General features: G+C 39.2%; 1 protein-coding gene across 1 annotated transcript; it reads left to right on the top strand.

The window, feature by feature from the left end:
• The first annotated feature begins 5,695 nt into the window (after nucleotides 1–5,695).
• On the top strand, nucleotides 5,696–55,305 carry LOC100493061 (Putative ortholog of cGMP phosphodiesterase (Phosphodiesterase type 9), 1 of 1). The gene is made up of 19 exons (XM_012966986.3): nucleotides 5,696–5,989; nucleotides 6,524–6,594; nucleotides 8,836–8,913; nucleotides 9,060–9,103; nucleotides 11,204–11,258; nucleotides 11,649–11,719; nucleotides 12,261–12,345; nucleotides 14,087–14,168; nucleotides 16,019–16,093; nucleotides 26,266–26,352; nucleotides 28,076–28,180; nucleotides 29,528–29,610; nucleotides 30,501–30,657; nucleotides 33,320–33,433; nucleotides 33,581–33,685; nucleotides 38,547–38,675; nucleotides 39,117–39,212; nucleotides 49,612–49,685; nucleotides 54,293–55,305. The coding sequence occupies exons 1-18, from the start codon at nucleotides 5,921–5,923 to the stop codon at nucleotides 49,669–49,671; spliced, it is 1,566 nt and encodes a 521-aa protein (XP_012822440.1). The 5' UTR covers nucleotides 5,696–5,920; the 3' UTR covers nucleotides 49,672–49,685; nucleotides 54,293–55,305.
• Nucleotides 55,306–56,015: the final 710 nt, after the last annotated feature.

The raw sequence follows: 56,015 nt of genomic DNA, 5'->3' as shown, positions 1-56,015 counted from the left end.
TATGTCCTGTAGCGTCCGCTTCTATTGCAGCCAAACCTCATTTTTTACTTGATGATTTCTGGCAACCCACCCTAAGAGCTGGTCAAAGCATATTGAGCATGTGCAGTGCCACTGACATTTAAAAGGTGGCCAAAGTTCCATGGCAAGCTGGAATGTTTGGATCATTACTTTTATAGAGCTACTGAAGCTCTCTGCTGGTACAGTAGGGTTGCTATCTGTCCAGTTTTCAGAAGAGCTGTCTGGGTCAAAACTGCCTGCCCGGGTTTCCAAATTAAGAAAACCAGACAGGACTCTCCAAGATTGATGGGGCGATCTGCAGACCGCCATGTCATAACGCTGCTTTGTGATGTCACCGACCCCTCCCCTTGCGATGCCACAACCTGCCCCCCTGTCCAGAGTTAGAAAGGGGAAAGGTGGCACAGTAAGTCCAACATATAAAATGTAGCGTCTATAGCCATATTCACTTTTAGGCTTTTGTTTTCCTTTAAAAAGTAGACTTAAAAATATATATATTGTGGCTTGATAACTTCCGTTATCCTTAGTGGAATTGATATGACTCCTGAAGCCATGCTACTAAATGTATACAATAATCTACCAAAAAAAAGCACTAGAGAAAGTCTGCTAGAAAAACAAAATAAACCAAATATATCTCAAATAATTAACAAAATTACCAGCAATGTAGAATATGAATTGGCAATGCCAAAAGAGCTTTCAGAGAAGAGAGAAATTCAAGAAGCACGCCAGCTATGGAAAGATTTCCTCAAAGTGGAGCTATTCTCAAAACTGTTTGTCTGCTCTTCTATAATTCAAGAAGGAGCTACGAGGACTGTTGTATTTTCTTCTTTTGTTTATGTACCCTGTTATTTTGAGGTTTTAAAAAATATGACAATATATTTCTGAAAATCAATTAACATTATAGAAAAAAACATATATATAATGCATGGCTGTGCTAAAATAACTACATGACCATGCACACCTAGGTTGTGCACTGACACGATACATGTCATTTTCAGATCTAATTACAGTTTTGACTGATTTGGTGCAATCACACCAGCGTTCAATTGGTTATATTCATTGTCATGAGGGACCTCACATTCAGAAGATCATTTAGAAAGTGAACCCACCCCTCAATTAGAGACCTTGTTTGAATCTACATCTCCATGTGCGGGATTGCTTTCCTCTAACGACAGATTTGTTGTGCTGAAAGCTTTGTGCTACACATTATACATATGTAATTCATTTACCTTTTTAAAGCAAATGTTGGCTAATACGCTTTGAAATAAATAACAATTATACAGGTATGGGACCTGTAATCCAGGATGCTCAGGACCTGGGGTTTTCTAGATAAGGGGTCTTTCTGTAAAAAAAGAATTTTAAAAAGAAGAGAGGTACTATGAAAAATAAACACTATAAAATGTGGCATATGGAGAACACCCCCTAGTGATCACTGAGGGATATAACAACTAAGAAAACGTCTCAAAAAGCCACTGATAAGTTAACAATTTTATTTCAGTCCATTAAAAACATACATAACCCCCTACAGATATGGCCTAAGAGGTCTTTCTGTAATTTGGATCTCCATACCTTATCTTCTAAAAAATCCTTAAATAAACCCAATAGGTTTGTTTTTTTTCCTCCAATAAGGCTTAATTATATCTTAGTTGGGATTAAGTACAGGGTATTGTTTTATTATTACAGAGAAAAAAATGATTTGATTAAAATGAAGTCTATGGCGGATGGTTTTACCATAATTCCGAGCGTTCTGGATAATGGATCCCATACCTTTATAGAATATCTGCAATTTGTAATCTGCAGTTTTATTCTCATTATAAAATGAAATTGGTGACACCTAGAGGTAATTCTGTTGTATTTTCCTTAAAATTCATTTGTGTGTCTTGAAAATTAATTTCCTCTTCTAAACGGTCCTCTTCAACATAATTAGGCTCATTATCCCTGAGAATAAGCTTAATTCATTTTCCACATCTCCAACAAGTTTGGGCCAGTTTGAAAAGCAATGATCTGAAGCTAAAGATAGAAAGAGATGAGCCAATAATAATTCTTGGAGAGTTCATGTCAGCACCTGGGATAAAAATAACTATACCCTGGCAAGAGTAGTTTCTCATTTACGCGTCTGACTGTGATTGTGATGCACAAATACAATTATCCTAAAATTATTTATAGCAGTATTTGAAATGAAATAGGAAATTTATGAAATATGCCCAGTGTGTACAGAACTTATTTGTTATTACATGTATGGTACAGGGACAGCAAAGATGTCTAATATTATTTGTACAGTTAATCATACTGTATTTGTAATACATAAAGCTTAAGTCATTTCCAAGTTAGAATCATTTTTACTGATCCTTCACAAACATGCCATTTTTTCAGTCTGAAAATGCTTAAAGGCCTTTGAATAGGTGTTCTCACAGGATTCAGAAAAATTCTGTAGTGGGACATAATTACAGTTGCTTTTGCTCCTTAGGGCACACGGGGAGATGAGCAATGTTTCTCCAGCAGTGACTAATAGTTTGGGTGCAATCGCTTGTCATTTATCCTAAATATAATATAATTTTAAGCCAGGCTGGGCTTCATTGTTTTGGGTGCAGATAAGCTGGGCAATGTTACACCACAATAACATACTGTAAAGCATTTAATTCCTTTTGTTGGGTGGGGAGTGACCCCTGGGATGTTTTTAAAGGAATACTGACATGGGAAAACATGTTTCAAAACACATCACTTAATAGAGCTTCTCCAGCAGAAATCTGCATTGAAAATCATTGTTTAAAAGCGCAAACAGATTTTTTTATATTTAATTTTGAAATTTCACATGGAGCTAGCCCTATTCTTCATTTCCCAGGGTGCCACAACCATGTGACCTGTGATCTGATAAACTTCAGTCACATTTTACTGCTGTGCTGCAAGTTGGAGTGATATCTCCCCCTCCCTTTCCCCCCAGCAGCCGATCAGCAGAACAAAGGAAAGGGAGCAAGATAGCAGCTCCCTGACACCTAGATATCAAAATAACACTTAAAAGTAAGAAATCCAAATCTAAATGCAGTTCTACATGAATGAATTACTTTTGGCTAAATCTTCACACCCCAACAGCATATCAGAGGCTACATTGGAAATTCTTGCCCAAATAATCTGGAACAGGACTGTCCAACTTCTGTGGTACTAAGGGCTGGAATTTTTCTGGCCTACATGGTGGAGGGCCTCTAATGGAAACCAGTTTTGACCACTCCCTTTTTTTACACTGCACCAACTTCAAGCCACACCCAAGTTTTTAAGACCATGCCCACATTGATGGTGGTAGGGCAGCAAAAACTCAAATGGTTGATGCTCAAGCCCAATCACATAATTACTTACAGGGCATAGGGCAGGCAGAGTTTGGTACACACAGGCAGAATAGGGCAGGCAGGGTATGGCACACACAGGCAGCATAGGGCAGGCAGAGTATGGCACGCAGGCAGGGTAGGGCAGGCATAGTAGGGCACACACAGACAGCAAAGGACAGACATAGTATGGTACACACAGGCAGCATAGGGCAGGCAGAGTTTGGTACACACAGGCAGCATAGGGCAGGCAGAATATGGCACACACCGGCAGCATAGGGCAGGCAATACATACAATGACACAATGCTGGCACTGCTCCTACAGTTTGTCTGAGGTGTGAACAGGTGAACAGTGTGGGCGCTCACAGTCTGAGGCTAAGTAATGAACACTGCAGGGGGAGAACAATGCAGGGACTAAAAGGTGTGTATAGTACAGGGGATTACATTTTTAAACAATACAGGGGGATTACATCCTGAATCTGAGGTGTGAACCATGCAGGGGGCCAGTTAATTTCAGCACTGATACCATTTAAAGCTTGCACTAAGGTAAGCAGCCATAGCAGCGAGACAGGTGGGGGACCACACAGGGGCCACCAGTTGGACAACACTTATCTGATAGAATGGAAAGTAATGACAGTCTTGTAAGGTTTTATTCTTGCAAACCTTACAACTGAGCTTGATTTTTATTTTTTTATGGTGTTTGAATTATTTCCCTACCTCTTCTGCCTCTTCCCAGCTTTTGAAAGGGTGTCACTGACCCCAAGAGCCAAAATACTGTTTCTCTGTGAGCCTGCAGTTTTATTGCTGCTATTCAATTTCATGAAAGGCCTCTGACATCATTCCTAGATGTTCGCACCCAATTCTTTAGGGGCAGGTACGCTGCACCTATTGATGTAAAGCACTAAAGGAGCCCTGGAGTGTCTGCCCCGGTGAGGTGGCAGTAGCTTTAGGATTCCCTTGTGTCAAAAGGGCGCAGCAGCACTTGGTTTGGAACGGAAGGCAGGAAGGACTGAGTGGCATAGAGTGCAACTACATAGTAGTACGAAGAGCATATTTTGATGAAAGTACTTTAAATGAAAGTGGTTTTAGGTACTACTCTTTGCAGGGAAAGTGCAAGTTGCCCACTGCAACTGCTGATGTAGACAATCCCCATAGTCATTTAAAAGTCACCAAGGTCACTGTTCACATCTGCCTTTATACATGTTAGATTAGGTGTCCAAAAAGTCAATCATTTATTTAAACATACTATCATAGTATGTTTAAATAAATGATTGACTTTTTGGACACCTTTGCCGTGAGTGCTTTCTATAGATTGGATATATATATATACTGTATATCCCTTATAACAGGGCTGTTCAAATGGAGGCCTGTAGGCTGGATGCTGCCCTCCAATGAAAAGACACAACAGAAATTAAACCTTTTTTCACATCTACCATAACACTGTCTTTACATGCTATTTATCATTTTGCCTTAAAATACTTGTCTGATGCTTTTTCATTACTAATTTGATTCCCAGTGTTCCTCTATGAGGGGGATGCCCTATTTATGCAGCAGCAGCAGGAGGTTGTTAGCATTAGAAACTATAACTGACAGGCTGAGAAGGGACAGTCAGGTTGGCAAAACAGTCAGGTTTAGGGACTTCAAGGAACAATTACTTACAAAAGCAGCCCTATCAGCGAAAAATGATCAACATGACCTGTAGGGAACATTTAATGTACATTCATATTTTGAAGAGTAGTTTAAGGGCTCTATAGACTTTATTGTATGACATAACAGCTTTAATACAAATCTGGCCCTCAAACAGACTGTGTGTGAAATAATGGGCTCACTACATGTAAAACATTGGACAGCACTGCTAGTTTTAGTTAGGGATACATTAGCCACTATACAGTATGTGAATTGTCACAACTGTAACGGATTTATGGTTATGACGTTGCAACTGTGACTTTATGTTTTTATGAAACAGCATGACAATATTGTACCTTTGATTATTCTTTCAGATACATTTGCTGTCACTCTGCTATTAGATGACTTTACAGAAATAAAACATTTTTTGCTGTGCTCCATTCAGCCGCTTTTGTAAATCCATAACTTTTCTAAATAGACACTGTTATTATTGAAAATGAAATGAGTACTATATGCAGAAGAAGAGGACTAGTTTTGCTATAGGTCCCTAGGTACTGATCTGAGATGGCTATTTAAGCTGGTTACAGCCTTAGAGCCATGGCAACAAGGATCTATCAGCTGTTAATAATTATACAATTTCCTTGTAACTGTGACTGCCAATTAACTTGCTAAGAGGAATGATCAAAGCGCATAAGAGGAGACAATGCAACATGTGTAAAATACCTCCTTTACATGACAGTAAAGCAGTCTTTTGGAGGGTTTACTAGCAAGAGGAAGGAAAGCCTCCACTAAAGAAGAGACAGTGGTGTCCATAAGGAGTTACAGAACACTGGAAAGAAAAACTGAGCTGCAAAAAATCTTCATAACAGGAAATATTCAGAAATGCATAGGAGTATGTAGTGTGTTAACTATACAAATGATATTTAGAATAAGTGCATCAGGGTTTCCATCTCTATACATCAATGGGGTCCGGAGCATCAGCACATGGCCAGAAGACCATATACCTGGATGTGGATGGAAAAATACAAAAGGTTGGTATACTTTGTTTTTATTATATGGTAATTTTATGGTAATTTTATATTGCCTATGACACATATATATGATATGACATCTTCCATAAGAGGTTGCTCAAGTATGGGGTTTGGCCAAAGCAGTGGATGGGGGGTGAAATTTTTGTATAATATATTCTAGGATTATGCTATTTTATTTATTGTATGTAAACTTGCAGTGATCATATGTTTTACTACAAAGTGGAAATATAAACTTATAAAAACTTCTTTGTTGCAGGATAAAAATTTAAAAAAAGTCCCAGAAGTTTAGAATTTGTGTTGCATATAGTACCTCACATACAAATACCCATATGCATAATGTGAAATAAAGGACAATTCCGTTTAGAATTCATTTGTATTTCTCATTTCTAATTGTTGTAATCATGAACCCACTAAAACTTGATTTCCTGGTTTTGTATCACTGATGTTATCCTTGGTTGGGCAGCATAATGTTGTATCTATTATTTATACATTTCATGGTGTCATAACAAGATTGTTCTTAAATTACCTTCGCAGGTTGTTTTCAGTCAGCACAGCAGTCCTGCTGAGATTAAGGAGCTCCTCTGTGCGTCAGCTGGCTTGCCATGGTATCGTACTTGTTCTATTATTTTGTTTATATTTAGGATGCATGATTTCATAGCAACAGGATTATTTAGACTAATTTAGTTCTCAAGTCCTATTCCAATTAAATATTTCCGGGTTTATGCAATATATTTAAACTTTACAACGTGTAATTTTAATTGTTTTATTTCTCTCCGTTTGCAAACTTTACATGATAAGGGATCATCTTCTTTATGCGTTAATTGTTCTAGTGTCTCTTATCTAAACAACAGTAAATCATTTGCTTGCACTGTATTTTCCTTAGTCTTAAAAGAGGAAATTTGGTGATATATATATATACCATAGTCTCTATTGACTACTGAAGTTGCCATTTACTAGGTGCATATTTACAGTGCCAGGTGTTTCTGAACAGTTCTTAACACTTCATGCTGTGCTTGACCATTAGTAGTATCTAAAATGTTAAAGGGTAAGGCCCCATGAGGCGGATTGTCAGCCTGTGTATAAACGCATGCTTAAAAAATCTTCTAATTGTGTCTGCATCCAGAAGAACTGAATCGCCTGGGTGCAGGCGCACTCAGCCGATATCCGCCAACTAACACCTAAGTCTCTGCCTCGTGAGGCCTTACCCTAAAAATGTAAACTTTTTTCTCAGACTTTCTTTTACCCGGTGTGGTACCTATGGACTGGAGGAAAACTGATATAATTAAAAAGGCATTACATCCTTAATCTGGCAATTATAGGCCCATCTGTGGTGGGCATGTTATTTAGAAAATGTGTTAACGTATCACATTCTAGGTTTTTGTCTGGAAAATGCCATTATAAGTTGTAATCAGCTTGGCTTTATAAGGGATAGAACATTTCAAACAAATGTAATTGCTTTTTATGATGAATTAAGTAGGAATTTGGATAGTAGGGTTGCTGTAGATCCATAATCTACTTGAATGTTGATTTATATATATATATATATATATATATATATATAATTTTGCCAAAAATTTTATACAGTGCTGCATAAATCTGTGTTTTCTAAACTATGATCTGTTCTTGGTAAAGCTTTTTGTACGTGGACAGAAAACAAGGGTTTGCATAGAGAGGGTGGTCAAATGTATAGATTAATGGGAGGTGAGGGTAATTACAAAGCACTAGTAAATATTAAGTCCAAATCTGGTCTCCAAGGCAGAATACAGTAATTAATAAGACAGAGAAATCCACAAAAAAAAACTACATTGATAAAGGGATATGTATATACAAAAGGACCATACAAGAAACACTCTGGTGCTTTATTCAACAGTAGATCCTTCCAGCAGACAAAAAGGCATTCAGATTAAGATGCTACGGGGGGGGGGGGGGGGGGGGGGGGGTGAAATTCTCTTCCTGAAGCATTTGTACAGGCAAATACAGTACATTATCTAGCATTAGTTTCAGAAAATGAAATACAGGTTTTCTAAATATATCTTTCATATAATCATTACATCTCTGAAATAATGATCCAGGGACCAGTTAGATTGCGCTCAGAAAGGGTTATTTATCAATTTTGTAATGTGTGAATTTTGGTGTTATATTTTTTTCAATTGGAATAAACTCAAAATTTTACCAAACTCAAATGTTTGCTTATTTATTAAAAATGTTGAATATAAAGAACTTGATGACACATGGGGAGATATGAAACCAGCGTTTAAACATTTGCTACCACTGTCTACAAATCTCCCCAAAAATGTGTTGCCATTGACTAACATTAGGATTGCTGTGAGTGAAACATATTGAATGAACACAATGAAGGCACTATTTTGCGGCAGTTAGTGCTCTTGCACTTGCATCCGAGGCATTAATAAATCAACAGATTTGACTTAAATAAATCAACTAAAATTAACAAAGCAACAGATTTGTCTTAAAGGAACAGTAACACAAAAATATTTCAATACCTTATTCACCCCAAAACCCTTTAATAATAGGCCTAGCCTATTCCCCCTTGTATTTTTTGAATGCTTCAGCTAGAATTTTAGTTACAAACTGCTCCATAGCAGCATGGCAAAAAGACAACGGGTGGTTGAATTCAGGGGTGTATTTATAATAAGGGTGGGACGTTTTAAGGGGCCTATATTTTCTTTCCCCCAGCCTCAGCCATGGATTTCCAGAGGAAATTCGGCGACACAGCTGGGGGATCAGGGGGGTATACATTTCTCAGTATAAGTACTGGAATAGAGCTAAATCTGATTTTACTATAAATGCATTATTCTACTATACTGTTGTTACATTTACATTGACAGGCAAGCAGCTATAATTCTTTTGGATAAAAAGGGCACTGTTGTGGCTACTGACTCTACAATTCCAAAAAATTCTAAAAGGTAAGTCATACGACCATTATCATTGCAATGTGAAATGTACAAAGTAGTTAAACTATTTTGGTTGTAAATAAAAATATGTACTTACATTTTCCCTTGGTGGATTTTAATGTTAGTTACAAATTTTTGCAAATGTTTCCATGTTTTAGTTCTGCATATCGCATTGTCTCCCGGTCTATTTCACCCAGACCAGGTAATATTTTACATTCACTTTTTTACTTCATGTATTTCTACAGTACTTTATATTGTGCATAACTAAGTGAACTAAAAGGGACATAAACTCACCAAATAAACCAATTTGCTTAAAGAAACAGTAACACCAAAAAATTTAAATGTTTTAAAGTAATTAAACTATAATGTACTGCTTCCCTGCACTGGTAAATGTTATGTGTTTGCTTCAAAAATACTTCTATAATTTATATAAACAAAGCTGCTGTGTAGCCATGGGGGCAGCCATTCAAGCAGAGTGTTTTTATATCTTAATTCAAGTTTGCCCAGGTAAATGCTTCCTGCTTATTGGTTGCTATGGGTTACTGCTCCTGGGTAAACTTAGTGTCTTTTATTACAAAACCCCCATAATCTTAAATAGTCTCACACCAAATAGCTCATAAAGTGAGCTAGAGCTTTTCAGCCATATTCCTCAAAGACTGAATATTAACAGCCCTTTGCACATTGATTTGTCTGCAATCTGAGTGTACCAAACAAGCATTACACACTTTACTTAGCTTATTATACCATGCTGAGTCTCAGGTGTTTTGAAGAACACTTTAGCCCCATAAATTACCAACTTCCTGCTGCTGCAATTGTAAAGGAAGGCTCCTGAAACAAACAATGGCCGAAGTGCCCACTGAGTGAAATGTTAAAGGAGAATGCAAGTCAAAATTTAAAAAGCATACTGCCCAATAGTCCTCCTATTGTTTAGTAAAAACACCACACTTTTGGCTCACCTAATCAAATATTTACTCAGTCATACTTACGTCACATTTTCTAGAATAGGCAGCCATCTCTAAAAAGGTATTCTCCCTTCCTTTCCCTCCTTGCTTCATACTGCACATGTGTTTCATTCCCCCCATCCCCCCAGCAGATTCACTTCTGATTGGCTGCTGGGCATGTGTAGCTCAGAACAGGAGACAGGATCAAGTTACGCACATGTGCATTGCTACTGAAGGCAGCCACTGGCAGCCTACAGGAAGGGGAGAGAGATTTCAGTGATGTCACTGGAGTCACTGTAAATATATATACTGTACAAAAATGTAGATCCAATAAACTAATGGTTAAGTCCTGATGGATGTGCATCAGCATTTTTTTCAATATACAGGTATAGGACCTGTTATCCAGAATGCTCAGGACCTGGGGTTTTCTTTAGGTTGTAAAAATCTTTACTCAGAATGTGTGCTAAGTGAGATTCTTTTCTGACTCCTAGCTTATGCCTTAACTTTTTAAGTACATGTATCTATTCTATTGTATTAGAATGCCATTTTATTGTTCTGCTTGCAGCTGGTTTAAAAAAGCTAATTACTGTTTCTGTTTCTATGGGTTACTGCCCAGGTGTAAATTTGCCCAGTGTAATGAGCCCCATTTTGTTTTGTGTTATACCCTGTTGGGTGATATTGCGTTGGCAGATCCTATTAATGCCTTTAAAAGTTGCTTGGATGAATTCTTGAACAAGCATAATATCCAAGACTATTGGGATCTTAATAACTACAGTTAGTATAGATATTGGTATATATTGGTATATATATATATATTTATATATGTGAATGTATCAGTACAGTAGGACTGTAGCACTGGGGTTCACTTGGAAGGGTTGAACTTGATGAACTTTTCAACCCAACTTAACTATGTCTGATCAATGAATGATTCCTTGATATTTAATTTACTATCTACCAATTTTTGTAACCCATTAGCTGCGTTAGTAAAGGAAAACAAAACAAAATGGTAAAACATATGCATTTCAGAGCTGAGCACCACCACAAACAGTATAGCCCACCCATGGTAATTTGGACCGAATGTCTGAACCCAATGTGCTAAACCACCCAGGTGCCAAACTGCCTTTCAATAATATGTAATGGGAAGTGAAAATACAGTTATTATGCACTTATTATGATACTACTTTTATTCAAACTATTTATCATTTTCAGATATCTGACTATACAAGTGCAAATCTTCATTACTCAAGCATTATTTCCTTTAAAATATGTACTACACAGCTATCAATTTTTCTGCCTTTTGATAGCTATAACAAATAAATCTCACATACACAATTTTTCAATATACAATTTGTAATTTCCAGAAAAAGAAGACTTTTTTCAAAATATTCTATCCCAGGTTACAGAAGAATTCTCAAGGTAAGCAATTTTAATTGAGAATATCACAAAAGAATTGAACTCCACAGGATGCATATTTATATAGGTGAATAATAATTGTGTATATATTGCATTTATCTTTCTTTTTTATTCAGCGCAACTGTGTCCGATTTGCAATGGCACACGTGCAGTTTCTACACAGACAAACATTCATCTGACTCACCAATTTCAGTGAATCAGACGCAATTACACATGGCACAGCACAAATGCTTTTGGAAAATATGGCCAAATGTAGATATTGGTATCTCCCCCCTTTCTCTTACATTCGACTAGCTATGCCTTTGCTATGCCTGTGGATAGATTAACAATGAGAGTAAAGAGATAAGGTTATTTTAACACTTTATAAACCCAATATGATATTTTTTCCTTAAGAGCTTTCAGAGTCACTGAAATGAAGAGAGAAGTTATGGAAAGGTTGGCTATGCTAGAAAGAAGGATGGAGGGTAAGCTAGATCAGTTATTTGTCTATTTATGGTTTTCATTTGGAACTATCTGGATTCAGTTTTAAAAAGGCGGTTTAAAGTGACACTATTTTTAAAAATCTTTGGCATTTTTTGTTATTTTAAACTTATTTACCTTTTATTATATGTATCAGTGACCCCAGAAACCAGACTGGTTGTGAGGCTAGAGTTTTAGTTTTTATTATTTGTTCCTAACAAATAATATTAGTATTCTAACAAGTTCATGCCCCATTTGTTAATGCAATACAAGCTCTACAGTAGGGTTACTGCCATAAGTAATAGATTCTCTGACGGTAGAAAAAAAACTTTCAATGCTGCTTGTTGCTAGTGATGAGCGAATATTTTTCAGCAGGTTTCACTGCGAAAAATGCACATAGACTCCAATTGCTGCAAAAAAAACGGTTGCGCAGTAGCCGTGGAAAAACACCAACTAACTTATATGCGCTAGGCACATTTTTCAGCAAAGTGAAACAGAATAGATTTGCTAATCACTGCTTGCACATAAAGTGCTTCTTGTTTTCAGTTGAAGGTCTGAAAGCTATTGATATTGACAAATGCAAGAATGAATTAAAGAATCTTCGTGATGAAATGGAAAAGAAGACAAGCAGGTTAGCAACCCAAACTGCTAAACCACACATATCAAATTTGAGTATTGATACTTACGGTATGTCAAAGCTATTAGCACGTACAGTGGCTTGCAAAAGTATTCGGCCCCCTTAAACTTTTCCACATTTTGTCACATTACAGCCACAAACATGAATCAATTTTATTGGAATTCCACGTGAAAGACCAATACAAAGTGGTGTACACGTGAGAAGTGGAACGAAAATCATACATGATTCCAAACATTTTTTACAAATGAATAACTGCAAAGTGGGGTGTGCGTAATTATTCAGCCCCCTGAGTCAATACTTTGTAGAACCACCTTTTGCTGCAATTACAGCTGCCAGGCTTTTAGGGTATGTCTCTACCAGCTTTGCACATCTAGAGACTGAAATCCTTGCCCATTCTTCTTTGCAAAACAGCTCCAGCTCAGCCAGATTAGATGGACAGCGTTTGTGAACAGCAGTTTTCAGATCTTGCCACAGATTCTCGATTGGATTTAGATCTGGACTTTGACTGGGCCATTCTAACACATGGATATGTTTTGTTTTAAACCATTCAATTGTTGCCCTGGCTTTATGTTTAGGGTCGTTGTCCTGCTGGAAGGTGAACCTCCGCCCCAGTCTCAAGTCTTTTGCAGAGGTTTTCTTCCAAGATTGCCATGTATTTGGCTCCATCCATCTTCCCATCAACTCTGAGCAGCTTCCCTGTCCCTGCTGAAGAGAAGCACCCCCAGAGCATGATGCTGCCACCACCATATTTGACAGGGTGGATGGTGTGTTCAGAGTGATGTGCAGTGTTAGTTTTCCACCACACATAGCGTTTTGCATTTTGGCCAAAAAGTTCTATTTTGGTCTCATCTGACCAGAGCACCTTCTTCCACATGTTTGCTGTGTCCCCCACATGGCTTGTGGCAAACTGCAAACGGGACTTCTTATGGTTTTCTGTTAACAATGGCTTTCTTCTTGCCACTCTTCCATAAAGGCCAACTTTGTGCAGTGCACGACTAATAGTTGTCCTATGGACAGATTCCCCCACCTGAGCTGTAGATCTCTGCAGCTCGTCCAGAGTCACCATGGGCCTCTTGGCTGCATTTCTGATCAGCGCTCTCCTTGTTTGGCCTGTGAGTTTAGGTGGACGGCCTTGTCTTGGTAGGTATACAGTTGTGCCATACTCCTTCCATTTCTGAATGATCGCTTGAAGAGTGCTCCGTGGGATGTTCAAGGCTTTGGAAATCTTTTTGTAGCCTAAGCCTGCTTTAAATTTCTCAATAACTTTATCCCTGACCTGTGTGGTGTGTTCTTTGGACTTCATGGTGTTGTTGCTCCCAATATTCTCTTAGACAACCTCTGAGGCCGTCACAGAGCAGCTGTATTTGTACTGACATTAGATTACACACAGGTGCACTCTATTTAGTCATTAGCACTCATCAGGCAATGTCTATGGGCAACTGACTGCACTCAGACCAAAGGGGGCTGAATAATTACGCACACCCCACTTTGCAGTTATTTATTTGTAAAAAATGTTTGGAATCATGTATGATTTTCGTTCCACTTCTCACGTGTACACCACTTTGTATTGGTCTTTCACGTGGAATTCCAATAAAATTGATTCATGTTTGTGGCTGTAATGTGACAAAATGTGGAAAAGTTCAAGGGGGCCGAATACTTTTGCAAGCCACTGTATTGTAAAAAGTAGTAGATCCTTATATGTAAAATATTTTAATCCTTAAATGCTTTCATATAGACTGAGCTGCCCATGCAGATTTTATTACTCGGAGGATATAAAAAAATTGAACCCACGGAGAGATGTGCCAACCTACCCAAAGGTAATGACTAGCATTAGATATGTAAGCTATTACAGGTATGGGCTCCCTTATCCGGAAATGCGTTATCCAGAATGTTCCTGAATTATGGAAACGCCATCTCCCATAGACTCCATTATAAGCAAATAGTTCTAATTTTTAATTATAAAACAGAACCTTGTACTTGATCCCAACTAAGATATAATTAATCTTTATTGGGGGAAAAACACTATTGGGTTTATTCAATATTTAAATGATTTTTAGCAGACAAGTTATGGAGATCCAAATTACGGAAAGATCCCTTATCCGGAAAACCCCAGGTCCCGAGCATTCTGGATAACAGGTCCAAAACCTGTACCATTATTTTTCTGATGTTCCTTGTTTTTGTTGACTTAGCAGATGACATAATATAAGTAGAAAATGGGTAGTAAGGACTCCAAATTCAGTAATAAAAAATATTATAGATAAAGTATGTGGGAATTTTTGTAGTTTTTGTATATATATATTTTCTTACAAAACAAATGGTTTAAATACAACCTAACTTCTGTGTATGTATTAAAGAACAGGCAACATCAGAATATGAAGATGGCCTAAATGAATTTACAGAGGGTCTAATTTAAATGCAAATTGCAAGTGTCATTTTATTATTTCACTGTTGTGCTCCTACCCATGTGCTGGATTTTTAACAAATTTTTATTAAAAGGAAGCTTCTGCTTCAAAGAAAAAATGTTATGTAAATTTGACAGAAATTTAATGAATTCAAATGAACATTTTTATTTACTGGTTCTCTAAGACAATAATAATATAGAATAATATGCACACATTCCCAATTTGTTTTTGAATGAAATTAATCTGCATTATACCATTATACTGTATATATACAGTATATATCACCAATACAGGCTAATGACCAACATTTCAATTCTTTCTTTGTCAAGGTTTGAACTAACCAATTTGACTGCTCAGCATTTTTTTGTACTGATTATGTTAACCAGTGATCCCCAACCAGTGGCTCGTGAACAACATGTTGCTCACCAACCCTTTGGATGTTGCTCTTCGTGCCCCCAAACCAAGTAGATATTTTTGAAGTACTAGCTTGATGGCAAGTTTTGGTTAACTAAAAACAAGATTTACTACCAAATAAAACCTTTTGTAAGCTGATAGTGTGCATAGAGGCTGCCTAATAGCCAATCTTAGCCCTTATTTGGCACCTCCTTGAACTTTTATGATGCTTGTGTTGCTCTTTTTACATTTGACTGTGGCTCACGAGTAAGAAAGGTTGGGACCCCTGATGTTAACCGTGCACTTTAAGGGCTCTGGCACACAGGGAGATTAGTCGCCCGTGACAAATCTCCCTGTTTGCGGGCAACTAATCTCCCCGAAATGCCATCCCACCGGTGATTTACATTTTCCCCGTGTGCCAGAGCCCTAAATATACATTTTTTTAATCTATATCCTTCTTTAGTTATTTATGTGGATTAAGCATGTGTTTTCTATACCTATATTTCTATACCAAAAAGTTAATGCTGCCCAGGATGATAAATTTAAAATATCTAGATTTTTCCGTAAAGGTCTTATAGAATTCCAGCAGATCCTTCATGTACTCCCACCCCCCATGGTTTCCACAAATCTGCTGTGGTGCCAGGCTCATTGTTCACGCTCTCTGCTGCTTTGCTATGGGTATGGGGACAAAGCAGCTGAGGGTGGAATCTGTAATCTGGATACTTCAGGCCCTGTATTCCCAGATCCCACAGATTGCAAGCTTCTTGACAGAAAAGGTCAATTTAAATAGTGTAAACTCCACAAAACCTCATTTTAAATTAGATTCTAACACTATTCAATTTTGAAATATTTTCAATCTATTTTTTCCACAGTACACATTATCCTCAGAGACAATAGACGCTCTGAAAAAACCTACATTTGATGTTTGGCACTGGGAATATAATGAGGTTGGTTGTACCACGTTACCGCTTAAATAATGCTTTTACATGTATAATTCTGTCTCTTTTATTTGTCTGTGCAACTGAAAACTCAGGGTCGTGTTCCATTCTATATTTACAGTTTTCTATTGTTTCCTAAATTTTAACAAAGTGTTCTTCCTTTCTTTGAAGAAAATTGCTTTTTAGTAGTGAGACAATGCAGTGTTGCATTGTGCAGTAATGTATTGCTGATCATGTCTCTTCATTAAAGTGAGGCTGTAGGCACTAGGCTGTAGCTTAAAATGACATAAAAGGCGCTTTGTGTTGGGGTTAACAGACCTCCTTAATAGTCTTGGTGACAGGGATTTATTTGAAATTCATTTATTTATTGAGAATGCGTTTGCCTCTTGGTTTGGGGCCAATGGACATTTTCCATGGACATTATTTGCAATTAAGATAGGGAGATTTATAACAATCTGTTCATCTTATAACACAAATTTGATTGACTTGAAAAAAAACATTTTAAAAAGATTTTGTTTTCCTCCCCACAATGCTAGTCATCCATTATACACATGTTTTCCTGTTGAAATATACTTTATATAAAAGAATATGAATTCTGCATTTTTTGCCTCACACCATATATGCTAGGAGTCTATTATACTGTGTAAGCCAACATCACCGGTGATGTTGCCCATAGCAACATATCAGCAATTAGATTTAAACCTTCATCCACAAGTTAGAAAGCAAAAGCAAAGATTTGCTATGGGCAACATCACTAATCATTTCGGCTTACACACTATAATAAATATGTCCCTTTGAGTATGTATTTTGCTGTGATTTGGATAAATTGCAATCACATTTTTTGCTGTGATCCCACGTTTTTCTTTTACAATAACATTTTTTGTGGGGGTTTTTTTTAATAATCTTGGCATCCTTTAGGTGGAGAGAAATTTTTTTTTTTCAAAAAATGTCGGTGTGACCTATGCGAATCACAGCAAAACACAAATGTGAAAATCTGTCCTATGAGAGTGAGGGAAAATAGAAGCTGCAGTTGTTGAACAAGGACACATTAACAATGACAAAGGCATTTTTTTGACAATACTATATAACCACATTATCTGGATTTAGTTATGAGGCTCAAAATCTGTACTGCATTACAATGCAGCCAGTATGTAGAACACAGTGCACACCCATTTTGCCTGGTGCATCTGCTGTTCCGTACCTGCTGACTTATTTTTTTAATGGACAGTTCAGGGGTCTACACCTACCTTGCTTAAACTTCACAACCTGGAAGCAAGGGGTTGGGTAGGATTCCTTCTTTCTCCCTGCTGTATAATTTTCTTCATTTGAGGTTCACTCTATTAGATTCTTTAGATCTCTCTGCATTACTATCATATATATACCATATATACATATACCAGATTCTGTTCATTTTCAACTTTACTAACTCCCCTTTCCACCTCTCTGATCACAATCTTCACAATCTTCAACTCTCACTCCCTCCACACCCTCTACAGTTCCCCAAACATGCGCATACCTTGAACTGCATACACTAGATGTTTGCTTCCTTTGACTCTCTTCACTCTAATATTGTAACCATGTCTTGTCCTAATCAGGCTATCACTGTCTACTATAACATGCTCACCATTGGCCTTAATAAACTTGCTCCTGCCAAGACAAAATCTATTAGACCCAACATAGGCAGATTTTCAGTAAGGCTAGGGAAGGCTAAGCCTCCCCAAACTTGCTTGGCACCTTAAAAAACAAAACAAAAAAAACCTCACTTCGTTTCTGCACTGTCCTGCAACTCTTCTGTTCCGGCAAGCTCCGGTTCTGCTGTGCTCCGACTGGATCTTTCTTCTTGTTGATTCTCCAATCAGAGCACAGCTTTCTTTACAGACCATAAAATTGACCAATCAAAGCACAGATGCACACAGGGATCGGGAGATTTTTCAAACTGAAGGCAGTGCAGAAATGAAGACTGAAAAGAAGAATCTGCAGCTGTAACTTTACCTGAGAACCAGCTCTCAACTTTTGCTGCAGGTTTCATCCCACTCCCACAGGTTCTATACACAGGTACTATACAATTCTAAAGGCTGAATCACTAGTTGAAATTAAATTGTTTTTTGCCTGACCTGACATTTATAATATCCCTATCCCCTACCCTGACAGATGGATGGTAAGTTAACTTTTTCCCCCGAAAAAGCTCATTGTGCTTTTATATATTTGTTGTTTTTTGCACTTACTATTTAGTTTTTTACTTTTGTCATTGTTTGTTCATTTCTAGTTACAGTGGAGCCAATGTTGTGTATCAATGCCAGTGTTATAGTGCCAGGGCCTGAATATCTGCCATCTGTACCCACTGCTTCTCATGGCATGTAATGTGCTGGTTTTGTACGTACAGACTGTGTCTCACTGTATATAATGTGCTGGTTTTGTACGTACAGACTGTGTCTCACTGTATATAATGTGCCTGGGATGTCAGTACCCGCTGCCTCTCTCTCTATAAAACTAATTTAAACACATCTAAAGGGAAGGTTCACTTTTAAGTTAACTTTTAGCATATTATAGAATGGCCTATTCCTAGCAACTTTGCAATTGGTCTTCCTAATTAATTTTTTTATAGTTCTTGAATAATTTGACTTTCTCTTCTGCCTCTTTCCAGCTTTCAAATCGGGGTCACTGACCCCGGCAACCAAAAAGTATTGCTCTGCGAGGCTACAGTTTCATTATTATTGTAATTTTCTATTACTGTACTTATTTTTCCACGCAGGTCCCTTAACTATTCATATTCCCATCTCTTGTTTAAACCACTACCTGGTTGCTAGGATAAATAAGACCCTAGCAACCAGATAGCTGCTGAAATACCAAATGGAAAGCTGCTGGACAAAAAGCTAAATAACTGAAAAACCATTAAAAAGAAAAGATGACCAATTGCAAATTGTCTCAAAATATCAATGTCTACCTTATATTAAAAGGGAATTTAAAGGTGACCTACCCCTTTAAACTAACTGATCCCAAACACAAATGGATGGAGAACCCCTAACAGAAGTGCATGTATGAATACTTTTACATCCTAAGCATTTTAGGGTAAAAAAGCACCCCCACCCACACTTTTGTGCAGTATCCCTGGGAGTCAGTGGGAACTGCAAGAGGTAGTTGGGAGGTTCATTTTTTACACCAGCAGCGAATCCACTAAGTCTCACATTAGCTGTATGTCAGTCTCTGTATGGCCCATCTTAAGCCTCCCCAAACAAAAAAGTCACCCTCCGCCTATGAGACCCAAACAGCTTCAGCTTTGGCATACTGCTCAAACCAAGGCTCTCCAAACACATTCATGTACATTTAAGCATCTCTCCTATAATACAAGCCTCTGCCAGGCTAAACAAACCTACTTTACTTCACTTACTGGCTCTCTCTTAAGAACCTGCACAACTTTTCTCTACCTGCTGTCCCATTTCCCACCTTCTCCACGTGCATCAGTCACTGTTTAAGATATCAATAAGCACTTTAAAAGCAATTGACACCATCAGAAGTGAAGTGATCCCTCTTTTGGAACCTCCAACATATTTCTGTGTGCCTAGAAATGAACACTATTCTAGTGCCTAGAAATGAACACTATTCCTCTCCTACAATAACCCTACAATCTGGTTTTAAGCAGCAACACTCCACAGAAACTGCTCTACCCCTGCTAACTAATAACTTCTTATGAGCTAAAGCAAAATCTACTTCTCACTACTAATACTTCTTTATCAGCTGCTTTTAACACTGTGGATTTCCCTCTCCTCCCTCCACTCCCTCCTTTGTCTTGGCCTTCATGACACTGCCTTGTCTTGGTTTTTACCAATCTTCTCCCTTACCTCTTTCTGATGGGGTTTCTCAAGGCCCTGTCCTGGGCCACTTATTATTTTCTTTTTATACTTCCTCCCTTGGCAACCTAATCAACAATATGGTTTTCAGTAACACTCTCTCTTGGCAAACTAATTAACTTATATGGTTTTCAATACCACCTCTACGCTGACTGACGATACTCAGGTCTATCTTTCCTATTCTCAACACAAAGCTCTTAACTTGGATTTCCCAATGCTACCTTAAGTTAAGTGGGTCTGACGAGTGAAGACTTACCCACGTTACAGTTATTGGAATCACTACAAAATGAGGAGGTCCATAATCAAGGACCTGCGATTAAGACACACAAAAAACAGAGTACATTTACCCCCAGCTTCACTGCATGTTCTCACATTGACACTTTTGTAAACCTAGTAACAACTGAGATTGAGAGAATTAGGTTTTCTGAAGTGAGTGGCAACATGACTCCTGAGTTAAAGGAAAAGTAACACTAAAAATTTATAACTAAAAAATCTATTCTACCCTCCCCCAATAATTGCCCTATCCTGAAAACCATTTATTATTTTGAATGCTTTAGAAGAAAATACCTGTTAAACACGGCTTCCTGTCATTTGAACAAAGGAGATACGGCGATGCTGGGGAAAGTATCGGGAGATGCATCAACTATGTGGCGATCGATTGATCGAGCCTAGCCTGACTCCTTCCTATACAGAAGTCAGGCTAGGTTCGATCAATCGATCGCCGCATAGTTGATGCATCTCCTGCAGGGCCGGAACTAGGGGTAGGCAGAAGAGGCAGCTGCCTAGGGCGCAACGTTTGGGGGGCGCCAGGCAGGAGCCTCTCCTGCCTACCCCTAGTCATCTTCCTCTGTCATTGCCCCCTCTGCTTGTCATTAGTGGTGGAGGCAATGACCGTTCGGATCGTGCCCCCCCTCGCACCTCTCCCCCCCCCTCGCTTGTGCTTTGGCGCGTTGGGGGGGGAGTGACCGACCGGGTTGCCTAGGGCGCCCGGTCAGCTTGGCCCGCCCCTGATCTCCTGATACTTTCCCCGGCATCGCCATATCGCCTTTGTTCATTGTTCCTACAATGAGAAACGGGTATGCTTCTTAGTCAGGTTACTTTATTTTATTCTAACCCACAATTATTTTCTGTTTAATAACAAGTTTTACCATAACGTGAAAGGCACGGCAATGGGCAGTTATGCAAACTTATTCTTGGGCTGGTGGGAGTCCCAGTTGGTTGTTGATCCTGAACATGAAGTGTTTTCATCCAAAATTGTACTGTGGAAGCGCTACATTGATGATGTCCTAATAGTGTGGCGCGGGGACAAATCTGAGTTTTTGAGGATGGTCTCTATGTTAAATGATAATGAGTTGGGGCTACACTTCACATGTGAGTTTGGTGGGGATACTTTGCCCTTCTTTGATCTACTTTTACATATTAAAGATATGGGTAAGATATGGGTTTACCGCAAACCAACGGCCACAAATAGCCTGTTGCATTACACTAGCTTTCATCCACTACCCCTAAAGAGGGGGATCCTGGTTGGTCAATATCTGAGGCTCAGGAGGAATTGTTCTAATGTTGAAGAATTTAAGCAGCAAGCAAGTAGATCTACGTGCTAGATTTATCCAACGCAGTTACCCCAAACGATGCTTAAAACAAGCTTATCAATAAGCCCTGAATGCGGATCGGGACACACTCCTCCAAGAGATACATACAAGAGATGATAAAGAATCTTGGGAGATAAGATGCATTGGGACGTTTAACAACCAATGGGGTGAGATAAAAACTTTCCTAGGTAAATTTTGGAGTGTCCTGAAGGGTGACCGCAATCTAGTAAACGTACTACCCAAGAAGCCATGTATAGTAGCCAGAAGGTCCCAGAGTCTGTCAGATATCCTGGTACACAGTCATTTTGTAGAAACCCAAACTCCTGTCAAACACTTTCTAAGCCCCACAATAGGCTCCATTAAGTGTTAGAATTGTGAGGCCTGCCAATATATGGCCCCCAAAAAGATGTTTCAGAGCCCACATTCCACTAGAACATTATGAGATAAGTTCATAAACTGTCGGACCTCAGGAGTGATTTATGTTGGAATGTGCAATTGCCCCAAGATCTAATTTAGCTACTGATGCGTGGGTCACTCAGGAGGAAATTCAAAAGAGACTTGAACATGTAAAGGTAAACAAAGGTCCAGGACCGGATGGGATTCATCCCAGGGTATTAAATGAGCTGAGCGCTGTGATTGCCAAGCCTCTTCACATAATTTTTCAGGATTCGTTGAGGTTTGGCATGGTGCCGAGAGACTGGCGAATTGCTAATGTGGTGCCATTATTTAAAAAGGGATCTCGTTCTCAGCCTGAAAACTATAGGCCTGTTAGTCTGACATCAGTAGTAGGAAAGCTTCTGGAAGGGGTAATAAGGGATAGGATAGTTGAATACATTGCAGTTCACAATACTATTAGTTTGTGCCAGCATGGTTTTATGCGTAACAGATCTTGCCAGACTAATTTAGTTGCCTTTTATGAGGAGGTGAGCAGGAACCTTGATGCTGGAATGACAGTTGATGTCATCTACTTAGATTTTGCTAAAGCGTTTGATACAGTACCTCACAGAAGGTTAATGATCAAATTGAGGAATATTGGGCTAGAACATAATATTTGTAATTGGATAGAGAACTGGCTGAAGGATAGAGTACAAAGAGTGGTGGTAAATGGAACATTTTCTAATTGTTCCATTGTGTTAATAGCTTAAAGGCAGAATATATTGGTTAGAAAAGAGGCAGTTAAAGTGTATACATGTTTCTGCCTGTAATTCCTTAAGTGAGCATTAAAGCCTCTCATTTGTTTTAAAGCAATTCTGTTTGTATAGTTTTATATTGTTGTATAGTTTTACATTGTTTTAAAATGGATTGTCTTGCATTGTGAAGGGGTCTATGGCTACACCCAACCCTTCTCACCCTAACAGCTTATACAATCGAATACTTGGCTGCCGGCATACTACCTATGTGGCTTTTTTTTCAATAGTAAAGCTGTCTTTGAATCACCCTGGTTTTGAGTATTTTTTCCAGCAGCGCTGTATTCAGTGCTGTACCCCCCCCCCCCCACTCCTAACTTGTACATCAATAAGACCTCCTGTTCTGTGGCTGGTAGTGAGGATTGGGCTGGCTTGCACTAAAGATGCTGTACTTTGCACTTCCAGGATGTTTTTATCCAGCGTGAGATATTGATAAAGAGAAAATCTTCTGGTTGTCCCTGTTGGCAGTTAATGGAAAGTCTAACCCCTTGAGGTAGCTAATTATTGAAGTTGTTATCACTTTTCCATATTATAGGCAGGCCCCTGATGGTCTAATTAAATTAGCAGTCTCAGACAAACAGGCACGATAGGTAGTTCATGGAAGGCAATAAAATCCATTCAATAGGGTTAAGGTTTGATGACATGCTCTTGTTATGGAAATGGAGGAATGGAGAGTATGAAGGGAAAAAAATGATAAAAAAGGCACCTTGGAAAAAGACACATTCATGAATTAAGGTGGCCATACACGTAGCAATAACGAAAGATCGTTCCCACCCTCCATTGACGTTCAGGGCAGATCATCAGATATGGAGGTAGAAACAATAGAAATTCTATCTCCACCTGCCGATTCAGCCCTAAATGGAGGATTTGCTCAGACGCCCGATCAAAATCTTGTAACCTGGCCCGATATCCACAGCCTTTGCGATATCGGTCGTCTTGTCGAACCGCCATACACACACCGAATTTCGTACGATTATATCGGATACGTGTATGCCCAGCTTTAGAAATAAACTGCTTAGCAGCGATGAGCGAATCTGTCCCGTTTTGCTTCAGCGAAAAAAAAAGCGTATCAAAAAAAAATTGTTGACTGTTCTTTTGACTCGAGAGACAATTCTTTTGACGTGCAAGACAATTCTTTTTTGATGCGCGAGAATTCTTTTTGATGCCCGAGAATTCTTTTTGGCGCACAACAATTCTGTTGACGTGGGTGTCATTTCTTGGATTAATTTTTCCACAGCGAATTTTGTTGCTTAGTTTTAGTTGCTTAGTATTAACAGTGAATCCTTACACAACTCCAAATTTTTAACTATTAATCTAAAAAGGTTAACTTGAAAATATTGACTTAAAATAGGGAATAATTATTCCTGCAAAGAGAGTAGTTATTATATCTGGAATTAGGACAAAAAATTTAGCAAAGTCATCAATTGGTGTGAGATAATATTATAATCCTTTCAAATAGTTTAAAACAGGGGCTGTCCAACTGGAGACTAGTGTAATGGATGCAGACCTTTGAATGGTTTTTATAACCAAGAATAAACCCCAAATTTTCATATATCTTTATTTATGACTCTTTGTTTACCTTGGATGTCCCACAAACAAGTTTATGTTTAAGTTTATGATTTTCTAATAGGAAAGTTTTTGAATTCAAGAGCCAGACATCAGATAGTGACAGATCAGTTAGCGTTTCCACATTTGATTTACATACATGACTAAGGTGAAGCTCAAATTACGGCTGGGGCAAAAACCTTAGCAAGTCTGTAGAAAATTCAACTCTGGCAGATAGGTATCACTGTAGTCACAATTTAAAAATAAAAGATAATAATTGAAAACATGCCCTTTCAAGGTTATGAAGGAAACTGTGCTCATACAATATTTTTATTATATCAATATATTTTACACACATAATGAATAAATTACAATTTTTGCTGTAATTGCCTTATTTTAAAATGACTTTTAGTAAATTATTTCCTTGGAAACAGCCCAGTCCTGCCTTAAGACACTAGAGGGTTGATTCACTAAAGGTCGATAAGCGTTATTGCACGCTTTTTTGCGTTAAAATTGACGTGAAAAAAACTGCGCGATTCGCTAAAGTATTATCGCGTGCGTTGTCGCATATTGCATGTGTTAATTTACATGCTACCGCATTGAGTTAATTTGCACGCAGAAATAATACTAAAGCATGATTCACAAACACTTAGATGCGCTAAATATCGCATTACTCTATGCGGTAATTATATAAAAGTACAGTTCATGAGCTTTTGGCAATAAAATATGGACTTTGCAGTGTGATTTCTTCAAGTCTGTGTTGGCCCTAGAGTGATGTAGCATTCTAAAAAAGGACTGTAAAGTCCCAACTAGAGTAAAGCAGATAAGACAATATTTAATATTATGTGTTGTAGTCACAGGCTTTATTAACATATACACGGTTCCTAGATGTAGGCCTGATGGCACAGTGGTTAATATTGCTCTTGAGTGTCCTGTTCACAAGAACAGTTCTAGTCACCTATTGCATCCAATCAGAAGGAAGCACATCAGCAAACTGTGTGACTTTTATTACTATTTTTTAAAATCTATTATAGAAATATATTTAGAGCATTTGTTATGTCTATACTTTTAGGAGGTACAGTGTTGTAATCACTTTTTATTGTATACAGTGATGAATGAATTTGGGACATTTTACTTTAGCAAAACCAAGAAATTTAGCAAAAATGCATTGAATTCAATGGAAAGGAAAAATTATATAGCAAGATGTGTGAAAAGGTTTTTACCACAAACTGTACCAGGCAAAAAGTTTGCTCATCCATAACTATGTATTAGAATTATCACGTACTCCAATGTATACCCCAGCACTGTTCAGTAGAAGGGTGTATACATAAACATGCAAATACTGTTTGATAAGAGGGACCTGCTTCATAAAGCTTACAGCCTAAAAGAAAAATGATATGTAACAAAATATACTTCACTTGAAAACACCAACAAAAGAAAGATCTCAGTTGCAAATCATCCATATTGGTCAGGGGCAGGCCGAGCAGACTGGGCGCCCTAGGCAACCTTGCCCCTGCAACCTCCCTCCCCCCCCCCCCCCAACGTGTGCACACATGTGCAATGTTGTCATGGCATGACAAGCAACAGAGGCAATGACAAGGGAGCACAGACTTGGGGTAGGCAGGAGAGGTACCTGCCTGGCTCTCCCTCATCATTGCACCCTAGGCAGGTGTCTCTTTAGGCTATTATGCCACCCAATTGTCTACAATAAAGCTTCTTTGTTTTTATCTAATGCTGCCTGCTCATGGGATCTGGGAGTGCCTGCCATATGTATTGAAGTATTCAGGTGTCTCTTTCGCCTACCCCTAGTTCCGGCCCTGATATTAGTTCCCTCACAGCTATTTCTTGACTATTTACAATAGGTGTTTATGCACCTAAAAAGATGGATGGCACTGCCTTACTATTATAGTTTGTCCTTTTTTTATGATAAAAATATTCTGTGGAGAACGTCTGTAAAATGCTACTACCAGTTCATTGTTTAGTAACTTGTCACAATTATATGATCCTAGATGCTAAGCTGCCTGGAATTCATGTATCATGACCTTGGGCTTGTTCGAGAATTTAACATGAACCCTATAACTTTAAAACGTTGGTTGGTAAGTATAACCTAAGTTGGACTTAACAGTGCATGTGTCCTAATAACAACGTGATGTGTAAAGAGAACATGATAGGCATTTGGAAAAAACTCCTAAATTTAAAGGAGAGTGGGGCATTTTATTTCTGCAAAATTATTAGACAAGGAAGACCAATGGCAATGATATAATAAGTAACCTGCAGTTATGTCCTGCAGTTTATGTAAAGTTGTCAGGTGTTTCGCTAAATTGTTTCGTTCATATCAAATATCACATTTAAACTGTTTAAAGCACCAACAGGTGTAACAACTTCTTAGAATTATAAAGCTTTTTCAGTTGCAAACATGAAATATGTAGTATAGGAATGCACAAATGTATAAAATAAATAAGGAAGATGTTGTTTCGAATAGTTCTTCCTATAACATTCAATAGACCAATACAGGTCATTGGTTACTACTATTTTATGACCCAACTTTTTCTATAAGTGAGTAGTCTATTATTCATTTTTACAACAGAGATCCAGACATTATATTTAAGCCAATATTTTAGTAAATTTAACTGAGCCTTTCTAATCATGTTTAATTGCTCTGTTTTGTGATTGAGTATATAGCCGGATTCCTTGGCATAAGACAGGACAAGAATGCTGCTTATTTTACAGAGAGGAAGTGGAAACAGACGCATACGTTCTGTACCAGGAAATACACTCCCACATGCAAACACACTAGAAACTGCTAGGGAAATGTAATTTTAAAAAAAGCTACTGCGTTATAGTATAATAAAGCTTATTAAATAAATATTTTATTTCTGCACTACAAATACTACACTACAAATACGACCCCATTCATCCCGGTCCCCATTGCTCCGTGTGTGAGCAAAACTGCTGTACACGGTGCCTCTACATTTGTGCCGCCCTAGGCCCGGGCATTTTTTTCCTTTTTATGACTTTTATTACATTTCTCTGCATTTTTTCAAAAGCAAAGTAAAACACTTTATCCTAAACTGTACTGATTTTCATATATTTCACTTTGCTTTCATGAATGCTTTTTCAAGGACCTATAAAGTGTATTTCCCTGTTTGCTCATGTGCAGTAGAGTAAACCTGGCAGATCTACTGTACTGCACATGTGCAGAATGCCAAGTGCAAAGAAATGCTGGCGCAGCACTTAGGTAGCTTTTCCATGGGTCAGTGCTGTTTTTTCCTAACAGGAGCACCAGCCCAAGGAAAAACTATTTCAGTTTGGGGTGCCTAATATTTTGGCCTTGTAGCTCACATGCTCAGTGTGCTCTGAGCAGCTGTTGAAAAAGTTAAGCTTAGGGGTTGTCGCAAATTATCAACACAAAATGATGTTTTTCTGTCATATAAGCTGATGAGAAAAACATCATTTTGTGCTTGATAATTTGTGACGACTAAGCTTAACTTCTCAACAGCTGCTCAGAGCACACTGAGCATGTGAGTGTCACTGACACTCCTAACAAAATCCAAGATGGTGAGCTCCTGTGACAAGTTTGAAGGCCTGGATTATTACTACTATAGTGATGCTGAACCTTTAGGCTAGTGCAATAAATTAATTATCTAAAATATAACTTCTTTTAAATGTGGACACTAACCCTTCAAAACTCTTATAGGTACAAGTCATTTTATATGTTAGTCACGAGTTTCAGCTATTGTTAAAATGTAACAGATGTATCAGTGTAAAAAATCTCTAACTACTGATATTACAAAAGGTAATGTTTTTGTATGTTTTCAGTTGTGCATTCAGGAGAATTATCGGACCAACCCCTTCCATAATTTCCGCCATTGTTTCTGTGTGACACAGATGATGTACGGCATGATCCATCTCTGCAATTTGCAGGTCTGGTTTTAACATTATAATTATTACACAGCGGCTAGCCACCTGCGTGTTGCAATACACAACTTTGCTTGCTATTATCTTCCAATCTAAATAATCCTTATAAAACCCTCATTTGTGCCTACACTGCTCTGCTGTGTTGTAACCATGTCTGTTGTCAACAAAGGCTGTTCCATCGTTATTATGTATGTATCTGTACACACTTTTACTAGACATTTGCCTTACAAGTCTTACAATGTCACTTTTTAAATATATATGTCAGCTTGTGTATGTGTCTATTTATATTCTTTTGTGTATGCCATTAAATCTGTGTTTTTGTGTAAATGTAGGGCAAATGCTAGACAAAATAAGCCCAATTTTTAATATGTGCGTTCTTCCCAGCTAATGTTTTACTGTAAGCCCTGGTATTCTCTATCAACCTTCAGCAACTATACAACTATATAACAAGATCATTCTCCTGCCAAGTGGACCTTCTATATGGCTGCGTGGCACATGACTATAAATAAATATGAGAGTCTGTATATTTGGCAGTTGTGGGTACAATGCCAAAAGAAAGCTTTTGACCCAGTTATCCTTGTTTTTGCAATTTTTTACATTTAATTCATCAAATCTTTTTGTCAGGTCTAATAATATGTAAATGCAACCTGAGTAAAAATGATCCCAATATTTTCTGCAATTTCGCAAGGTTTAAAAAAGGACTGAAAAAGGTCTGAAAAATGAATTGCCCCTTACTTTTATTCAGTCGTTTAATTAGAGAAAGCTGGGTCAAGGAAGAAAGGGCATAAAACAGACTCTAAAGAAGAGACAAGCAAATAGCATGCAACAATGTGAGAGATGAATTATGAGACACTGGAGTAGAGGGTTGTGTGTGTGCCCTAAGTCTCTTGGGCACCAACCTTGCCCCTGGTCTATATGCCTATGGATAAGTGTGTGTTTATGTATAAGTGTCTGTTTTTTGGGTATGTCAGAGTGTATCTCTGTATGTGAAAGTCTAGTGTCAATGTTTGTATATGTCTGCATGATGTCTGTATATACAGTATACAGATTAATAGATAAAGATACATATACCAGGCCTTATTTTTCAATTTTATCCCAGTTAGGGGAAATGTGTTCCGGATCTGAAGTTTTTAAATATCCTTGCTATGAACTTAACTATATTTGCAGGTGAGAGCTGGTCTATAGGCATATATGGTCAAATACAGCTACACAGTCGTTGTTCCGTTCCAGCCACCTCTCCACTATGTTGTTGCTGTCAAAAATGTTTTTAAACTTCAAGCCTGTAAACACACCTGTTTATTTATTTGTTATATGAATAAGTTTACCCTTCTCTGTCTGTTTTTATCCCCAAAGGAAAAGATGTCCCTGATTGAGTTAGGGGTCCTGATGACTTCTGCTGTTTGTCATGATCTAGATCATCCTGGCTACAACAACACGTCAGTAATTTAACCTTTTGACTTAAATGGCATTAGGTTTAGATAGACAGAGACACATGGAGAGATTGTGCTTGTGTATATAACATGTGCACCCTTCATGCATGTTTATACTGTAGAAGGAGCAACAGCTAATGCATGGCTTTCCAGAGTCCTGTACTTAATGCTTGTTTAGACCTGTTGTTCAGGACAAGACACTCGGTGGCTTGCACCTAATATCTGACTTTTTTTATATAAAGGCACTGAACTCAGGTTGCTAAAGGAATTTGATTGCCTTGGGCTAGTACAGAACCCCAAACATAATGCACAACATTTCTAGCCTGATCTTTAGTTAAAGGAGAAGAAAAGGCTAAGTCACTTGGGGGTGCCAAAATGTTAGGCACCCCCAAGTGACTTAAATTGCTTACCTTTTACCCTGGGCTGGTGCCCCTGTTAGGAGAGAACCTTCCTGTTTTGTGCGAGCACATGCGCAGCAGAGTGAAACGCCGAACTTTAACAAGAAAGTCAGCTTTTCACTCTACTGTGCATGCGACGGCCCAGGGATTTCGCCGGCAGGAGAAAGAGGAAGAAGGAAGCGATCGCGACAGGTACCCCAGGCTGGTGCAGTTTTCTCCTAACAGGGGCACCAGTCCGGGGTACAAGGTAAGCGATTAAAGTCACTTGGGGGTGCCTAACATTTTAAGGTTTAGCTCTCTTTTAACCAGTGAAAACATAAAAACTAATACAAATCCTTACAGTCTACTATTTAAATATTGTGGCAAGCCACTACAAAGCTGAAAAACCATAATCTTCCACACACACCCCCATCCTAAGACACCATATTTGCTTCTTCTTCATTTTTTATTCATTTGTTCAAGTTTTCAGTAATACCTATGTCTATCATTGCTTATTAGGTATCAGATTAATGCACACACAGAACTCGCAATCAGGTACAATGACATGTCGCCTTTGGAAAATCACCACTGTGCTGTGGCCTTCCAGATTCTTGCTCAACCAGAAAACAACATTTTCGCTAATATTACACCAGAACTCTTCAAACAGATCAGACAGGTGGAGTGACATTTAGTATTATTGTGGAAAGCATACATGCAAAAGAAGGGCAGGTTACTATTGGAAAAGCAGAAGTCGTTCTTGGGAATGATCATATTTATTGTATGTACTAACTGATAGTCTAAAAGGCCAGCCATTTCTGAGGCATATGTTAAGGATTTAACTATAATATGGTAAAGGCTTTATTGACAATATAGCAGTTAAAATGCAATATATATTCTGTAACTGAGAATGTGAAAGACAAAGAGGCATACCTGTATGTGCTTTTTCACTTTATACACATGATATTGCAATCAACAAACATCTAATAGATTCTATTAATTACTAGCATAGTAATAAAGATCATAGGGCTCATTAGACCACAAGTAGTGAAAAGTGATCCAGGTGCATTTCGCTACAAAAAAAACATCCATAGACTGTATCCAATGTATTGTGCAAATTTTTGGCTCAAGCGAAATGGGACAGATTCTCTGATCACTATACACAAGTGCAGTGAGCAAAGTGTGATTTTGAGCACAATCACTTTTTTTTTGCCTTAATGCAGCATTTCTTCCAAGAATTCAAGTGTTGAGGTTGCAAGATGGCGTTATGCCTGTCACAATTGTGTCCATCAAAATTAATGTACCGTATATACTCGAGTATAAGCCGAGTTTTCCAGCACTCAAAATGTGCTCAAAAAGGAATCCTCGGCTTATACTCGAGGCAAGTAGTAAGTGCACTTACATGTCTGAGCATCGAGCACTGAGCAGGCACAGCACACACACCCCGAGCCGTACCGATAATGTACACACGTCGGCCGCACCCAACCCCCCCCCCGTGTGATGCGCCGCTCACAACCGAGAATGTAAGCACGGCACGTCGGCCCCGTGAAGCTCCGCCCAGAACAGAGAACGTACGCTCGGCACGTCGCCCCCGTGCGATTCGCTGGCCCGTACCGAGATTGTACAAACGCCGCCCGCCCCCAAGCGATGTCGCGAGTGAACTCATGGCACTCCATGCGCACCTTTCATCCCCGGTTCCGAGAATGGACAGATAGCACGTTAGGCGTCCCGGCACCCAAGGTCTGAACAACCCCAGGGTACAAATTCAACACGCAAATGGTACAAACGCAATGGCACTGTCCTGCCAGAACTCATGGCAGACAAAAACTTTGCTATGCAGGTAAGAGACAAGTACCCGTTATTTTAAGTTTATTGGAATAAGCACGATAAATGTATGCTGTATTTCTGACCCCTCCATACATATCAGCTAGCTGGCACCACTGCCAGGTGGGCACAGGCCAGAGTCCCACACCTGAACCTGTTAGGTTGTTAGAGGATGCTGGTTGTAGTTCAGTAATGGCTGTAGGAAGGATAAAGGATTGCAAACACAGCCCTGATCTGCAGTATTGTGTGTGGGCAGGACAGGTTGCAGTTCCGTCAGCGACTAGATGTAAAATTCCTAATGTGATATTTTATGGCCAGCAATCAAAGTCATTTGTATAGCAGCAGCAGGAATAGCCTCCACCCGCTATTAACTACCAAAAGTGATTAATAAAGTAACAGAAGCAGTGGACTCTGCCAACTAACAAGTATGGAGACCCAGTTAAAGCAAATTGCTCATCTATATAGATCACTTGACCACACCTCTTTTTTGTCTACATCTGTCCAGTTGATGATGACCCCTGTGGCTCCATAAAGTAGAGTAAGTCCTGTGCCAGCTGGTCAGAGTTACATTAGCAGCTTAATGCTGTTCTGGCCAGAGAATGTATTCATGTAACAAGTGCCGGTGATTTACACTAATTAGTCCATTTGAGTGTCCTTTTAATAAAAAATGTATTGAAACTTAGCAGTAGCGGCTTCATTTCCCACCCTAGGCTTATACTCGAGTCAATACGTTTTTCCAGTTTTCTTAGGTAAAATTAGGTACCTCGGCTTATATTCGGATCGGCTTATACTCGAGTATATACGGTAATTGCGTTTTGGAATGACTGTGGGGAAATGTGCGCAAGCGCATATCTGCTTGTGCGCATAAATGACCCCTCAAGTGAGAAAAAACTCCCATTGATTTCAATGCACTTTGCTTGGAAAAAATTGCAGTGAAAAAAAGCCCATCCATTTTGCAAATTTTTAGCTGTTTTGTAAATGTTTCTGATTTTATAAATTTTTCCCCGAAGCAAAACTGAACAGATTCACTAATCACTAAATATTCAGTGGAAAAATCTATTAAAGTGGAGTGACCAGATCACTTGAAAATTCAGGGATATGTCTAATAAATACACGTTGCAGGGCAGCATTGATTGCATTTAAAATAAACTGCAAGCAGCTCAGCCCTGTTAGCTGGATTTTTTATGTGTCCTTGAATTTTCAAGTAATCTGGTCAAGCTACATGGAAGTCTATGATTTTTGGCATAAATTCCAGCATAATATGAGTTACGTACTGTTATAAATATCACATCTATATGGCCAATAGATCAGAAGTACTACTAAATACACTCCTTTTTACATGGCAGTTAAATATGAAAAGCACAACAGATGAGTGCATTTCTGCCCTTTTTTTAGGTCTTTATAAATATGGTTCGTAGTATTCAGTATGAGCTAATATGATGATATCTTTGACTAATTTCATATCCATGTATTGAGGCAGTTGTGAATGCTAATTTTATTAATTACTTATTTTTCAGTCAATAATTCGCCTGATTTTAGCAACAGACATGGCCCGCCATGGGGAGATTTTAGAGTCCTTTAAGAAAGTCCTTCCGAACTTTGACTTTAGTAATGAAGATCATGTAAAAACTGTGAGTATGTCAATTACAACAGAAGAGAATTTTTAAAGATTATTTTGTTTCAGTTATCCATATCATCATTCCAAGAATAGAATTCTTTTTATCTGTTATACTTTTTAAATTACAACCTGTCAGTTTGTTCTCATATATGACCTTTAGCTACAGATGGTGCTGATAAAATGCTGTGATATCTCCAATGAAGTTCGTCCCACCAAAGTTGCAGAGCCTTGGGTTGACTGTTTATTGGAGGAGTATTTTATGCAGGTAATGTAACATTTGTAGCTGTGTGGATAGCACATAATGGTTATGCAATACTGGGGTTCTGAGTTTGAGCCCAGCCAGGGCTCCCTGTGTCTGTGTGAGTTTCCTCCCACACCAAAAAATATACAGTCAGGTTTATTGGTTCCTAGTGTGTGTGTGTGTGTGTGTGTGTGTGTGTGTGAAAGTGATAGGCAGCTTAAATGGTAATCTCCACTGGGGAAGAGACTAATGTGAAAGATTTATAAAGAATTAAAGGAGAAGGGAAGACTAAGTCACTTGAGTGTGCCAAAATGTTAGGCACCCCCAAATGACTTTAATCGCTTACCTTGTACACCAGGCTGGTGCCCCTGTTAAGAGAGGACAGCACCAGCCCGGGGTACCTGCGAGCGTTTCCTTCTTCCGTGTTGACGCGCTGCGCATGCACATTAGAGTGAAAAGGCGAACTTTAACAACAAAGTCGGCCTCTCACTCTAATGCGCATGCGCCGGCCCAGTGAATTCGCCTCAGAAGAAACTCGGAAGAAGGAAGCCATCGCTACAGGTACCCCAGTGCGGTTTTCTCCTAACAGGGGCACTAGCCTGGGGTACAAGGTAAGCAATTTAAGTCACTTGGGGGTGCCTAACATTTTGGCACCCCCAAGTGACTTAGCCTTTCCTTCTTCTTTAAGTGCTGTGCAAATGTGCCGGTGCTATAACAATACCAGGAAATAAATAAAGAAATAAAAACACAGCACCAGTGCAGCATTGTGTCATGTAAAGGTACTATGCAGTTAAGAATTTAGTGCCAATGGACAAGCAGAGAACCCTGTCCAATATATGGCATATAATGCACAATATGGCACCATATTGTAATACTTCATTTGCTTCTATACATTGAAAACCTTATAAGCTCATACCCACCTATCAAATTACAAAATGCAACTGATTGTTCATTACCCAAATATAGAATTGTATAGTATTTCAGTACTCGGACACTCCATTAGTGCTTCTCTCGTGTACTCTTAGTAATTCTTATGTGTTCCTTTTACACAGAAAAAGTATTGATATCAACAATGATTCGCTGCTGCCCAGTGGCTGATACCTTTTATCATACAATGTAGGCATGCAAAAAAAATCATGGCAATCTTAAAGCAGATTTTATAGGTAAAATAATAATAGCATATTCAAAAGCTTGTTTTGTGACAAAATGTTATTTTTTCAGGGAATTTTGTTCCCCCTTAATGGAGAAGGATCGCTTGTAATGAGAGATGTTTCTGGAAGTCGCTAAATATCAAAATGTGTGGTCAGCTTTTTTTGCTGGCAGCAAACTATTTCCATAGACAGAAATGATAACTTAAAACTTTATATTAAAACTGAATATCACTGACTGACTTCCTGGTTTCCTCAACCTAAAAAAATGTCTGAAGTTACTCACAAAACCTCACACCCGCAAACACAATCCTCAATGAATCAAAAATTAGAATGCTGTAAGCCCAGCTTCCAGTTCAGGAAAGCACTCTTCTGATTGGTAGATAATAAAAGTTGCAGCCACACAACCACTGTTGGAAAAGTGTACCTAACTGCTTAATAAATGTTTTTTTATAGAAGTACTATGAGAACCGTGTGTAATGACACATAGACAGTTGGTTGAATGGAAGAATGTCACATGGAGGGTTACAATAGGTCTTGTTAGGGAGCAGGAAAGGAAGAAAGTTATGTAGCATAAAGCAATTGCAGGGGGAAGAAATTATACATTGCAAAAGGGGGGGGGGGTTGGAATAGTCTACAGGAAAGAGGGATAATGAGAATGGCACATATGGAGAAATAAGGAGAAGACAGGGGGAGCATATGAAACACGGAGAAAAAAATAAAAGGGAAGGGAAGAAATGGCACACCTGAAGCAAGAAGGAGAGAAACAATGACACATGGGAAATGAAATACACAGTTTGCATGGCACATGGGAAGGGTTATTGAAAAGAGGCACATGGAATGAAAACAAATGGAACACATGGAAAGAAGGGAAAGTAGGAAACAAAGTAGGCACAGCAATGGAGTAATAAGTACCATCTGGGGAAAGAAAGGATAAGGAAGTGAGAATAAAAAATGAGAAACTGAGCCAGAATATTATCTGGAGAGAAAAGAGTTGAAAACAGATAGGAGAAGCAGAAATATTGGTTTGTAGAAAAGGCCAACTAAAACAGAAGAGTGAAAAACCTAGAAAGGAAAATGAACAGTAAAGAAAAGACTTATAAGGGTACTGGAGAATAAAACAAGGAGTTAATAAAGATAGCACTGGAAATTTAAGTTGTATGCTATGCCTGCTACTAGTTAGTTGCTTTCATAACTCTGAAATAACTCTGACATAACTCTTTTCTTGACTGCAGTAGGAAGGGCGGTGAAAGGGCTCTGGGGACATCAGAAAAAGCACACAAAAAAGTAGTACAAATGTACAATACAGTGGTGTGAAAACCTGATTTCTTATTCTTTTGCATGTTTGTCACACAAAATGTTTCTGATCATCAAACACATTTAACTATTAGTCAAAGATAACACAAGTAAACACAAAATGCAGTTTTTAAATGAGGGTTTTTATTATTTAGGGAGAAAAAGAATCAAAACCTACATGGCCCTGTGTGAAAAAGTAAACCTAATAACTGGTTGGGCCACCCTTAGCAGCAATAACTGCAATCAAGCATTTGTGATAACTTGCAACAAGTCTTTTACAGCGCTCTGGAGGAATTTTGGCCCACTCATCTTTGCAGAATTGTTGTAATTCAGCTTTATTTGAGGGTTTTCTAGCATGAACCGCCTTTTTAAGGTCATGCCACAACATCTCAATAGGAGTCAGGTCAGGACTTTGACTAGGCCACTCCAAAGTCTTCATTTTGTTTTTCTTCAGCCATTCAGAGGTGGATTTGCTGGTGTGTTTTGGGTCATTGTCCTGCTGCAGCACCCAAGATCGCTTCAGCTTGAGTTGACGAACAGATGGCCGGACATTCTCCTTCGGGATTTTTTGGTAGACAGTAGAATTCATGGTTCCATCTATCACAGCAAGCCTTCCAGGTCCTGAAGCAGCAAAACAACCCCAGACCATCACACTACCACCACAATATTTTACTGTTGGTATGATGTTCTTTTTCTGAAATGCTGTGTTACTTTTACGCCAGATGTAACAGGACACGCACCTTCCAGAAAGTTCTTTTGTCTCCTCGGTCCACAAGGTATTTTCCCAAAAAGTCTTGGCAATCATTGAGATGTTTTTTAGCAAAATTGAGACGAGCCTTAATGTTCTTTTTGCTTAAAAGTGGTTTGCGCCTTGGAAATCTGCCATGCAGGCCGTTTTTGCCCAGTCTCTTTCTTATGGTGGAGTCGTGAACACTGACCTTAATTGAGGCAAGTGAGGCCTGCAGTTCTTTAGATGTTGTCCTGGGGTCTTTTGTGGCCTCTCGGATGAGTTGTCTCTGCGCTCTTGGGGTAATTTTGGTCGGCCGGCCACTCCTGGGAAGGTTCACCACTGTTCCATGTTTTTGCCATTTGTGGATAATGGCTCTCACTGTGGTTCGCTGGAGTCCCAAAGCTTTAGAAATGGCTTTATAACCGTTACCAGACTGATAGATCTCAATTACTTTTGTTCTCATTTGTTTCTGAATTTCTTTGGATCTTGGCATGATGTCTAGCTTTTGAGCTGCTTTTGGTCTACTTCTCTGTGTCAGGTAGCTCCTATTTGAGTGATTTCTTGATTGAAACAGGTGTGGCAGTAATCAGGCCGGGGGTGACTACAGAAATTGAACTCAGGTGTGATAAACCACAGTTATTTTTTTAACAAGGGGGGCAATCACTTTTTCACACAGGGCCATGTAGATTTGGAGTTTTTTTTCTCCCTTAATAACGTAAACCTTCATTTAAAAACTGCATTTTGTGTTCAATTATGTTATCTTTGACTAATAGTTAACGGTTTTTGATGAGCAGAAACATTTAAGTGTGACAAACATGCAAAAGAATAAGAAATCAGGAAGGGGGCAAATAGTTTTTCACACCACTGTATAAGAGTAACAACAGACATCTGGACTGTGTCATTGTCTAGATGAGCCCTGAATGCAGTTTAAACTATGACAGAGGAAGCGTTAATGCCAATAATATTTCAAATAGATAGCTTACTGTGTCCTTCTTTTCCTTGATTTTTTATAATTTGAAAAACATTACCCCAATAGATTACAATGCTCTACAAATGCTCTTTTTTTTTTTTTATAAGACTTTGACCCCCCCCATCCACTGAATGTCTCAGAAATTAAATAAAGAGTATGTAATGCCAGAAAATATGCATTCATACATAATAGCCTTGAGAAGAATAGCTGTAATCTTTATTTTTTTAACTGAGCTATCATAATACTATTATAATGTTGTGTAATGTTACAATATTAGGGATGCAATGTCAAAACAGCAAGATTCTAACAATACAATACACAAGATTTTATTTATATATTATATATAATAAAAATAACTTACATACCCTAACCAGACATATATAACCTGACATATATTAGGACAGAACAAAACCTCATAGTGTTTCATGGCCCTTGGTCTCATACGGATGGTGACAAAACATGTTTGTGACTATTATCATTTGTAATCATCACAGGCAATTGTTGAAGAACTAATGTAAACTTTTGGCACACTTTCTTTAGTCAGAATCAATTTAATAAGGAAACTAAAGACAGTCCTCTGAAAGATGTAAAATAAAAACCGAACTTTCTTTAGTTTTCCTAATTAAATTGAATCTGGCTTAGTATAAGTTATTTAGCTCACATAGAGTCAAATATATTTTTGCTATTGTCTTCACAAATGCTAATCCATCCACTGTCTGTCATGCTGAATTATTTCTATAGAGTGATCGTGAAAAATCGGAGGGACTTCCAGTCACACCCTTCATGGATCGTGATAAAGTCACTAAACCCAAAGCACAGATTGGATTTATTAAGTTTGTCCTGATACCAATGTTTGAATCAGTGATGAAGGTATGAAAACCTCATTTATTTAACTCTACGCAAAGCAATAGCTAAAATCAATTACAAATGCAGAGTGATTCATGCTTGATAGCGTTATAGCAGTCATTTTGTTTTAATGTAAAATACTAAGATTACCTGGTAGAAATAATACTGTTTTAGGTGTTTATAAAACCCTGGTGGTATATGCCCCTTAAATAAATGCTTCAACAATTTAGGCTGAATTTGAAAAAAAAAGAAAAATTTGAATTTGAAAAAAAAAAATTTGAAAAAGAAAAGCATTGACAAATTAACAATCATCTGTGAATTTCCCATTATTTTTTTCCCTGCAGTTAAAAATGTAAATGTAGTATTAAGCTAAAATAAGGAAATAACGCTTTCTGTAGATGTTGAATATTACATTTTAGTTAGTCTGTATGAATATCAGTATTAATCATTTCATTCTGATGGCAGCTCTTTCCTCATATAGAAGAGGTTATGGTTTTACCTTTACGAGAAGCAAGGGATCATTACGAGGAGCTGATGGAAATTGAGGAAGCATTGGCTGAAGTAAGTAAAGATATATAATTGAATTAACAGAGGTAAAAATGACATGATTTTCTTAAATAAAATATTTCTCATTCCTTGGATTAACACCACAAAATGTTGCTTTATTTTGAATTTGCTCATATATATATATATATATATATATATATATATATATATATATATATATATATATATATATATATATATATATATATATATATATATATATATATATATATATATATATATATATATATATATATATATATATATATATACACACACACACAAAAGCCACAAATACCTGTAAATACTAAGTTCCCTAAGTGCTTAGTGGTGTAATTTTTGTAAAATTACTCACACATTTGTGTATTTTAAAAAATAATGTACCCCCTTGTTGTAAAATATAAGGATATTAGAAGTCACTTTGGCATTCTATCACCTGTATTAAATCACTGGCTGCAGCTTGTTCCTTTATATGGTCATGAACCCCCCAATGGCCCCCGCCACAGCCTTAACACACCTCCCCACAGGGCCCCACCCGTCCTTCCCCGCTCCCCCCAAGCGAGTTAATGAAACTTACCTGCTGCGGTTCGGGGGCCCTACGGGCATTGGGTCTGGGCTCCCGGGGTCGACATTGGTAATGAAACTCCTCTGTGACTTATAATATCCTTGTATTTAATAATAGGGTTGCAGTATTCTCTAGATAAATATTTATATTAAGCTTCCCCCTTTAGAATTTGACATCTGATAGAAATAAACATAGCGGATGTTCAGTTCCCGCCAGGATACTCTCTGTAATGTTGCTGTATGTCCTTTTAGTCTGTTTTTAGAGTACTCCTTCCACACTCCAAAACATACAGGAAGATTAACTGCCCATAGCGTATGTGAAAATGCTGTGGAATATTTTGGCATAACCTAAAGGATAATAATAATCATACTTTCCATGGTTTGTGAGCACTTGGCAATGCTATGGGGTGCCTTCCACACACAGTTTTGCGTAGTTTGATATAGAACCATATCCCATCATTAAGAGCTACTTTAGCACAAACTCCATTTTACTCTGTATTCCAGCAGATGTCACCCTTGGACTTTATAGTAACACAACATTTTTCCAACTAAATATATTGAAGGTTGGAGGGAACGAAAGTTTTCAAATCTTTGAACAACATGGAGACCCATTTTTGACAATGTATTGGCTAAAGATAAGAAACACTAATAAAAATTGGAGTTAAAATATTATTTCGTAAAATAATGAGAGATAGATTATTTTTGCACTATAGAAAATAGTTTACAACCTACAAACATGCATAAAGCATATTTAATTCTCTATATTGTGTGGAAAAAAATGTCTGTAACTGGAGCTTTAAGGGGTCGGACTGATAGACAGAGTCCTATGTAAAAGTCTCTCTGTTGAATAGTTTCTAATCAAATGCTTGTCTAGGCTACTGATGGCTATTACCCTTTATGCTCACTTTTTATATTCTGTGAGGATTTGCCCAAGGGCCAATGTAGGATGTACTCCTCACACAGTTCGCTATAAATTCTATAAGAGCTTACCATAATGTTATGAATTCAATTTTACTACAGAATTTCACTTTGTATTCCAGCAGATGTCACTCTTGCACAACAGCATCTTAGCATTTTAAAGAATGGCTTTATTGGAGGTTTAAGGAAAAAAAGTTTTCAAATCATTGCAAAACAGAGACATGTACCGTATTTTTCGCCCTATAAGACGCTCCAGAATATAAAACGCACCCAATTTTAAAGGAGGAAAATCTAGAAAAAAAAGATTCTGAACCAAATACTGTAGTAAAATATATCAACTGTATAAAGTTAATTGTCTCTGGGCTCGCACATAATGAGGCTTCCCCCAGGCCCCCCCCCCCAAGCATCCTTCAGCTTCCCCCAGGGCCCCCCCAAGTATCCTTCAGCTTCCCCCAGGGCCCCCCCAAGTATCCTTCAGCATCCCCCAGGGCCTCCAAGCATCCTCCAGCTCCCCCACGGCACCCCCAGCATTCTTCAGCTTCCCCCAGGGCCCCCAAGCACCTTCCATTTCCCCCCTAACCTGCCCCCAGCGGCCTCCGGCTCCCGTGATGTCTTCCTCTCTGTGCCGCGGCTCCCAGCTGCGCCCTATGCCCTGTGCGTGTGACGTCAGTACGCACGGGAGCAACCTTATAAAAGCGATGCAGCAGAGAGCCGCGGCACATAGAGGAAGAGCCAGTTCGCCGTATAAGACACACCAACTTTTCCCCCCCAGTTTTGGGGAAGAAAAAGTGCGTCTTATACGGTGAAAAATCGGTACTTGTGACAAAGTAATGGCTGAAGTTCATGGGCACTGATAAATTTGATTCAAATATACTATATGAAATAAAAGCAAATTATATTTAATTTTCTGCACACAAAATACTGTCAGACAGTACAGTTACATTACTGACGGAACAAAACAAAGCAACCAACTTGCTTACAGACAGTTAGTATCTTACTAGATCTTTTCATTTGGTTTCTGCAGTATTAGACCTGTTAGTCCATACAAAGGAGTCTATATTTTATTAAGCAAATAGCAGTGATAGAGTTAACCATAGAGCATTAATGCACCTGCACAAATCTTTTCCGGGATACAACACCAAGACAAAAAGGCTATAAGTGTAATCTGCATAAATATATTCAAAATTCAATATATATGGGGGGGTGTGGTCGCAAACTGAAGAGGACGGACGCTGAAAGTACCGTCACAACCCACCTCAACAGCGGAACATAAGTCCCTAGCACTGACACAGCATGGTTAGTGGCGACAACATGGGGAAACACCGTGGCCCTGGCTCGCATAGTGGAGCAGCACCTCCTGCTTCTGACGCGCTCCTGGGCCCCCACCACACCAATGAAGCAACAGACCGGGAAAAACATCATCGCCTCTGCAGTTCAAAAGTTAGGCAAGTATGCCAGAGACCCCCCTTATAACTCAACCACTCAGGAAAACTATTGTGCTGGCTCATCCCCAGCCTCTCCATGCAACTCTTCAGTGCCCTCACCTGCCAGCATTGCTGATGCAGGCCCAATAGAGCAAGAAACAATTCAACTAACCCTTGCAGAACTTATGGCACTTATCAGCAATAATCATGCTGATACTATTGCTACAACTGAATATTTCAATCTGATTTTGCTCTGTTCAAACATGTCCAAAAAATAAGAGAACACACAACAGAGGCAGAGAGGCGTATCAGCACACTTGAGGACATTACTGCTCGTATACCAAATAATATCTCTGAAATGGTGCAGAAAATCTGTGGTCTTAAGGCAAAAGCCGGTGACCTAGAAAATAGACTTCGCAGGAACAACCAGACTAGTGGGACTGTCAGAATGGGCAGCAATTCTGAAATATTTCTGGAAACCTGGCCAAGGGATGAGTTTGGCAATGACACCTTCTCTTCAACATTAATAGTTGAGATAACCAATAGAATTCCTGCTCGCCCTCCCCCACCTGGAGCCCCACCTTTGCCATTCATTGCAAGACTACTAAAATACAGAGACTGGGACAAGATCTTGATTGAAGCTTGTAAAAACCAGGACATCTTTAATAAGAATACCAAAGTCTTCATATATCTGCACCTAATCAAGGTACGCAAGCAGCAACTGAAATTTGCAGAGACCAAAAAAAGTCTGCAGCAACACAATTTGCCCTACTCCATGATGTTACTGGCCAAACTGCAAGTCCAAGGAGACAGAACACGCTTCTTTACAAGCCTGGAGGATGTCCTCTCATGGCTGGAGACCAGGACCCAGAGATCCCCACCCCACTAACCAATGAGACACTTGGCCACCAAGGCCTTAGTGGGCTTTTTGACCAGCCCTGCCTATTGATCAACAAGCATAGGTCACTTAAATATCGCTACCAAGCAACCTTTCCTCTTGTGCCTTAGGGTCCCGCTAGTTCGGTGGACTACCAACTGGGAGCTATCTCTGCTCCTCCTTCTTTTTGTTATGGATCTAGACCCACCCATGTTTGGGGGTGGACAGGGTGGGATGTGTGGGATGTTCTTGTTTTTTGTATGTTTACTACAATATAGTTTATGTATGGTCTTAGCTAACGTTGTGCCCCCAACACATAAGACCCCTGCTGGTACAAACCCCTACTTTACAGTAGAGATATCCACCTGAAGTAGAGCTATCCACCTGATGGAACTGCCTGTCACTGGACGACAACAAGGCGTTTGACTTGGTGGAATGTCAGTATCTCTCGGAGGTAATGAGGAGGTTTGGGTTTGGCCAAGAATTCCATAAATTGGTCGAATTACTATATCTAAAGCCCGCAGCGTGCATTACAGTCAATGGGACCCTATCACTCCCCTAGGGATGCCCATTATTTCCATTGTTATTCGCAGTAGCCATGGAACCTCCGACAGGCCCCTGGTTGGGATTCAAGCATGGTACTTTGGAAGATAAACTTGCCCTTTACGCTGATGACATGTTACCTTTTTTGGAGGGCCCCCAGGCCTCACTACAAGAGGCTCTACTCACTATTGGGAGATTTGGTACCTATTCGGGGCTTACTATAAACAAATCTAAATCTGTAATTCTCCCCCCTATATCTGCCCATCCCTCTGTGACTCAGGGCCTCGAATGGGTAACTAAGTTTAAATACCTGGGCATTGTTATTTCCCAAGACCTCACATCGTACATCTGAGATTGACGAATTAAAAAACACAACCACTATCTGGTCTATATTGCTCTATGGGGTAGGGTTAATTTATGGATTACAGAGAGCCTATTCTGTAATTTTGCTTCCTTTTTTTTGTAGCCCTGACCTCTCTAGCAGCTCCACTTGACAAAGGTGAACTAGCCCTACCCGGCCTATTCCGTAATTTTGCTTCCTTTTTTTGTATCCCTGACCTCTCTAGCAGCCCCACTTGACAAAGGTGGACTGATATGGCTAATATGGCGTACGTTTTTTCGCACGCGGTGACTATTTATGCGTGATGCGTTGATTAGCGCGCGTTCCGTCAAAATAGTCTTCGCAACGAAAATAACACAAGCAGCATCGCGTCTAAATTAACGCAAGTATACTTTTAGTGATATGTGCGCTAAGACGCGAAAAATTAGATGCAATAAAATTTTTACCGCATTCTATAAATAGCGTTCAAAATATCGACCTTTAGTGAATCAACCCTATTGTTTTAAAAGAATCAGACATTTCGGTCCTCAATAGGACCTTTCTCAAGGATATATATATATATACGCATTATTTTTCTCAGGATAATAGTGTAAAAATTCATTCTATTTTCAGAAAGAATTTACCATGCCATAATGCCCTGTGCTTTTTAATATTTAGAAAACTGAACAGGATTGGTGCATTTAATGTGCAAACATAATTGTGATTTTTTATTTGCAGTGCGGATATCCTTTAAAGCTTTTTAAGTATGGCATAATTGCAAATTGTGAATATTTATGCACACACTCTGCATCCGAGTTAAGCCACATATTTTGATGGCGGAAAAAATATTCTCTAGTGAAAATTGGAGCTATATGGTGCGCAATAAACATGCACATGATAACCGCAATCTGATTTGTGAATTTTTGTGTGCAATATGTATTTTACTGCGATTCCCAAATAAGGAAAGACAGGCACAGCATTAAAAAATGTAAGCGTATCAGGGAAAACCCACACAAAACAACCATTTGCAAAAAAAAAATATGCGCTGCATGAACTTTAGAAATTACCCCCAATATCTTTAGAATCTTTGAGGCATCTAGTAAGATAGAATACCATTAGAAAAACTTCCCTTAACAGTATTTGAGTGTTTTCTCTTTTGGTTGTTGGCTGATTATTTTACTTAATCAGCCAACAAAATATTTTTTATTCCTGAAGTGGGATTTCCAAAAGGACTGAAGTCCATAAAAACATATTTTGCATATTATTATCACTAAATAATATATGGGCATATAGTGTTGTAGGCACCCACAGGGTTAATAGCCCCTATGAATTGAAATCCCTACACTTCCTTATTTCTATGTTAGTCGGCTGATACCCATGTATCTATTTGAGTTTATTAGCATATCTCTGTTATTGGCCCATAGGCTTATGATCACTTCCTGCCATGTATTAATATCGTGTTTAATTAGGGGTGGATTTTTCTTTTTGGCCTTCAGTTGCTAAAGCAGTTGGATGTGCTCCGGCATCAACAAGGTCCAGTAGGTGTTCTGCCCAAGAGGGACAACCCTTCTAGTGAAGTTTAGGAGCAGGGACCCTATGAATGAGGCTTTAGTCAGTGACAGGTTAATTAAAAGTGAGGAAAGTAAGACAGATATATTTACCATAGCTAGCAAAAGCAGCCTGTGTTTTAACAAGGAATTGATAGTGGGGAGTAGCCCTCTTCTAGGCTCAGCTTGCCTAAGTGAAGGGGCTGCAGTACTGATGAGGGAATTAGGCATAGTCTTCTCCCTGATCCATGTCTGCTGTATGGGATCCAGACCACATGAGGCATTGAAACCCTAGAATGTGAACCTTAAACTTCACTAAGCTGTCTCTACATTGTGTCACATTGTGCTGCCTCTGTTCTGCCTTTACTGCACTGACTTTGACATTTATTTGTGCTATATAGCTATGGCTATATATATAGCCATATATCTGTGAGTAAATTTACCCTGCTGCACTTGCCTTGGACAATAATTCTCTTTGAGTTTGCTGCAAGAACCTTCTGGCATCCTTTACCTAATATTTTTAGTACACAGCATAAGTGAGTTGTATTCACACTACATGCAATAGATGCTCTGCCTCAAACCTGGCTAAAACAGGCCCTTTCTAGCCAAGATAGGGTTTCAGTATAAACTTCATGGAAACATAAAGAGAGGATTCAAATTGTTGTAAGTGGACACATTGATGTGTAGTAAGACTAATGTAATTTTATAGTCTATTGGATGTACAAAGAGCCTGTACAATGCCTTCAGCCACTAACCTCATCCACAGTGCATAGGAATAGGGTCAGAGGGAAGATAGTAAAGTGCTTCATCTAGAAGGTGGTTTTTAAGGAGCTTAGAGAAAAGTGTTAAGGTGCCCACACACGCACCAATATTATCATATTAAACAAGGTTTTGTATGATATTCGGTGTGTGTATGGTGGGTTGACGAGGCGACCAATATCAGAAAAAGCCTTAGATACTGGTCATCTTGTCGATCGGCAGGATAGAAGATTTTGGTGAATATGGGCTGTCCGTTAATGCTGGATTGTCAGATAGGAGTAGAATTCCTATTGTTTCTAACTGCATATCTAACAATTCAGCTCTTAACGTAGAGTGGACAAACACATTTTCCTGCAACCAATGGCCGCAGGAAAGATAGTTATTGAAACATATATGGCCACATATTTGGTGCGAGAGCTTTCCTAATGCAAGATCAAAGAGCATTCCAGAGGGGAAGGCAATACATGAAAAGGGTTTTATGCATGAATCAGCTGTTTTGGTAAACTGTATGGTCAGTAGATTGTCCCGGGAGGGAGTGTAATGGGTGGTAAGAGCTGATATATATATATAAAGAGGAGCAGAAGAATAAAGGGTTCTGAAATAAAGTAAGACAAGAAATGATGGCAATATAATTTTAAATGAATATTTAGATTTTCTTTTAAAATGTAAATAAGAATCATTGTTTGCGGATGATATCCTGGTATACCTAGCCAACCCCGCCCAATCGCTCCCAGCACTTCTCCTAGAGATCCAGAAATTCGGCAAATTCTCAGGTCTCAAAATAAACTGGGACAAATCCCAAGTATATACCCTAGACCAAACACCGGCAATTCCGCTCCCAACTGGTATGGAATTACAATGGGTCCAGTCCTTCAAATATCTGGGCATCCATGTACACTCCGATCCCACACAATTTATCAAGCTCAATCTTGACCCACTGATGGACCACATGGCCCAGACGCTGAAAGCATGGGTAAAATTACCACTCACACTCTGGGGGCGTATCAATCTACTGAAAATGGTCTTTCTCCCCAAACTCCTATATATATTCCATGCCACACCATACCCCCTCCCACGCTCACTATTCCGCAAACTCAACACCCTAATAATACCATATGTATGGGCAAACAAAACACCGCGTATCTCCTGGCAACGCCTAGCAGCACCACTGCAACAAGGAGGCCTGGCTCTCCCACACTTTTTCTTTTACTACCTGGCTTCCCAGATATCATATTTACACTGGCAGTTCTGCCCCAACCCGTACAACCCCAACATGGCCCTGCATGCCTCCCTCCTTAACTCCATGGAGGGTCTGGGCAACTTCCCCTACAGACATATTACTGACGGAGGTGCTCTACCCGACTCACTCAAAACCCCTCACAAAGCTTGGGCAGTGGCACTCAAACTCCTAGGCCACCCACTCCCACATCTATCTCCCCACATGGCCCTATGGGGTAACTCCCTACTCCCCCACCTCAAGAACCTACCTGACTTCACAATCTGGCCCAAACTAGGGATCAAAAAATTAGGCGACTTAGTCCAAGGTGCACAATTCCCTTCACACCAAGAACTGCGAAGAAAAGCACCCCAAGTGCACCTACATCTATTTAGATACTTACAGCTCAGGCACGCCTTTCAGGCACAGTTCCAAACCCTAACCCCAACCCTGGTCTCACTGGACCTAGAAGCAACACTATACCAACCCCAAACCAAAAAGCTCCTATCTAGAATATATACCCACCTTCTGGCAACTAATGTCAAACCCTTCGAACGTGCATACAACCTGTGGACCACCGCTATTCCCAGCTTAACACTAGAGCACTGGGAGGAAACAACAGAAACCTGTTATGAATTCCTTATCTCCATACGGGACAGGTTGATCCAATACAAGGTCCTGCACCAACTATATATTACACCCACAAAACTCCACCGGTTCGGCAAAGCGCCTGACGATTGCTGCCCCAGGTGCAAATCCCCCCGAGCGGACTTTATTCACCTAATCTGGAGCTGCCCCCCCATAGCGCAGTTCTGGACTGCTGTGATGGACACTATCTCAACAGTGCTAGCGCTACCCAATGTCATCAATCCCACAACCTGTCTCCTAGGCACGGTGGAGGATATGCTCCCCACCAATGCAGCCAGAATAAGATTTAGATCCCTTACATTCTACGCCAAAAAAGCTATTATAATGAGATGGATGGGCAACAGTGTACCCACGCTTGAACTCTGGCAACAACTCGTCAACGCCACCCTACCCCTTATAAAACTTACCTATGAGACCAGGGGGGCACACGGAAAATTTGGAAAAATCTGGGCCACGTGGTGTGAATCAAATGGGCCCCTCACCCCTTAAAAGAACCGCGTCCGTATTAACACCTTGCAACAAAACTGTACTCATGATAACAAAGCTGTATAACCAACTTGTATTGTGTAAAGTAACCAACCACTCATATCCATATATGTAACCTGTTTGTTTATGTTAACATTTTATTTCACTATCAATAAAAAGAAAAATAAACCTTTAAAAAAAAAAAAAAAAAAATGTAAATAAGAACAAAAGTAAAAACATATCTGGCGGGTAGTAGCTGTGATTCTGACCCTGGTAGCCCCACAACATGTCCTATATTTTGGTCACATTATTAATTAAAACAAACTTCATATGCTGGTCTCAACTTATCACACATAAATATAAAGAATTGACAAATCATACTATGTTTATTTGCATTTTAGAAGTTAAAAGTCCTAAGGACCTTATTCCCCCATATGTAAAAAAAATGCGCTAAGTTTGCTCAGTAGCAGTAACCCATAGCAACCAAAAAGATGTTTGCTTTTAAACAGGATAAGAATTTTGTATTTAATGCGAAACTTGACCGGAAGCCAGGAGACAGATTTTAATAGTGAGATGGAGGAGAGAGATTTAGATGAGGGTGATATGCGGGCAGCAGCAGCAGCAGCAGTGAGGATTGAATTTAGTGGGTGGAGATGTAATTCAGGGAGACCAGCCAGTAATATATTACAGTAGTCAAACCTGAACAGTATGAGAGCCTGGACCAGTGTTTTAGTATTGGAGGGGCAGAGGAAGGGACATATTTTTGCAATGTTTCTTAATAAGAAGCCACATGTTCTGGTGAGGCTGTGGGCTGAGAATGTGAGAGATGGGTCTAAGGTGACACCCAGAGTGCACATCCATCCACAAGAGTACACAAATGTAAGCCTTTGTATGTGCACCTAGTTATAAATACCAAGCACATTAATAAAGTTAGTTAGTAACTGGAGATTTCAGAGCCTGGAATAAAATAGACTGAAAGTACATATAACATGCCTACATTGCTATTTCTAAAACAGGTTTTATAGAACAGAAGTTATACTGTATTTACAAGGACAATTACTCACTGATATGTAACCAAAACAACATTTTTTACCTTTTTCTTATATGCAGATAAATAATGATTTTGCTCTGCAGGTACAACAAAAAAAGTCTGCAACACTGTCTATTGGAGGCAAACTGCAAGTGAGTGCCTAAGCAGTTAAAGGCCTGTAAGTATGATTTACTTTTCCATGTGTAATAAAGTTTGCATAAACCATACCAGCAGAGCACAGAACTCATGGTGTGATCAGTAGGAGTGAGTTGATGATTAATATGGTTTCCTCTAACCTTTTTAATGCTTCTGCATCCATTGGCTCTCAACCTGTTTTCTTAAATACGTAATTGATGTTGCATTCAAAGTCTCCATTCTTTTGCCAGTTCTGTGCCTTAAAACAGCAGGGGTATAGTACTTGGACTCAGTATTTGGGGGAATACTTTGGGAGTTAGTAGAGTCATTAAATGAGGATTAGTCTGTTCAATGCTCAAGAACAGTAAAGAGGTTATAATAACAGTTATTGGCAGCAATGTCTGCATGTTGTGCTCCCTTTGCTTATGTTGCAGTCTGACTGCTGAAAAAAGATAGAACCGAACCGAGTTATTCATGTCTCCTGCAAAAAAACAGACACCAGATAGCAGTTAATTTTACATGTATAAATCACTAATTGGAATAATTTAAAATACATTTTATCCATTATACTGTGTGTTTGGTAATATGAACCACAAAAAAAGCAAAAAAAAAACGTTGCACTTCCGCAACAAACTTTTTAAGGGTTTTTCCCTTGTTTGCAGCCCTGAGTGCCATTTGCTTTTTTTGTGGTTGGACTGGTCTTGGAGGGTGCCGATCCCTCCAGCAGTGTGCACCGGGCATATAACTTTGGAGTGCTAGGGTGTGCGGATAAAGTCTCTGTGGTACAAGAATTGTTTGGTAATATGAGCCATGATGAAGCAGCTGTAAACAGAGAAAAAACCTAAAAAGCAACAAAACAATAAAAAGTTTGATAAGTTTTTGTTACCATCCTTATAAAAGCTGCTCTAATCGTGTAGAAAATTAATATTGTGCTCGTTTCACTCTGGGCTAAAAATTATCATTATTTTTAAAAATGGCTATTTTGTTGCTGTTCCCTATAGATCCTCTCTGGTCCCTGTCTGTGTTTTAAAGAGGGTTGGGCGCGCCCTAACAGTTCCTGTCAGAGGCACAGTGGGAGAGGGATAGCCAATCACAGCCCTGCAGTCACACAAGCAAAGACAGGCTTCAGTTCCCTATTGGGTCAGCCTAGCTGCTGATCAGTTCCTATCCTACATTGCAGTGTGCTGAGTGGCTTGGGCTCCACCGCACAGCCTGGGAAAGGAGGCAACAGGAAGTGGAACAGATTGATGGGACTGGTGGGAGTTTTGCAGACATTTTCAACAAATCAGTCTTAAACACAACTTTTCTCAAAACATCCCTATATTTACAGGAGTATAACTCACAGGGAACTTCTTGTTATTCAGATGATATATCTCCTTTAAACAGACTTTATTTTTTTGGCATACAGTTGTCTGAACTTCCATCCCAAACTCACTTAGGCTGCAGTGGAAGCTGGGCTACAGCCCACTCTTACAGGAGGATTAAGAGGATGTCAACCTGATTTCCACTTTGCCTAAATGAGTTCAGTCAGAAGGAAGTTCAGCCAGCTGCTCTGCCAAGGAACTGTGGCGCAGATTTAGAGTTCAAACTTTATTACATTAATTACACTTTTCACAAAAGTTTGAATTGGAATTTATCTTTTTAAAACAAGCCTGTTAATCAGCATTGGCCATTCATGAAAAATTCTTTATTATTGAACTATATCACTTGATCAGTTTAGTAAGTACCAGAAGAATGAATGCAATACTTGTGGCTAGTGCTGGGCAGTATGACCAAAAATTTATATCACGGTATTTTTCAAAATTATATCGGTATCACGGTATTTGACGGTATTTTTTTTTCCCCATGCATGATTAGGTGACCACCCCAAACACCCGCCACCCGCACCCCCCCCCGCCACCCCAAACACCCCCCCATCCGCACGCAGCCCCCCCACCCCCCCACCCCAAACACCCCCCCATCCGCACGCACCCCCCCACCCCAAACACCCCCCCATCCGCACCCCCCCCCCACCCCAAACACCCCCCATCCGCACACACCCCCCCCACCCCCCCATCCCCTTCACATAAATATAACCCCCCACCCCACCCCACCCCCCCCCAAACACAACCCCATCCCCTTCACATAAGTATAACCCACCCACCCCCACCCCAAACACCCCCCCATCCCCTTCACATAAATATAACCCCCCATCCCCTTCACATAAAATATAATTACTGGCCAGGCACCCCCCCGACAGCTCACATTGGTATCCGACTCTGAATGCGTCCTAGCGATGGCGCTTTTGTAGAGTGTGCGCGCTGACGTCACGTGCGCGCTGACGTCACGTGCGCACCCGGAAGTATTCAGCACACCGGTATGTAGAAAATTCATATCGGTTTCAAAAAAAAAACCGGTGATCGGTTTTTACCGGTATACCGCCCAGCACTACTTGTGGCATTGACCAAATCCATACAAATTATTTTACTATGATATCAGTACAAATCATTTACAGGTATGGGATCCATTATTTGGAAATCCATAATCCAGAAAGCTCCAAATTATAGGAAGGACTCCATTTTAATCAAATAATTTACATTTTTACTTGTACTTGATCCCAACAAAGATATAATTAATCCTTTTTGAAGGCTAAACAAACCTATTCGGTTTACTTAACGTTTAAATAATTTTTTTAGCAGACTTAAGGAGATCCAAATTACAGAAAAACCCCTGTGTCCCGAGCATTCTGGATAACAGGTCCCATACCTGTACTAGGAATTGGTAGTAACAAAGAATATAGTCTGTGAATCAGAAAAGCTATTTTTTGAAGATACACCAGCAGCATTTACAGAATGAGATATACAGTAGTGAATAATGTACCCTCTAGTGTAAACTATTAGGGGCACATTTACTTACCCACGAACGGGCTGAATGCGTCCGATTGCGTTTTTTTCGTAATGATCAGTATTTTGCGATTTTCCGGAAAATTGTCGCGACTTTTTCGTTGCCATTCCGAATGTTGCGCAAAATCTGGTGATTTTTTCGTAGCGTTAAAACTTGCGTAGCCTTCGCGCCGAGTACGAAAGATTCGGATTCATTCAAGCTTCAGTATGGTGACTTTTCTTGGGCCAGGTTGGAGCTGCAGGGTGCCATTGAGTCCTATGGGAGGCTTCCAAAATCATGCTAAGTCTAAAAGTTTACGAGCGCTCAATACGAAAAAGTCACGACAAGATACGAGCGCATCGTAATGGCTACGAAAAACTCGCAGTTTTTCGCGCAAATCGTATTGGTAACGAAAAAGGCGTCGAAAAAATCGCAAAAAATACGAAAAAGTCGCAAAATCTTCGTTTTCCAAACTGAATTTTTCCAATTCGATTCGGATTCGTGGGTTAGTAAATGTGCCCCTTGGTATATTATAAATCACTGTGGGGTTCAATGACCATTTTCCTTTTGCACAGGTCATGAAACCCCAAGGTGACTTCCAATAATGATCTTATTGTCAAGGATAATATGTTATATAAACATCTGAATTTATTTTTAACAATAGTAGTTTTTATTTGAAGGAGAAGGAAAGGCTCTCTTCTTCCTTCTTCTGCCTTTGCACGCTTAAACATGAACAGTAGAGTGAAAAGCTGACTTTTTCACTCTACTGCACATGCACTGGATCCGGGATTCCGAAGACAGAAGAAGGAAGAGGAAACGCTCGCTTGCAGCTACCCTGGGCGGGTCCAGTTTTCTCCTAACTGGAGCACCAGCCAGGGTAAAAGGTAAGCAATTAAAGTCACTGAGGGTGCCTAGCAGATGTCAGTGTGGAAGATGGTACCCCTTGCTTTTGTTGGTATATCTATGAGACCCAGGTTAAATAGAGCTAGTTGCAGGGTAAGATTAAAAGTTAAGGTGGCCATAGATGTAGCGATTCCAATCTTTCGTGCGACCACATTGGTCGCATGAAAGATCATTCCCACCCTCCACTGACGTTCAGGGCTGAATCATCAGATATGGAGCTAGAAACATTTTAACCTGGCCAATCGATAAGTCGACTGATGTCCGCAGCCTTCTGGGATATCGGTCACCTCTTGGAGCAGCCATACACACACTGAATATTGTACAAAATGAGGTTTCGTATGATATTGTTGGTGCTTGTATGGCGGACCTGTAAAGAGTGTAGGGTGGTTTGAAATGGTTGTTGAGGCAGCTTAAAGCAGATCATATGAAAGTCTTTTAGCCATAAGAAGTGCGACAATTTGTATCCGGCAATGAAGTGTTGCTCTAGGCCATGCCAGCAATTGCTGAGTTTATCAGAAGTTGACTATTTGGAAGTGTCTGCTGGTATTCTTGGCTTGGATTTACGCCAAGGACATTTGTATTTCATATGCTATGAATTTGAAGGGTTAAAATAAAAGAATTACACATGTTTTTTTTTAAGTATGCACTATGAAAAAGGGTCCCTTGTGAACCGAAACAGGTTGTGTTAAATAAACCAGTTATTTGCAGCAAATATCTGCAATGGACTCTGCTCTTTTTACTTAATGCCAGTTTTACAAGTGCGTGTTCTCACCGTGGAACATTGTGGAACTTCAGGAGTTCCATGGATAATTCTGTGATTTCTATAAAGTTTGTATGTGTCAAGTTGATCTAATTATTTGTCTTCTGTTTGCTTCCTACCTACAGATCTGATATTCATGCTGCAAAGGTTATACCTAATACCAGAGCAAGAGTGACTATCTGACCTCCCTACATGGATGTTATCAGGGTTTTGGTTGTGTCCATTAGCTTTATAGTTACAGCAACATCACTATAAATGTTAGAATTCTAGACTTTGTATTTACAGTATTCTGAAGAATTGTTCTGTGAGTCTTATGTTTATACTGGCGTAGAATCAGAATAGTACCTAAATTATAGTTTACTATTAGAAAAGCCTACATTTTATTAAATTGTAAATTAGCTGTGTACATGTAGAGGAGCTTTACTTTTCTATAAAACAGAACTAATTACCTCCTTAGGTGTATTTCATTTTGTAGCTCACAGTCATCCCCATATTTTTAGTCTATCTTTGTCTTTTTATCAAACCTCCTTCATCTGTAAAGCTCTGAGTGTGCTGTAGAATGAATGGTATTTTGCTAATGCTAATGACAAACAGTGGATAGGCATCTGAAATGCCAACCTTGCCTTTAATGAGAAATATCTGATAGTACCATTACATGTACAATCGAAACAACAGCTTTCAAGTTAAAAAGCGCCTGTACCGGCACTGTCAGGCCTTTACAACTGAGTTGAATGGGAGACAACAGGTGCAGATCCAGGAACTTTTCTGAGAAAACTCCCCTTGTGCGATCAAAAATACAATTTTTTTTACCAGGGGCTTATTCCCAAATTGTAACTTTTATATCATGAATAGTATGAGTAGCAGGTGTTATATCACTAAACTCCATACTAATCTATAGAATATAGAAACTTTCTGGGGGCTCTTTTGTTCAGGTACTGGAACCATTTTGTCACTGATTCCGCTTTTTTGTGGAATCTGTCCCATTCAGAAATGCTCTTGATGCTTGCACACAAAATATTCATGCTTGTAGAGTTTACAGGTCTATAGCAAGCATCCATATTGATTCCTTATTAGCAATCCATGTGTATTTTACTTGGGGACACAAATGCATGTTATAGGGCAGCAATGATAAGTACAGTTATGGGATTTGTTATCTGAATATGTGTTATTCAGAAAGCTCTTAATAGCATCTCTGTTTAAATCAAATAATTAAAAAATTTTTTATCTACAATAATAAAACCATACCTTGTATTTGATCTCAATATAATTCATCCTTAATGGAAGCAAAACAATCCTATTGGGTTTGATTAAAGCTTAAAGGAGAACTAAAGCATAACTAAAGATTATGTTTTGGGCTTCTGTACCAGCCCAAGGCAACCACAGCCCTTTAGCAGGGATGATCTGTGCCCCCAAATATGCTCCCAGTAGCTCCCCAAATTTTTTTTAATGTCTCCACAAAGGCATATTTAGGGCTTATAATCACAAGCATTTTTTTCCTGCACCATGTGGTGTTCCACTTTGCGTTCGGTGCTTATATGTTAGTACAGCACCATTAAGAAGAATGAAATGTCTTCCCGTTCTCTCCTGCAGTGGAACACAGAACGCCGCTGCAGTGGAATGCAGGTAAAAAAACACTAGAGTACGAGCCCTTATAAAGGTATATGCATCTGACACGATACTGTATGTACCTGCTTGCAAGTTATTAAAAATAGCTTCTAACATAGATGTACTTGTAGAAATTAGTGCATCAATCTCTAGCAATTAGAGCACCAATCTTTAGATGCTGTTTAAGAATTCTAGAGGCATAAAGTAGGCCATTTATGCCAAACTGGACCAGTCAATCCTAAA

The sequence above is a fragment of the Xenopus tropicalis genome, chromosome 7, assembly GCF_000004195.4.
Source record: "Xenopus tropicalis strain Nigerian chromosome 7, UCB_Xtro_10.0, whole genome shotgun sequence".
Lineage (NCBI taxonomy): Eukaryota > Metazoa > Chordata > Amphibia > Anura > Pipidae > Xenopus > Xenopus tropicalis.
This window is presented reverse-complemented; position numbering and strand designations above follow the sequence as displayed.

Bases quoted from the DNA above. Each gene is read 5' to 3' on its own strand.
- LOC100493061 (XM_012966986.3), top strand. From the start codon at position 5,921: ATGGGGTCCGGAGCATCAGCACATGGCCAGAAGACCATATACCTGGAT. The intron at 11,720-12,260 runs GTAAGCTAGATC...TCTTGTTTTCAG, and splicing joins GCTAGAAAGAAGGATGGAGG to TTGAAGGTCTGAAAGCTATT. The intron at 39,213-49,611 runs GTAAGTAAAGAT...TTTGCTCTGCAG, and splicing joins TTGAGGAAGCATTGGCTGAA to GTACAACAAAAAAAGTCTGC.